At 38.4% G+C, this 72,089-nt stretch overlaps 1 protein-coding gene, 2 non-coding genes and 1 pseudogene across 3 annotated transcripts; 3 read left to right on the top strand and 1 right to left on the bottom strand.

Annotated features, from left to right (window-relative positions):
- The first annotated feature begins 1,420 nt into the window (after positions 1 to 1,420).
- Positions 1,421 to 1,529, top strand: LOC134327231 (5S ribosomal RNA; annotated as a pseudogene).
- A 21,202-nt stretch (positions 1,530 to 22,731) lies between these two features.
- On the top strand, positions 22,732 to 22,803 carry trnaq-uug (transfer RNA glutamine (anticodon UUG)). The gene has a single exon. It is a non-coding gene; the product is annotated as a tRNA-Gln (tRNA).
- A 21,418-nt stretch (positions 22,804 to 44,221) lies between these two features.
- Positions 44,222 to 44,294, top strand: trnak-cuu (transfer RNA lysine (anticodon CUU)). Its single transcript has one exon. It is a non-coding gene; the product is annotated as a tRNA-Lys (tRNA).
- Positions 44,295 to 47,825: 3,531 nt separating this feature from the next.
- Positions 47,826 to 48,902, bottom strand: LOC134326299 (zinc finger protein 271-like; the record flags this gene model as incomplete). Its single annotated transcript, XM_063008456.1, has 2 exons — positions 47,826 to 48,639; positions 48,718 to 48,902. Coding segments are annotated over 2 exons (999 nt in total), but the record flags the coding sequence as incomplete, so codon positions are not given.
- Positions 48,903 to 72,089: the final 23,187 nt, after the last annotated feature.

The raw sequence follows: 72,089 nt of genomic DNA on the forward strand, positions 1-72,089 counted from the left end.
TGAGAAAGTCAGATCTCTTATATCTTTATTTATATCAAGTTATTTATAGTTATTTACTTATTAATATCTGCAGTATTTATAAGTATTTTATCCTGATGTTCTTTGAATTCAGATTCTCACTTAGACGTGAAGTGAATTTAATGTTTTTATTACTAGGTGATGAGTTTAATATTATTGTGGTATTAATGTAGTAAAAGTAATTCTAATTAATCGACTTGTTTCTTTGTTTCTGTTGCTTTCCAAGGAAACAGTTTCTACAGTCTTATCAAAGCATAAACATGAAGAACTTTCATCACTGCTCAGAGTGTGGGAAGAGTTTTACTACGCAGAGTAATCTCCAACGACACCAGCGTATTCATACAGGAGAGAAGCCATATCACTGCTCAGAGTGTGAAAAGAGTTTTACTCAAAGCAGTAACCTTAAATTACACCAGCGTATTCACACAGGAGAGAAACAGTATCACTGCTTAGAGTGTGGAAAGAGTTTTGCTTACAGTAATGCTCTTAAAGTACACCAGCGTATTCACACAGGAGAGAAACCGCATCACTGCTCAGAGTGTGGAAAGAGTTTTGCTTACAGTAATGCTCTTAAAGTACACCAGCGTATTCACACAGGAGAGAAACAGTATCACTGCTTAGAGTGTGGAAAGAGTTTTGCTTACAGTAATGCTCTTAAGGTACACCAGCGTGTTCACACTGGAGAAAAGTCGTACTGCTCAGAGTGTGGAAAAAGTTTTGCTCAACAGAGTAACCTCCAAAAACACCAGTGTATTCACACAGGAGAGAAACCGTATCACTGCTTAGAGTGTGGAAAGAGTTTTGCTGAACATGGTACCCTTCTAAAACACCAGCGTATTCACACAGGAGAGAAACCGTATTACTGCTCAGTGTGTGGAAAGATTTTTGCTCATGAAAATAGTCTCAAACGGCATCAGCGTATTCACATAGAGAAACTACATCACTGTTAAGAGTGTGGGAAGTTTTTTATTGCACATGTTCTCCAACAACACCAGCAAATTCACACAGGAGAGAGGTCGTATCACCATTTACTGTCTGAAAAGAACTTAAGTGAAAGGAATATTCTTTAAGTACACCACAACAGCGCATTCACATAAGAGGATGACCCAAATTGCTGCTCATAGTGCAGATGAAGTTTTACTGGAAGCAGCATTTTTAACAGACACCAGTACGGTCACACAGAAGTTACGGTTTTGTGACTGAAGTCGTGTTTCATTTTCTACTAATATCCACTAGAACTGTTCTACTTCAATTATCGAATGTACATGACTGTGTGTTTTGTTTCAGGATCTTTTATTTGAAAAGCTGCGTGTAGAACAGAGAAAGTAAAAGACGACACACAGCGGAGTGAAAGGCTGAACGACGGATGTCTATAAGAAGCAGCTTGTTTACAACATCTCTCGCTTACGGCCACATCACCCTGAGAACACCCGATCTCGGAAGCTAAACAGGGTCGGGCGTGGTTATTACTTGGATGGGAGACCGCCTGGGAATACCAGGTGCTGGAAGCTTTTATCCACACACACCCACCTTCACTCCAAACCTCCTGTTACACACTGACCCAGCGGCTTTTTCTTCATCAAAGCTACACAATGAGACAAAGATCAGCTCATACTTTCATTCTTACTACAGTAAAACACATTCAACTGACTCTTAAAGTGAAGTTCAAAATGTTGTACAGACATCGTCTTCATCTAGTGGTGCTAGAAATAAATTACAGCTTGTTACTTGGGTACAGATTTGTGACTTTATTATTATTATTTTATTTTTATCATTATTAATTGATGTTGTGTTTGTTGTAATAAAAAACTCTTCATGTTTTAAAGTTTAAAAGCATAAAAAGCACCGTATATATATAATATATATATATAATAATAATAATAATAATAATAATAATAATAATAATAATAATAATATTAATAATAATAAGTCAGGAAAAAAACTCTGAAAAATATTTACAATAATTACAAATAATTGCACCTGGGAGAAATATTGCACATTGTAATAATTTCACATGGGGAAAAAAGTCAAACATTGTTATGAATAATTTAAAGTGTGTGTGTGTGATCTGCTTGGAGCAGTGCTGGTTATACAGTCTAACAGCAGCTGGAAGGAAGGAACTGCGGTACTGCTCCTTCCCACATTTGGGGTGAAGCAGCCGGTCACAGAAGGAGCTGCCCAGTGCTGGTAAATTCATTAATTCTGCAGAAGAACGGGTGTCAAATTTAGCCCTTATTTAATTTAGGAGGGTGGCAAATGTTGCACAGCTTGGTCATAGCGCATTTCCTTCTGAAATACTGGGTAAAATGGGTTGTTCCAGACATTTTTCTGATGAACAGCATACTTTGATTAAAAAGTTGATAGTAGAGGGAAAAACATACAGAGAAGTGCAGCAAATTATTGGCTGCTCAGCTAAAATGATCTAAAATGCCTTGAAGTGACAACCAACACCTGAAAGACGCAGAAGGAAGCGTGGAACTACTGTTCCAATGGATCGAAGAATAGCCAAAATGGCAAATACTCAGCCAATGATCACCTCCAGAAAGAATTAGGAACATCTGAAGTTACCAGTGAGTACAGAAGATGATTAAGTGAAGCCAATTTACCAGCAAGAACTCCTTGCAAAGTCCCGTTGTTAAGACAAAGACGTCCTGACTGGGTTCACATTTGCCAAGAACACATTGACTGGTCCAAAGAGAAACGGCTCAACATTTTGTGGACTGGTGAAAGCAAAATTGTTCTTTTTGGGTCTAGTGGCTGTAGACAGTATGTCAGACGACCATCGAGCACTGAATTCAATCCAAAGTTCACTGTGAAGACAGTAAAGCATGGTGGTACAAAATGATGATATGGGATGTTTCTCATGCCTATTTATCACATACGAGGGATCATGGATCAGTTTAACTATATCAGAATACTTGAGGAGATCATGTTGCCTATTTATCACATACGAGGGATCATGGATCAGTTTAAATATATCAGAATACTTGAGGAGATCATGTTGCCCTATGTAGAAGAAGAAATGTCCTTAAAATGGGTGTTTCAACATGACAATGACCCAAAACATCTTGGTTACAGACAAACAAGATTGAGGTAATAGAGTGACCAGCCCAATCCCCTGACCTCAATCCCATAGAGAACCTGTGGGCTGACGTCTGAAGCGCGTTTTTTTGAGGCAAAACCCAAAATTGCAGAAGAACTGTGGAATGTAGTCTAATCATCCATACCTGTTCAGAGGTGCCAGAAGTTGATCGACTCGATGCAACACAGATCTCAGAAACAATTGTTTTGCCACTAAATATTAGTTCAGTAATTTAAAGTAAAGTAAAACATTTTGGCCTCAAACATTTCTTCATGTTATAGATAATTTTTTTGAGTTTTTAATGAAAAATGCTGGCACTGCTATTTTTTTGAACAGCCTAATATTCATTTTTCTTAATTTTCTGTAAAGGATTAACACAAACTGGCAAAATTTTGTTAATGTTTTGATTTAGAATTGAAAGTGTAGTATTTTCAGTGCATTTGTATTTATGGAAATAAAAGTTATTATAATGATTTTGTGCTTTATTCACTTTTTTAAAATCACTGCTATTTTTTTAAACACTACTGTATGTGAGAACAAATCATCATTAAACACATTTTGTACGGTTTGCAATGAAAGCTTTTAAACAGCCGTGACACATTTTGAAAGTAGCCCAATTTTCAACCATTACTGAATTTTTAAACAAGCCCAATTTGGCGGAAAAATTGCGAGAGTTGCCAGGTTCAGCAAAATTATCCAGCCTAATGTCTGGTCTACAATAAACCCTGAAGCTGAAACTAGCCCAGAATCCAGGGTGTCACAGATATTGGTGAAATGGCAAATGATTGATCAGTGTACTACTAGTGAATCTTTTATTAATATTAATAATATTAATATAGTTTTTTTTACATTCCTATTGATACTTTTTGTGATGTATTTTGTTTACATTGGTATTACAGCTAGTAATATCATTAAACTATTAGTCATTTTATTATTTTTTTATAATCGTTTTAGATCTCAAGCTCTGAATTTCACTTCCACTCTTTTCTGTTCTTTCCTCTCCTGTTTTCTTCTCCTCTCCAATCTTCTTTATTAATGATTTAGTCTTTTTATTCTGTTATGATTTATGAATAGAATTTCAGGTTACATGAAGAACTATTTTGAATTATTACCCACCCAGTCCTTTACATCCACTTTCTCTCATCACTCCAGCTCAGGCCTATACAAATACATTGACCATGAGTTTAGTCCCATTTAACAACCATGGACACATTTGCTGACATCGGATTCAAAACCAAACTCTCATCACACAGAGGACTCGGATGGAATTTACAGTTTAACAAATATATTTATTCATCAATAAAGAAACACTTGTCTCCTGACCCCTCAATTGGTCTTGGTCAGTTGGTCACCTCCATGATAAGAAAACACCTGAACTACCACAATAGTATTTATTTATTTTTAAATGTAATTTCAAAACATGTCAGTGCAGTCTGTATTAGGATTTATATGAACAAAGACTCATGATGATAGAACAATGCAACACTGTTCAGTCCACAGCCCTCCATTTACACCTTCTCATGTACATTCTGGTTGAGGACGGTTCATTATTTGATAAGTGGAAATCATCTAAACACTAGAATTTTGGAGTGTAGACCTAGAAGTGTTAAAGTAAGAGGCTATTCATTTATGAAAACTTAGCAAACACCATAAAGACCAGGGTAAAATTCTTCCACTTGAAAGTAAAAGTTGTTCTGTGTTTATTAAAGTAGATTAAACTTGAATAAAGAACAAAAACAGTTTCAGATCTGAGGTTGGTACATTACATCACATTACATTTGATGATTAATAATAATATTCATACCATCATGTACATTTGATAATTGAAGTAGAACAGTTGTAGTGTATATTAGTAGAAAAAGAAAGTACACATAGCTTTTTCTGTACATGCAGTAGTGGAGTATAATTTTATTTTCTCCGCTGAATGCACTGGTGTTTTTCAAGACGACTCCAGTCACAAAAACTATTAAAAATGCTGCTTTCAGTAAAACTTCATCCGCACTATAAGCAGCAATATGGGTCATCCTCTTATGTGAATGCGCTGGTGTGGTGTACTTAAAGGATATTCCTTTCACTAAAGTTCTTATCAGACAATGAACAGTTCTCTCCTGTGTGAATGCGCTGGTGTTGTTGGAGAACATAATATGCAATAAAATACTTCCCAGACTCTTAACAGTGATGTAGTTTCTCGATGTGAATACGCTGATGCCGTATTAGATTCTTTTCATGAGCAAAAATTCTCTCCTGTGTGAATACGCTGGTGATATTGGAGGTTACTCTGTTGAGCAAAACTCTTTCCACACTGAGCAGTAATACGGTTTCTCTCCTGTGTGAATACGCTGGTGTTTTTGGAGGTTAACCTGTTGAGCAAAACACTTTCCACACTCTGAGCAGTGATATGGCTTCTCTCCTTTATGAATGCGCTGGTGTCGTTGAAGATTACTCTGCATAGTAAAACTTTTCCCACACTCTGAGCAGTGATATGGCTTCTCTCCTGTGTGAATACGCTGGTGTTGTTGGAGTGTAGTCTGATGAGAAAAACTCTTCCCACACTCTGAGCAGTGATATGGCTTCTCTCCTGTGTGAATGCGCTGGTGTTGTTGAAGATTACTCTGCATAGTAAAACTCTTCCCACACTCTGAGCAGTGATATGGCTTCTCTCCTGTGTGAATGCGCTGGTGTTGTTGGAGATTACTCTGTGTAGTAAAACTCACACTCTGAGCAGTGATGAAAGTTCTTCATGTTTATGCTTTGATAAGACTGTAGAAACTGTTTCCTTGGAAAGCAACAGAAACAAAGAAACAAGTCGATTAATTAGAATTACTTTTACTACATTAATACCACAATAATATTAAACTCTTCACCTAGTAATAAAAACATTAAATTCACTTCACGTCTAAGTGAGAATCTAAATTCAAAGAACATCAGGATAAAATACTTATAAATACTGCAGATATTAATAATTAAATAACTAAAAATAACTTGATATAAATAAAGATATAAGAGATCTGACTTTCTCAACATCAGTCCTGCACCAAGCAAATCTAATCCAGTTCATGACAGGACTAATAATTAGCTCACAAGTGTAAATCTTTGGTGTGCTGGGAGTAAAAAAGGCTTCATAAATCACCACAATTATGAGCATAAAGCTATTTTAAACAGTCTGAATATATTAACCTGATAATATTAAATAACATCATGAAATAAAAAGAACAACAAATGCAACATAAATGTAAAAGAAACAAACAAGAAAACCCTTTACCTTCCTGTTAGAATCCTGGCAGCCACTTTAACAAAGCTGGTGTCTCCAGCAGGTCGTTTCTAATTAAGAACGTGCAGAAGATCCTTCTTACCAAGTGACTCAGCTACAAGTCTAGAGTTTAGTCCTTAAATAGAGCTGAGGACAAAGACCCAAGACCAGTTCAAAACTCTGCATTGGTCAATCATCAGCCAACTATTCACACCTTCTTGTGTGAAGTACTAGCTTATTATCTATGGAACGTGTGCAAATGAAGTAGATGGAGCCACAAAGCATGATGGGTGAAGTCAAACTACACCTATTTATCTCAGCAGAGAAGTTATTTACATTTAATCCTAAACACAAACAAGGAATTGAAAGGCTATTCTGTAAAGTGAAATGACATGAACTTAGATAAAGCTTTTATGATAAGAATCTAAGTCATGTAAAATGCTGTATGTATATTTGTGTGAATTAGTTTCTACTGTATATGAGGAACAATAAGAAAACTATAACAGGAAACAGATTTTATCTGTATTTATGATGTAGAAATTTTAAGTATTATTAATATATATATAAGAAATATTTTAAGCACTTTCTACATTCTGAGCAGTGATACGAGCTCACTGAGAAAACATAAATGTTAATAAAGAGAAGGAAATAAAAACCTGAAAATAAGACCTTTACCTTCCGTTCAAATCTTGTTAAAACAGCTGAGAATTAGAGCAGTTCATAACTACAAGAACACAGACTGTACTTGTACTCGGTCTGTTTACAGCAGCGACTGCCCCAACCTTATATGCAGTTGATTTGCATAACGACCGATCACCCGCCATTGCATAACAATGGAACCAGTGATCAGGTCCATATTTAAATCACAATTGGGGTAAATGTGTGTCTTTTTCCCCAATCATGTGTAAAAGACACACATGGCCATTGTAATTAGTGGTCATTGTGAATTGCATATGGACCTGATCACCGGTTCCATTGTTATTCAATGGGCGGTGATCGGTCGTAAACATAAATAAAATTGAATTAAAAAACAATATAAAAAAATAAAACAACAAAACCCTTTCAATGGATAAAATAAATAGAGAAGAAAAAGATGAACCTGAAATAAAAATGCAAACTAAACCTTTTTTATAAACGTTTACCAGGAAAAGTGAAGGTACAACCTAAAGCTAACACATACTAAGCTACAACTTACAGCCACACCTGAATCAGATAAAGACAGACCATGGGAACCAGGTGATGATTGATGTTAGGCTCTGTGGCATCAGGGGAATGTACCATCTCTCCCTGACGCCACAGGCCTTACAGAGCAGAAACGAGCTGTGCCTTTAAGTACCTGGCCAGCTCGTTAGGGCGAATGGGCTACACCTGTGCCTTCCCTTATTTAAGGGATAGGTGCAGAGCTGTAGCCGTCGCACCTTCTGCTCTTGTTGGCTGATTCTTTTTTCTTTCTTTGAGTTTGTTTGACACTGCGGTGTCCTTTTATGTTTATTGTTTTTTATCTTTAGGTTGTGCCGCCGCACTGTGCCGCCGCCGCCGTGCCGCTGCCGCCGGGCCACCGCTAGTGGGCGCCACCACGCCGCCGCCGCCGCCAAGCTGCCGCCATAGTGCCGCCGCTGTCGTGCCGCCGCCGCCGCCTGGTTGCCGCCCTCAGGTCGCCGTCGGGCCGCTGCCGCCGAGCCGTCGAGCCGCCGTGCCGCCGCCACCTAGAGACCCCATTATTGCGCCCAGAGGAACGTGACCCCCTCCCAGCTACCGCTGGTGACAGCGTCACGTTCCGCCCTCTGGAGCGCATGAGCAAATGGCCACTTCCCAGCCACCCTGGCTGGTGACAGCGCCTTTGCCTTTAACTTTTGAAACCCGCAAATCAATCACACCCGGTAGCTGGCATGGCTCTAGCCAGCATAAGTTGCTGGAAAGCGCCATGCCACGCAGCTATTGTCGGTGTTACAGCGCGAGGTGTTCCATCTCGCGAACCCACTCTTTGCTTCAATAGCGCCGGGAGCGAGTCTGCCACTAGCGCCGCTGTGGCAGGCTGTTAAAGCTCCCGGTCGGGAGGCAAGAGTCCTGGGTTCGCGCCTCGCGCTTCCCCTTTTCTTTTGTATGCTTTTTTTGTTCCTTTTCAGCCCCCGACGTCCGGCTGCCTTCGGGATTCCCCGAAGTGTTTTTTGTTATTGTTATTCCTTTTATTTTATGTATATTATGTTTATGATTTAATAAATAAAACCCTTTGTAGTTAAACCTCCGCATCCTTGGGTCCTTCCTCCCCACCTCATAACAATTGCAAGCAGGAAGAGCAAGGAATGATTTGTTTTTGAGGAACTTGGCTTCCATATATTTAATTGTTTGCTGAATATTGAAGGCAAACACAGAGTATCACATCATGACCACAAGTTTTTTACTGATATGTTGACAGTTTTGAACAGGAAATACAGACTACACAAAAGTCTTAGACTCCTAAGATTATATAGGAAGTTATAAACAATCATAGTACAAACAATCATAAATACAGTAAAAAGTAAAAAAGTAGATGTATGTGAGCTGGTGTGAAGAACGTTTGTTTCCAGATGTTCTCCTTGGTTGTATGAATTTGTTAAATCACCAGCACACTTAATTTAAAACAATGTGTTGATTAACCAAACTAGGTACTGGATGATAACCACAAATAATATTAAACTATACATTCACATACAGAAAAGCACTACTTACTGTATTAATGTTTTATAGCTTTTAAACTCTCATTTTCTCAGGTGGCTAAAACTGTTGCACAGTACTGTAAGTGTTTCACATATTTCCTATTTAGTTGTTTGCTAAAAGACAGATTGAGAATAAAATATAATAACAATTATCTATATATGTTTGCTTTTTTCTAGATATTGAGCAGTTGCAGGCAGTCTGGGACGTCTTAGACCAGGTTAAGGAACACAAAGGACTCGAGAGTGGACTTCCAATCCCAAATGCTAGACCTGCCCAACATGAGTTATACCCAAACAGTGGACCAGACTGGCAGCAGTTCAACAGGAGGCAAAAAAGGACTTGAGGACGTGAGGAGTGCATCAACTCTGTTACGTTTGGAAAGCATGTCAAAGTTCCAGAGGGGAAGAAGAGGCTGGATAAATCCAAAGTGAATGGAATACTAAGTAAGTATCTTTTAGCTTTCTCATTTCATACTGAAGCAACCTTAGATGTACACAGTGTGGGTAGCGGTCATTACATTGTGGTCAGTATAACCAGTATAGCAGTGCTGTGGATAGATGTGTTGTAGACTCTTAGTACTCATTTATAAAGCCAATCACTGTACATACGTTCATTTTATTTTCTACTGCAGCTTATACCATGATCTGTGGTAAACTGCATGGATGGGAACCAGTTGAGAAAGACAAACTGAAGAAAGCCGTTATCAACAAATGTCGTAATGTCTCAAATTAATCCTGTTGTTGTGAAATCTTCTTAAATTCAAACCTCTTGACATTTGATCTAGAGAAAGTTTTATTCCTTTGAACAAAATTGCATCATCCAAGAAATAATGCTTGAATCAAGCACGACTATCTTTCATAGGAACCAGACACTTTCATTAGGTAAAATTACTTAAAACTAGTTAAAACAAGCATAAAATGATATGACATATATAGACTAGATTTAAGATGATTTCACTTGTGAAGATGTGATGTGTGTTATGAACATAATATTAAATTGATATTAGCTAAACATTTTAGACTGTTTTCTGAGGTGTTTATATGGTGTCAATAACTCAGTTGCTTTAGATTCTATCTGATTTATTATTGTAAGTTGTTTTGCTGGGAATATTGTATTACTACTACTGTCAGCTGTATAACCCATTTATCTGTTGTATAATGATTACAGTCCCACACCACATACTGCATTCTTAAATATTTGCTACAGTTCAGTTGTATTCAGTTGTACATTGAAGTTTCAGCACCTGAAATTGTACTTCAGCTGTTATTTCTGTAATATGTTATTTTTTACTATGCAAACTTGGAGAACTGTCAAATAAAAATAATATGATATAGATAGATAAGATAGAACTTTATTAATCCTGATGGAAATTGTTTCATTACAGCAGCAAAACACAGAACTCTAAACAGAACTCTACACATATTGCACAATTCTAGAATATAGAAGAAAAACAGTAAGGGAGGAATATACAGGGGCACCGCTATATACAAATATGGAGTAAAAACAGTATACTGTATCAATAAAGTATCAATATACACATTTATTATTACCATTATAATTACCGCTGCCATTATCACCACTGTTATCAACATTATTACCATTACTATCACTAGATTATTAATAACAATAATAATAATGACAATAACAAAATGTGACAGCAAATTTGGGGTCTAGAAAATAAAGTGACTTCAGTGAATAAGTGGTTTACGATCAAGGAAAAACAGCCCTAATCAGTCCAGCAACATTAGATCTGGCTGCCTCGACTGTGAAAAGACTCGTTGTAGTCTGATGGCGGTGGGTAAAAAAGATCATTAAAGATTTTATGGATTTTACTGTTTTTACTTCAAAAGAAAGGAACCAGATCCTGAACCAACCCCTATTTCTGAACCCAGCCTTAAGATTAGAATGTCAAGGAGCAAAAATACAGACCCTGTAGCGGTGGTAAAATATTAGTCATCTTCTGAAGTATTTATTAACTGAAGTCAGGTGTAATGCTGGTTAAGGATCAGAATTTAGGCTCTAAATCGCTGTTATGATACGAAACAGAAATATAAGAACATTTTCTGATTGTAACATCTAAACATTAACAGCTTATTAGAACTGTACAATGTACTGCTTTTAATAAAGAGTGAGCAGTCGTAGCCTAGTGGTTAAGGTACTGGACTAGTAATTAGAAGGTTCAAACCCCACCACAGCCAGGTTGCTGCTGATGGACCCTTGAGCAAGGCCCTTAACCCTCAACTGCTCAGACTGTATACTGTAACTGTATTGTAAATCGCTTTGGATAAAGATATCTGCTAAATGCTGAAAATGTAAATAAAGAGACAAAATGAATATTGAGCAGAATTAAGTTCACCTTATTGGTCCGGCCCTCCACAACAGTCCCAGTTTCTTATGTGGCCCCTGATTTAAACACTATTTTTTTGGTACCCTTAAACTTTATAATAAAGGCCTTTTATATTGTCACATTTCTAGAATGTATTTGTAACCTACATGTTGTGTACTATCATTATGAAGTGGAATTGTTCTGTGGAAACAATAGAATTCATTTTAATAACAATAACAATTCATCTAATCAAGATTATTCCATTTAATAACAATCTAAATTAAAACGGAAATGAGCTTAGATTACACTTTAGTTGACTTTAAATTTAAAGTAAAATCATAATGTCCAGTTATTACCAAACCTGTTATTTTAAAGCCTGAAATTCTATCCTAAATAGTTCCGCCAGATGCTTTTACCGTAATGTTTAGTATACGCACATCTTCACAAACAACGTGGGGGCTGATTTGACTGAGCATTTTGAAGTGGAGGCTTGACCGCAGTAGTAATCAAACAGTTCACAGACACACAAGTGCACAGTAAATATTTCTACACCATAAATACAGATAAATCTATAGGTGGGTGTTTCGTCTTATAGTTTTCTTATTGTTCCTCATATACAGTAGAAACTAATTCACACAAATATACATACAGCATTTTACATGACTTACATTCTTATCATAAAAGCTTTATCTAAGTTCATGTCATTTCACTTTACAGAATAGCCTTTCAATTCCTTGTTTGTGTTTAGGATTAAATGTAAATAACTTCTCTGCTGAGATAAATAGGTGTAGTTTGACTTCACCCATCATGCTTTGTGGCTCCATCTAGTTCATTTGCACATGTTCCATAGATAATGAGCTAGTACTTCACACAAGAAGGTGTGAATGGTTGTCTGATGATTGACCAATGCAGAGTTTTTAACTGGTCTTGGGTCTTTGTCCTCAGCTCTATTTAAGGACTAAACTCTAGACTTGTGCTGAGTCACTTGGTAAGAAGGATCTTCTGCACGTTCTTCATTAGAAACGACCTGCTGGAGACACCAGCTTTGTTAAAGTGGCTGCCAGGATTCTAACAGGAAGGTAAAGGGTTTTCTTTATATTTAGTTTATTTTACATTTATGTTGCATTTGTTGTTCTTTTTATTTTATTATGTTATTTAATATTTTTAGGTTAATATATTCAGACTGTTTAAAATAGTTTTATGCTCATAATTGTGGTGTTTTATGAAGCCCTTTTTTACTCCCAGCACACCAAAGATTTACACTTGTGAGCTAATTATTAGTCCTGTCATGAACTGGATTAGATTTGCTTGGTGCAGGACTGATGTTGAGAAAGTCAGATCTCTTATATATTTATTTATATCAAGTTATTTATAGTTATTTAATTATTAATATCTGCAGTATTTATAAGTATTTTATTCTGATGTTCTTTGAATTCAGATTCTCACTTAGACGTGAAGTGAATTTAATGTTTTTATTACTAGGTGATGAGTTTAATATTATTGTGGTATTAATGTAGTAAAAGTAATTCTAATTAATTGACTTGTTTTTTCGTTTCTGTTGCTTTCCAAGGAAACAGTTTCTACAGTCTTATCAAAGCATAAACATGAAGAACTTTCATCACTGCTCAGAGTGTGGGAAGAGTTTTACTACACAGAGTAATCTCCAACAACACCAGCGTATTCATACAGGAGAGAAGCCATATCACTGTTCAGAGTGTGGAAAAAATTTTACTATGCAGAGTCATCTCAAACAACCCCAGCGCATTCACACAGGAGAGAAGCCATATCACTGTTCAGAGTGTGGAAAGAATTTTACTATGCAGAGTCATCTCAAACAACACCAGCGCATTCATACAGGAGAGAAGCCGAATCACTGCTCAGAGTGTGGAAACAGTTTTTCTCGTCAGAATACACTCCAAAAACACCAGCGTGTTCACACAGGACAGAAACCATAATACTGCTCAGAGTGTGGAAAGAGTTTTATTCAAAGTAGTGACCTTAAAGTACACCAGCGTGTTCACACAGGAGAGACACCGTATCACTGCTCAGATTGTGGGAGGAGTTTTGCTCAACAGGGTCACCTTCAAAAACACCAGCGTATTCACACAGGAGAAAAAAACATATTACTGCTCAGAGTGTGGAAAGAGTTTTGCTCAACATGGTACCCTTCAAAAACACCAGCGTATTCACATAGGAGAGAAACCATATCACTGCTCAGAGTGTGGAAAGATTTTTGCTCATGAAAATAATCTCAAACAGCATCAGCGTATTCACATAGAAAAACGACATCACTGTTAAGAGTGTGGGAAGTATTATTGCACATTATGTTCTCCAACAACACCAGCGCATTCACACTGGAGAGAAGTCATATCACCGTTTACTGTCTGAAAAGAACTTTAGTGAAAGGAATATCCTTTAAGTACACCACACCAGCGCATTCACATAAGAGGATGACCCATATTGCTGCTTATAGTGCGGATGAAGTTTTACTGGAAGCAGCATTTTTAATAGACACCAGTACGGTCACACAGAAGTTACAGTTTTTGTGACTGAAGTCATGTTTAATTTTCAAATATACACTAGAACTGTTCTACTTCAATTATCAAATGTACATGATGGTATGAATATGATCATTAATCATCAAATGTAATGTGGTGTAATGTACCAATCTCAGATCTGAATCTGTTTTTATTTTGTATTCAAGTTTAATCTACTTTAATAAACACCACAACTTTTACTTTTTTTTTTTTGTGAAAGAATTTTACCCTGGTCTTTATGGTGTTTGCATAAATTCTTCATATTATGAATGCTAAGTTTTCTCTTACTTTAACACTTCTAGGTCTACACTCCAAAATTCTAGTCTTTAGATGATTTCCACTTAGCAAATAATGAACCGTCCTCAATCAGAATGTACATGAGAAGGTGTGAATGGAGGGCTGTGGACTGAACAGTGTTGCATTGTTCTATCATCATGAGTCATGAGATTTGTTCTTTGTGTTTATCTATAGACCAAATTAGTGGTAGCTAAACTCCTTTGTTAAAAGAAATACTCACATTTACATTTAATTATCCCAACATCTTCTAGTGCATAAAACCCAGTTCACATAAATCCTAGTGAAGAAAAGGTTGACTACAGATGATTTGTTGTTGGTGTTTTTGTACTAAATGCCGGTGAAAGAGCCACGTCCGGCACTTACTTGTGGCCCACATACCACATGGAATGATGGCACAGATGAGGGCCAGATGCGGTTGCCGGAACTCGGCCGTTTTACAGCCATAAAAGGGCCACATCTCAGCCACCTTTAAACCAGCAGGGCCAGAAATGACCCACAACTCAACCACATGTAAAACAACTGTTACCATGCCATATGTGGCCCAGATCCAAATTTTACTGATGCCCCTCTCCCAATCCCATTAATCATCACACCCTGTGATTTAATAATCATCACTTAATCATGTTTTCCATCAATATAACAATACAACAAACATTTAAATGTCTCACCTTATTCATTGTTTCAACTTGATGCACTGAGTCAAAATAACTTAATATGTTTATTTTATCCATTTTAGAAAATGAACTATCTAGTCAAACGTTCAATTCCTCACTATTTTAACACACACTTTTAAGTTCATAAAACTTCAGCTATATTCACATAACTTATTGTCTAAAGTTAACAGTGCTTATGTTCGTCATTTCTAGACTTGACTAATAAATGTTTCCCAGTTTCTTTAAACTTTATAATGAATCAACTTACAACTTCTGTTTATAAATATCATTTATTTAAACAACAAATATTTCATAAGTTTTCACCTTGGCTCTTGGTACATCTTTTAAAAACAGCAATGTGTACCCAAAATAAAAACAGTAGTATTATTCCTTGACCATTTCCACTTCATGAAAGGGATCTTCAGAACTCTGCAGAGGGAAAAAACAAGAATGCTAAATTGTGTTCTCAAAAATGTATGTGAATAAAATTATTATCTGGATAGGGAGATATTTAGCTCTCTTCATTCATCCCTACATAGCTCAATTAAACCCAATTACAACTTTAAAAAGAAAAACAAATTCTTTAACGCTCAGCAGATCAACACAGTGTAAAAACGCACATTATTACAAGTCATTATTTACTTTTGAAAGTGGATGGCTAACGAATTAGCTAGCTAGCTAACAATCTTTTCCACTATTAGCTTACCCGAGCACGTGTCACGAGTGACTAAATTGGAGGAGTAGTGAGTTAATTGGTGACACCTGGGAAGGACGCGACTGTGGAGAGATGATAGGAACGGGCGGGCGGCGGAACGAATAAAAAAGGACGAGTGGACAAGTCCGAAAAAGAGGGAACGGGACACAGGAAGCCGGGATGGGAGCTGCACGCGGAGAACTACAAACGAACTAACACAGAATGAGAGAGAGACAACGGAAAGGGATCGCTTTGCGAACTAAAGACGGCGTCGGCTGGTCGACTATTCTGCTGGTTCGAGGATGAGGCGGACTTAGTCCGAGTGGCACGAGAATGATGGGAGCCACTAAGGGGCCGGAGCCAACAGATTGTGACGCGTGTCGGAGATGCGGAAGGGTGAGAACGCTCACCCTTCCCAAAGTTAAGTGCTTGCTCTCTTATATGTGTAAAGAAATAAGCGCTGTGTTTGTGCAGTGTGCCTCCGTTCCCGTATTTTAAAGTTTTAACGTTAAGCCGCCTTATTTGTGACTCTAGAGGTTTTAAATGAACTTTTAGCCATAGTAGCTTATGTCTAATGAAGCTTGTACCAGTGGATAGGTTTTTCCTTTACATCGTTTTGTGGTAGTGTGATTTATTATTTGTTCATTTGATAGATTGGAGAGTGTATTATTAATGACTTATTTTGCATATGATTTGAGTATATTTTTGTGTGTTATAAAACTGATCCCATTTGTATAGGTTTTTATGTAGACTTAGGCTCCTATGTGTGTATGCTAGTCCCTGACCTAAGTCATAGTGTAAGGTGGTAGTTTCCTCTCTGTGACGGTAGAAAGTGTCGCCTTTAGGAAGGTAAATGTATACCCTTCTTTCTCTTTTCTTTGTAGTGGCGGTTTTTGCTGAGTAAATTGGACTGAGTCTGTTGTCGTCGTGCAATAGGACTTTTGGACAAGCCCACTTTGTTCTACTCCCTCCACTGGCAGCTCTGGGACCCAAGGGATTGTGATGAACTTGATGTTTTAATTGTCTTTTATTTCTGTGGTAATAAAAATTTTAAACTTTGTAAATTCCTGACTCTGTGCATCACTGACCATTTCTGCTGCATCCCCAAGTATAACTATACCCTTGTTGTAAGGTGGCTAGTAGGTTTTTCCCCCCTACCACCTGGGTTACACACGCATGCAGACGTTTCGTTTAAAAGCAAACCAAAGTTTATTTCACCACAGTTAACGTTCCGTTATACTCATTACAGCACAAACCAACACAACCATTATTTAAAATATCTGCCATAGACCCAAGTGGTGTATTAGCTAACTGTTAACCTAATGTTAAGTAAACATAACGAAATGAGTAAATCCATCAGTTCTGTCACATTTAATGGTCGACATACACAATTTCACTTTTTATCACACAGGTTTTAAACTTTGATAAACTCACCTGCTTCCCGCCATTGATGCTTTCAGTAGTAAACGCTCCAACTTGCCAAACTTCAATCCGCCTCAAACTGTAGTCTAGAGTCAGGTGTGTCCCTCCGCCGCTAAATGTAGTCCACTATCGTATAACGTGTGTTATTCTTGTTTTTATCAGTATTAATATTAATGGCTTTTCGTCTTTTCTGTCTAACTCAAAAATGGTCCCACCTATAGGAATCGCCCACTCTTTCCCCACCTTTTGTTTAACTGATAACTTACAGACATGAGTTAAATGAACATTGACAACATAGAAAAACTCACAAGTAGTCAAGACAACTGATTATTTTATGTTAGATTTTCTGAAAACTTAATAACCTGAGTTCAAAATCCAAAACTTGTCGTGACAATTTGAGTTGAAAAGAAGAAATGAGTTCACATAACTTATTGAGGCTGAAATGTTTTACAGTGTATCTTATTATTCTTAGTTACAGTAGTAATATTAATTTTCATTAATTTTGCAAAAAACTTGTCGTGACAATTTGAGTTGAAAAGAAGAAATGAGTTCACATAACTTATTGAGGCTGAAATGTTTTACAGTGTATCTTATTATTCTTAGTTACAGTAGTAATATTAATTTTCATTAATTTTGCAAATGTTGTCGTTTTTGTTTTATTTATTTGCAAATTAATGCATTTGAATGCTTTAGAAAGTGGGACATTACCATTTTTAATATAAGAGCCAGTATTACTGGCTCACTTAGTTTGCCAGTGGTGCCATGTCTTTGCCAGATGTGGCCCAGATCTGTTTTGGGACATGTGGGCCATATAAGCATTTCCTATATGTGGGCCACTTTTGGCTCATATGCTGTTTGCCGATGCCGGCAGTGAGCCGGCAGTGTCGTAACGTTGCCAGAAGTGGCCCACATCCGTATGCTATCTGGGTCAGCAGCAGCAGCTGAGCGGTGTGTGTGGTTCTCTGTGTGTTTTGTCACTGTTTCAGGATCTTTTATTTGAAAAGGGACATAAAAAAGTGTTTAGTTATTATTTTAAGTAGTGTTCACTTTTAATCTTGGTGACGCCGTGTGTGCAGGTTTATCAGCATAACAACCTGTTTATTACTCCTCTGTTTGAGTAGCGCAGTGGGCAGAGCGCGTATTTTTCTGCCCTAGATTTGAGTCCATTTAAGGGCGAAACTACAGCATTTTCTCACTGCCCGCCTAAGCAACTCAGCCAGAACCGGGGCTGCATATCAGTGTGTTGGTGTCACTGGATCATTAAGCTCCACTTGGCTACAACTATTAAGATTCTGGAGTGTATATGTGGGAATTTGTGCACGTCCGGATGTGACAAAAATGCCCAGGTTTTATCCCAAGTTAAGTTGAGGTCAGGGCTCTGTGACACTGGAGTTTCTTTCAATCTTTCAAAAAACTTTTCGTCATGTAAAACAGGAAAGGACCTTCCCTAAACTGTTGCGCTCTGTTTAAATCGTTGATTTACTACACCTGGGACTGGGAGAGTCCTGATATTTACCGTACAGGTATGTCCGGGTGGTATTTTAGAACGTGGTGCAACAGCGACATCTAGAGTTTACATGCGGTGTACCGCTCAGAAATATAAAGAACACTCGCTCTGTTAATAACAGTGCTGCAGGGTCCTAGTGCCCTATAGTTTACCTTAAAATAAACGCTAATCACAACAACCGATAAAATAAAAACATTAGTTTAGCACTACTTGCAAAATTGATGTAGTGATAAGCATATATGTATATGGAAATATGTGAACACTAGCTGGCAGTAGTGAGCAGCGTACAGTTTAAGTTAATGTAAAAGGAATAAGAATGTTATAGCGACATAGATGAACCCAACATGAAGTTGTTTTGTTCAATAAAATTGTTCAAGCTTAACAACATGTTTCTTTATTGAATAAGAGAAACATTACATGGTACCAGGAGTGTTTGCTGTGATTGCGAAGTAAGCGACGGTCAAAATGGATAGTGTAAGACCTCCAGCTGCTGTGAATTGGACTGGCAATGTAGACGCGGAATGGCACTCCTTTAAGCAAAGATTTAGGCTATATCTACATGCAGACGGTCTCCAAAATAAACCTGATGCACGGAAGATTGCACTGCTTCTAAGGTATTTAATACCTTTATTTTCGCGGAGGAGGAAGATTAAGAAAGTTATGACAAAGTTGTGGAAAAGTTTGATGAACACTGTTCACCAAAGAAAAATGAAACTTTTGAGAGGTATATTTTTCACACACGTATTCAGCAGCAAGGAGAAACATTTGATAGTTTTGTTACCGATTTAAAGCTAAAGGCTAAAACATGCAATTTTGGACTGTTACATGATTCATTAATTTGTGACCAAATTGTTTTCGGAGTAATGGAAAAAAAATTGAGAGAAAGATTGCTTCGAGAAACAGATTTGACTTTGCAAATGGCATTAGGAATATGCCAAGCAAGTGAATTAGCCGTACACCACGCCAAAACATTTGGTGAAGGCTTGAGGCCTGTACAGCATGAGGGTGCAGTGGTAGCAACACTGACGGGAAAAGAACAGAAAAAAAAATCATATAAAGCAACACAGAGAAGGACGGAAGATTCTTTTAACTGCAAAAGATGTGGTAAAAATCATGCAGTAAAACAGTGCCCAGCATACGGGAAAAGATGCTCCAAGTGCAAAGGCCTAAATCACTTTGCCAAGCAATGCTTTACAAAAAGCAGAACAAGTAAAGAACATGTGCATTCAGTGGAAGACACAGACCTCGAAGATACATTTTTCGTTGCAATGGTAAACCAAGAAAATGGTGCAAAGGAAAACATGCAAGTTGAAATAAATAAAGTAGTTAAGGACAAATGGATTGTACCACTGTCTGTAAATGGGACTGTAATTCCTTTTAAATTAGACACAGGTGCAAAAGCCAATTTGATAAGTGAGACTGATCTAAAAGGGATGAAGGTAAAGCCACAAATTCACAAAAGCATGGTGACACTCAAGGCATACAATGGACAGCAAATTGAAACTAAAGGTACTTGTAGACTTGCTGTTAAAGTCATGCATAGGGAATATAATTTGATGTTTGTTGTGGTTCCAGAAGGACATGACTCTCTCCTAGGTGACAAAGCTTGTGAAAACCTAGATTTGGTTAAGAGAGTGTTCAATGTTAACACTACCAATGTACAGCATAACAGTGTGGAAGCTATACTACAACAGTTTCCAGAAGTGTTCGAAAGATTTGGCACTCTTCCATACACATACAAAATACAACTAAAAGAGAATGCACAACCTGTTGTACATGCACCAAGGAGAATACCAGCTCCTCTTCGTAATAGTCTTAAACAAGAACTAGACAGAATGACATCTCTAGGTGTTATAAAGAAAGTGGAGGAACCTACAGAATGGGTTAATTCAATGGTGTGTGTTAAGAAACCTAATGGTGCACTGCGTATATGTATGGATCCAAAGGATCTGAATGCAAATATAAAGAGAGAGCATTATCAAATTCCCACTCGTGATGAAATAACAAGTGAAATGGCAGGAGCAAAGTACTTTTCAAAGCTAGATGCTTCACAAGGATTCTGGCAATTGAAGCTTCATGAGGACAGTACAAAGTTATGTACGTTCAACACACCTTTTGGAAGATATTCCTTTCAGAGAATGCCATTTGGAATATCATCAGCTCCTGAAATTTTCCACAGGGCAATGGAACATGTCCTGGAAAACATTGAAGGTGTACGTGTATACGTACGTGTATGTGTTATGGGGTTCAACTCTGGAACAGCACAATGAGAGACTCAATCGAATGGAAAAGCTGAGAAAGGTGTGCAAATAGTAAAGCAGCTACTCAAGAAAGCGAAAGACAGCAATGCTGATCCCTACTTAGCTTTACTGAGTTACAGAGCTACGCCACTGGAACATGGTATGTCACCGGCTGAGATTTTGATGGGACGTAAGTTACGTACAACATTACCACACATGGCTGGAAAGCAAAAGCTGAAGCATTTGCAGAAAAAACTAATGAGACTGAGACAGGGGCAGAAAGAGTATTATGACAGATCAACAAGATGTCTACAACCCCTTTCACAATATGACACTGTCAGAATTAAGGACTCACATGACTGGAACAAGAAAGCTACTGTTTTGAGTGAAGTTAGTCCAAGATCGTATACTCTCAGAACAGAAGATGGACAACTGGTCAGAAGAAATCGCAGAAGTGTTCTGAAAACAACAGAAGGTTTAGAAGTGCAACCTCATGATGATGCAGATGTGACTGTTCCAGATAATGTGTCATCACAACAAAATACAGTCACATGAAGAAACTCAATTACCTGTGTTGAGAAGGTCCTCAAGAAAAGTGAAAGTGCCTGATAGACTAAACTTGTAATTTTGTGATTAATGATGTGTTAATAATTGAAGCAAATTTAAGTGAATGGTTTATAGGTTCCAATTTATATTTTGTAATGTAAAGTTCATTGCTCATATTGTTAATCTTCAAAAAAAAGGAGGATGTAGTGATAAGCATACTGTATATGTATATGGAAATATGTGAACACTAGCTGGCAGTAGTGAGCAGCGTACAGTTTAAATTCATGTAAAAGGAATAAGAATGTTATAGCGACATAGATGAACCCAACGTGAAGTTGTTTTGTTCAATAAAATTGTTCAAGCTTAACAACATGTTTCTTTATTGAATAAGAGAAACATTACAAAATACATTAAATAAAAAGTAGCATATCGCTTTTATTGTCCTACCAGAATGACAACGTTTGAAGCCCAGGTCAATAGGACCTGCTAGATAGAGAAGGCTCACTTGTTTGTTAGGTTAAGTCCAAAAGTGGGTGGGGGGATCGAACCCACGACCTTGGCGTTATTAGCACCACACTCTAACCAAATGAGCTAACCGGCCGACCCACATACCTGAGTCTACACTGACAGCCCTACACTGATTCTACACTGACAGCCCTGACGGCCATCGTACAAGGTCAAGGCATATACCCACATACCCGATTCTACACTGACAGCTCTTCAGTTATGGACCTGCCACACAGAAACGATGGAGAGCTTTACTGTTGTTGAGCAGAACAGATCTTCGTGTGAGATGACTGAGGTTCATGTATTTTTCTTTTAAGAATAAATAAAAGCTGATGCTTTTAACCTCATACTTTCCTAATACTTTTATTCTACACACTCTACATTTCTTTTAGTCTTCTGCCATGTGCAGTGCAAGAAATTACACAGCAGCTCTCTTTTTATTTATTTATAAAGATCATGCCACATTCATTAGGTGAAATGAAGCCAGAATTAAAGATGGCAGAAGAACAGGGTGGTATTCTTACTTTCAGTGATTAAATTATTCAGGAAAGTCCTGATACACAGCACATGCTCACCTCACACTCTCTCAGCCACCTTTAATCGTAAGGGGGGTGTGGCCCACCTGTTTCCAGATAATATACACTGAGGTTCAAGGCATAATGGAAAGGGTTCAGTAATTGTGTAGTATTTTAAAAGAATTGTTTGTTTGTAAACTGTGAATTAGTTCTTAATCTGGTCGTGGTGTTAGTGAATTAAACCTACATCTCTCTGATGATCTGACCGATGAGCTGTCTGTTCTGACATGCTGCTTAAGCCCAGCAAGCTCAGTCGACACATGTGACTGCTCCATCCCAAAATATAATCGCAAATCATTGTTTACAGCGCCATCCAACAGCCAACTTGCTCTTAAATGACTAATTATTAACTTTTGGGCTTAAGTAAAACCTCACCGTGTGGTTCCATGGTGTAATGGTTAGCACTCTGGACTTTGAATCCAGTAATCCGAGTCCAAATCTCGGTGGAACCTGGTTTTATTTAGGTAAAAACACTGTTATCAGTGCTGAGTAGAGAATAGTGTTCCACATGTGACTGCTCTATGCCGAATTGTAACACCAAAAGGCAAATAATTGTTTACAGCTAAACCTAAACTAAATCCTAAACCTAACTCTGTGCAACTTTTAACAGTGGAATAGTTTTTAATTTTGATACTTGGGTGGCAAAGTTTAACTAAAATTACTTTTATTTACTGCCTAAAACTTCTAAAATACCTCAGAATTATATCAATTACGTAAGTTTAAAAAATCTGAGATGTGAAAGTAAAGTCTGAAGTTGTGTGTGTGTGTGTTTTTCTTTTTTGCTTTATTTACTCAGCAAATGGTGAATCTTTACGCCGATTAGTTTTGCAATGACACGGTTGTGACGCTGCCTCGCCGAACCCTAGGTGTAGGGACACGAAGTCAGCGGGTAGCAATGGCCGTGTGGCAAGGAAGCAGGGTAGACACAGCAGGTAGGTTTTTAGTGAGCGTTTTATTTACTATGCGTGAAAACCAATACAAACAAAACAAACAAAAAAACAGTACAAAACGGAAATCAAACGAGGTTTTAAAAAGAAAATCCTGACTAAAGCAGTTCAGGTTCTTTACATACTGACTAGACGCCAACCTCAACATCAGGTGGGTCCTCTAGCAGCCAGCCCCTCCTCTCTCTCATATACCTTTCCCCCTCACCTTTTAGCAGCTACACTCCTCCCCCTTTCTAATGGAATAAACCATTTCTCCTTTAACTAGGGGAAGAACAACTAAAACAATAAAGAAAACCAAATGTTACACCAAACAATAACAAACATACAAAACAAAACTTAAACAAATGTCGACATTAAATTTTAAGCAATTACACAATAATTAATTAATAAAAATATCCTTTTACTTTCCCCAGCCTTACCCATATCACCCCCCCGAGGTAGCTGAGGGCCCTTCAGCTCTCCCCAGAGCACACCTACCCTCCCGCTGGTACATGGATTAAGGTAAGTATAACAGGTAAGTATGATAGGTATGTAGGACAGGTAAGCATAAAAGGTAAGTATAACAAGTAAGTATAACTGGGGATGAAGACAACAGCTGTCTTCATCACACACCCCCCCCCCCATAACATCGTCACTACTCGCCGTGACGAGACAGAAAGTCCGCAGTGGTGTTCTGAGATCCCTTACGGTATCGCACCTCAAATTTAAACTGTTGCAGGGACAAATACCACCGTGTAATTCTGGCATTCGTGTCTCTCATGTTCGCCATCCACTGCAATGATCTGTGGTCAGTCTCTAAAACAAACTCAGTCCCTATCAGGTAGTACCTGAGCGAATCTAATGCCCACTTTATAGCCAAAGCTTCCTTCTCCACAGTGGAGTAATTCAACTCCCTCGGAAACAATTTCCGACTAATGTAGAGAATGGGCTTAAGATCACCGTCCTTCTCCTGCATCAACACTGCCCCAAGTCCACGTCCTAATGCATCAGTTTGCACCACAAATTGTTTACTGAAGTCCGGGCTGTGCAAAACCGATTCACTACACAAACAGTCTTTCAAGTACTGGAACGCTGCCTCACATTCTGCAGTCCACTTGATTTTTTGTGGCATGTCCTTCTTGATCAAGTCTGTTAAAACTGCTGCTCTTTTGGAGAAATTAGGGATAAAACGGCGGTACCATCCCGCAAGACCTAAGAAGGATCTAACCCTTCTTTTCGTGGTCGGTGCAAGACACCTCTTCACTGCTTCCACCTTGTCAACCTGAGGCCGGACGACCCCACCTCCCAGGACGTATCCCAGGTAGGAAACTGTCCCTTTCGCCAGGTGACACTTGCTGGAATTCACAGTGAGACCTGCCTTGCTGATGCGCTGGAGTACCTCTCAGACGTGTCGCACATGCTGATTGCATGACTCGCTGAAAATGACCACATCGTCAATGTAAGCTGCCGCAAAGTCTTCCGTGCCCTTCAGGAGACTGTCCATCAGTCTTTGAAAAGTTGCCGCTGCCCCATGGAGACCAAACGGCATAACCAAAAAATGGTATAGTCCTGAAGGAACTCGAAAGGCTGTAAGTTCCCTAACTTCTGGACTCAGTGGAACTTGCCAGTAGCCTTTACAGAGGTCAAGTGTGGTTAAAAACTTAGCCTTTCCCAGCCTTTCAATTAATTCATCCGCTCTGGGCATCGGGTACGGATCAAAGGCTGAAACTGCATTCAGTTTTGAAAAGTCTATACAAAATCTAAGTCCTCCATCCTTTTTCGGAATGAGAACCACGGGACTACACCATTCACTAGATGAAGGTTCAATCACCCCCATCCGAAGCATAGCCTCCACCTCTTTTTTTAGATCCGGGACCAGACGTGCAGGAACTCGACAGTTAGTCTGACGAATCGGTTCATTTTTCAGCAGCCTGATGTTATGCTGGACTTTGTCTGTTCTGCCAGGGTCTGCCCTGAAAAGACCTGAAGGGATGACTGTAGCCAACTCCTCACGCTGCATCCAGTGAAGATGATTCAGATCGGGTGCTGTGTCTGCACTACTGACCGTGGGGAAGTACTGCTCTGAGTTCTCTTCCTCTTCGCGTACAGCTCGCACCCATAGCTGTTCAGACATGTCTCCGTCCCGTTCTTTCCATGCCTTTAGCATGTTAATATGGAAAGTCTGTTTCTTCTTTTTCCTGTCTGGAAGTGACAGTTCATAGGTCGTCTTGTCGACCCTTCTTAGCACGTCATATGGCCCATGCCACTTGGCCAAAAGACTGGTATCTGATGTGGGTAGAAGAACAAGGGCTTTCTCTCCAGGCCTGAGCTCTCTGTCCTTTGCCCTCCGGTCGTACCAAGTCTTTTGTCGGTGCTGTGCCTTTATCACGTTCTCCCGAACCAGTTCTGTGGTCTTTGCCATGGTTTCTCTCATTTTAAGCACATGAGAGAGAACATTGAGTCCTTGTCCAATACTGTCGCCTTCCCAGGCTTCTTTGAGGACATCTAGTGGCCCTCTAACGTCTCTGCCATACAGAAGATGGAAAGGTGAGAATCCAGTGGATGCCTGCGGAACTTCTCTATATGCAAACAGAACATATGGCAACCATATGTCCCAGTCAGTTCTCACCTCACAGACGAAACGGCGCAGCATGGACTTCAGGGTTTGAATATAGCGCTCAGTGAGGCCGTCAGTTTGTGGATGGTATGGCGTGGTTGTAATGCCCCTCACCCCTAAAAGCTTAAAAACCTCCTTGAGCTGTTTGGATGTAAAATTAGATCCCTGATCGGTTAAAACCTCCTTCGGTATCCCTACCCTGGATATGAGCTGAATCAAAGCGTTGACCACTTGCCTTGTCTTCACCTTTCTCAAAGCAAAAGCCTCTGGATACTTCGTAGCATAGTCACAAACAATTAAAATGTAGCGGTTGCCACTATGACTTCTAGGAAGAGGACCTGCTACATCCATAGCAATGCGTGAAAATGGAACATCTATGATGGGTAGGCTAATCAAAGGGACCTTGCTTGCATTATTCACTGGGGCCGTAAGCTGACATTCTGGACAGGAGCTACAATACTTCACCACATCTTGGTACTGACTTGGCCAGTAAAATCTGCTAACGATTCTGTTCAATGTTTTAGCTATACCCAAATGCCCAGCCCATGGCTCTGAGTGCCCCAGCTTAAGCACCTGCTGCCGTAAATCTTTGGGTACCACTAGCTGTTCATAGCTTCCCTTAACCCTGTACAGGATGTTGTCTTTAATAAGGAAATGTGTGTCACCTCTATCAGTGCCATTAGTGCACTTTGAAAATGCCGGTTTAAGTGTGGGGTCACTAGTCTGCTGCTCTGCAATGTCAGACACCGGCTGCTATAAATCAAGATCTACTGGAGCAATATTCTCCACCAAAGGTGTACCCTTAACCTTCTCCTGTCTCCTAATGGCCTTGGGTTTGTTCTTTTTAGAGACTTCACAGTAAGGGAGTTCCCTCAGCAATGCCACCTTATCCTGCACCATTTGTTTGGATTGTGCTCGAGTCATTACCAATACCTCTGCCTCAGTCTGCTTCTGAATTAGGAGATCTACCAGTATAGGAATATCTCTGCCCAAGATTACTGCATAAGGAGCCTTTTGCATGATGCCTACCTTAAGCAGGTAAGGTTGACCATTAACCTCCAAGCTAACCTCCGCTGTAGGATAAATCTGCTCATCCCCATGTATGCATTTAACTCTAAGCTCACCGGAATACTCAACCGGTATATCCGAAAGACACTCTGCCAATACCATAGTCTGACTAGCACCTGTGTCAAGCAAAGCTTTACACGTCCTGCCTCCGACCTTGACTAATAGAACCACGTCCTTGCTGTCATTTTTAGATTTAAAACTTTCTGCCTTTTCAGGGGAATATCACAGTTGGTTAATACTACTACGCAGCTTAGGACAAGCATTAGCTTTATGACCAGTCTGGTTGCAATTGTAACACCTGATAACTTTGTCTATGCTACGGTTAGCATTGCCAGGTTTAGCCTTAATGTCCGTACTATGCCAGCGACTCTGAGTAGATGATCTAAAAACCTGGGGTCTCAAACCACTGTCATAACAATCCACAAACTTACCCTGTTCGCCACTGGACCAAGGCTTGCTCTGCTCTCCCAGCTTGAAACTGCCTTCCGACTGTCTAGCTGCAACATACGCTTCTGCTAGGGTGATGGCTTGGTCAGCTGAAGCAGGGCTGCGTTCAATAATCCAGCTGCGGAGTTCAGGATTTACCATCTTGAGGTATTGTTCTAAGATAATGGTGTCCCCAATCTGTTTTTTGGTCTTTTCTCGAGGAACCACCCACTTCTGGTACAGTCCCTTCAATCTGGTGTACAATTCCCTTGGCGTTTCATCAATTTCCACAGCAACGTCTCGGAAACGCTGTCTATAAGTCTCTTTGTTAATTTCGTACTTTCTCAGTACTGCACTTTTAATTTTTTGATAGTCACAAGCATCATCAGCGTCCATAGCGACATATGCACCTCTAGCTTTACCTTCCAGAAGAGGGATCAGATGAAAAGCCCAACTTCCTTCAGGCCACTGCGCCGCTTGTGCTAAACGTTCAAAAGTAGTCAGTAAATGTTCAATGTCGTCTGTTTCCTTTAATACTGGCAGTCTCTGAGCAGGCCAAACCATCTGTGAAAACTCTCCGTCATCTCGCACCAACCTGATGCTCTCCGACGCTGACTGTGAGCTCCGTAGAATCCTTGCCTGCGATTGACCACTCGGCTGCGCCATCCCAGTGTATTCGGACGCCGCCGCAGGATGACTCCTCTGCATCTGCCCCTGCAATAGTCCAAACTGGTGTTGAAGAGACCGCCATCGCTGGTCCTGACGAGCCAACTCGCGTTGCATCAGCTCATCTTTGCCGCGCTGCTCCGTGATGAACCCCCGGAGTAGCTCACACACTTGCTCCAAGCTCGCCGGTGTGCTCCCCACGGTAGATTCATCCACTGCTGCCGAAGACTGGCTCGGTTCACTCGTGCTGTCCCTCCGCACTTCCGTGAGTGAAGTTGCTGCTTTTTTCGGAGGCATATTTTCAGCCGTATCCCTCCAATGCCTCTGCCGCTTTTTGTTACAGTTCTCTCAGCTCATGGGCGCAGCCATCTTTGTTTAGGGCCGCCGCACGCTCTGTACCATCGCTCCGTGTGGCTTACACCGACGCCGCCATCTTTGTTTTGCCCACCGTTCATTACACATGCGTCATACGCCCACCGCCAAACACCGCCGTTGCCTCTTTTACGCCGTCTCCTTGGCGCTTAACAAACGCTATCGAGGTAAAACTCCGCTGCCACCATTTTGTGACGCTGCCTCGCCGAACCCTAGGTGTAGGGACACGAAGTCAGCGGGTAGCAATGGCCGTGTGGCAAGGAAGCAGGGTAGACACAGCAGGTAGGTTTTTAGTGAGCGTTTTATTTACTATGCGTGAAAACCAATACAAACAAAACAAACAAAAAAACAGTACAAAACGGAAATCAAACGAGGTTTTAAAAAGAAAATCCTGACTAAAGCAGTTCAGGTTCTTTACATACTGACTAGACGCCAACCTCAACATCAGGTGGGTCCTCTAGCAGCCAGCCCCTCCTCTCTCTCATATACCTTTCCCCCTCACCTTTTAGCAGCTACACTCCTCCCCCTTTCTAATGGAATAAACCATTTCTCCTTTAACTAGGGGAAGAACAACTAAAACAATAAAGAAAACCAAATGTTACACCAAACAATAACAAACATACAAAACAAAACTTAAACAAATGTCGACATTAAATTTTAAGCAATTACACAATAATTAATTAATAAAAATATCCTTTTACTTTCCCCAGCCTTACCCATATCACCCCCCCGAGGTAGCTGAGGGCCCTTCAGCTCTCCCCAGAGCACACCTACCCTCCCGCTGGTACATGGATTAAGGTAAGTATAACAGGTAAGTATGATAGGTATGTAGGACAGGTAAGCATAAAAGGTAAGTATAACAAGTAAGTATAACTGGGGATGAAGACAACAGCTGTCTTCATCACAACGGTTCCAAGGTGTTGATGGTTAGCACTCTGGACTCTGGTGTGTGTGTTTTTCTTTTTGGCTTTATTTACTCAGCAAATGGCAAGTTTCATTTGGGAGCCGTAAACACTATCATATACCGTACACATTATCAATACCATAAACACTATGTACAAAACATGTGGAGCTATTCTTACTACAATAAAACACACTGAACTGACTTTTAAAGTGAAGTTCGAAATGTTGTACAGAGATCGTTCCCATCTAGTGCTAGATAAATTACAGCTTGTTGCTTGGGTACAGATTTGTGACTTTATTATTAAATTGTTGTTGTTGTGTTTGTTGTTATTTTTTAACTGTTCATGTTTTAAAGTGTAAAACCATAAGCAGCACCGTCTATAAATAAATGAATCTTGTGCTTCCAACTGAGATTTTTGTTTACGTGAACAATATCTGAAATTTGACGAGCTTGATTAGTTTGTAATATGTGATAAAATGATGAATGAACCTAAACACTTGCTTTTTAATTTTAAGTTTTTATTTATTTATTTTAGTTTCAGTACAACGTGACACCGGCAAGATAAAGAAAGCAAAAATAAAGTGTCCCAAGTGTTTTTGTAACGTGTTGTAGACCTGCAATGGCGACTGTTTTTGGTACAGGAAAGAAAAGGCAGAATGCAAGTGAAAATGTGTAATTGGGCAACCAGCACTGTGTAAATATTAGACAGAACACATGATGGGTTATTTTAACTTGTTGGGTTGTGCAGCTTAACCATTGTGCTGGATTAAATAAAATTAAGAAAATACAGCATTAAAGCATAATCTCAATAAAATACGCTACAATTTAACACTATAATACAATACAATACAGCGACAGTAAGTCTGTGTCTGTTTCTGTTACTTATTCTGAATTGTGTTTGTTTGTAAACTGTGAATTAGTTCTTAATCTGGTCGTGATGTTAGTGAATTAAACCTACATCTCTCTGATGGTCTGATCGATGAGCTGTCTGTTCTGACATGCTGCTTAAGCCCGTCTAGCTCAGTCGGTAGCGCACGAGACTCTTAATCTCAGGGTCGTGGGTTTGAGCCCCACATTGGGCGAGTGGCTTCATTTAACATCTACAGAAACAAAATAGGACGTTCTTCCACTTTGTACAGCCATTCTCCGGTGACTTATCAGGTGGATATTTGTGCTTGTAGGACTGTTGTTTACTGGATGTTTCTCAAGTTACTTATTTCCACTATTCTGTGGGACTACACATTGTTGTTGTGTCTCATATCCGATGATCAACAGGCAGGTTGTGCAATAAAAGACACTCGTCCCTGGGTGAGCTCGAACCACCAACCTTTCGGTTAACAGCCGAACGCGCTAACCGATTGTGCCACAGAGACACACGCACAGACATTTCATTGGACGGTACACATGGTTCACATGACTTGCTAACTTTTACAGCAGGGCAGTTAAGTTTGGCAAATTGAAATAATGGCATGTTTCTGACCTGAATGAGAGGGGCATTAAAAAGATCTCACACTTGTCAGAGACAACGTTTGAAGCCCAGATCTATAGTACCTGCTAGTTAGAGAAGGCTTACTTGTTTGTTAGTTTAAGTCTAAAAGAGACAGTGGCCCATACGGGGATCGAACCCGTGACCTGGGCGTTATTAGTACCACGCTCTAACCAACTGAGCAAACCGGCCTATGTCCAAGAGCAGGGCATATACCCACATTCCTGATTCTACACTGACAGCCCTTCAGTTATGGACCTGCCACACAGAAACGATGGAGAGCTTTACTGTTGGTCTCAAATTCGTCTCGGCTGTAGGAGAGGAGACTTAATGAATAAATTCAGTTTAAATATTAATTTAAAAAACTTGATGATTTACCAGGTCGTTTGTTACAGTTTCCTTTCCAGTCGTACCTCCACAAAAACCAAAACACTCAATCTGTAAAAGAAAGACACATGCATGAATGTGATGAGGTTCTAAAATTTTCTAATGTTGCGCTCACTATTAAAAGTCAAGAAGTTTTAAGTAAAAAAAAAATACAATAAATCATTTAGAGAGTTTTCTCAGCTCTTAAACATAGTAGAGGGCCACTTAAGAACACACCAGGGTTAAGTAAATTGTCAAAGTGCATCTTTTCAGGGGACTATAACAAAGTACATACATAACACATAAAAAACAGTTTAACGTAGAAAGTACTTACTAGTCTAGAGGTTCATGTCAAAGTGTCTGAACTGAGATTCGTTGGCAAGTGGAGCAGTGAAATCCTCAATTTGTTTTGGATCATTTTTTCCAAGAGCATTAGTGATGGACCTGAGTAGGCCGAGCTTTTCATTATGTTGTTGTAGCAGCAGCTCTAATACAGTAAAAAAATTTCTCTCTCCATTACTGTTAGTAAAATATCATTAACAATATTCAGTTTCTAAAAACACACACAAACACACCTTATACACACATGTAATGATCATTTGACAATCATCATGGACATTGAGGTCACTAGGCCCATCACTAGAGCTAAACGTAAAATATCCTTCAGGAATCTTCAATATATCTCTCCCTCTGCTTTCTCAGATTCTCTTGTTAAAAAGATGTCTGTCTGTCCTGTACTGTCTAGTAATTCATCTGACCTTGTCGATTACTATAATGACATACTCGCCTCATGTCTTGATGAGCTGGCTCCTTTGAGAACCAAATTTGTTTCATTTAGTCATTCCGCACCATGGTACACAATTGAGCTTCACCAAATGAAATCCCGTAAACGCCAGCTTGAAAGACTTTATAAGAAAACCGGTCTAACAGTACATTATCAGATTTATTCTGATTATCTTCAACATTACAAAGACGCTCTTACGGCAGCCCGATCCACTTACTATTCCGAACTCATACATGCTGGATCAACAAATCCTAAGACTCTCTTTTCCACAATAAATAAACTTCTCAAACCAGTTGACAATACTACCAATTCCTTTACAGTTGACAAGTGTAACTCTTACCTCTCATTTTTTCAAACAAAAGTTGAGAATATCCACAATTTTCTGACAGTTTCCCCTGTCATCTCTGTTTCTCCGCCTATCTCATCTCAATTTATTACCCAGCCTCTGTCTCAGTTCTCACCTGTGTCTCTTTTGGACCTATCTGAGATCTTAACAGGGATGCGAAGCTCCACTTGTGTTTTGGATCCTGCTCCATCAAAACTTGTTAAGGGTTGTTTTCCAGTTATCTCATCACTTATCACAGAGATAATCAATTCCTCTCTTAGTTCTGGCTCAGTCCCTCAATCACTCAAATTGGCTGCTGTTACTCCCATACTTAAAAAACCTGGACTTGACTCTAACATTATGAGTAACTTTCGGCCCATTTCCAATCTTCCATTTCTGTCGAAAATACTGGAACGTGTTGTTGCCTCACAGCTCAAAGATCACCTAAATTCCAATAATCTATTTGAATCATTTCAGTCTGGTTTCCGCCCCCAGCACAGCACTGAGTCAGCCCTCCTCAAAGTCACAAATGACCTTCTTCTTTCCTCAGACTCTGGACAAATTAATATTCTCGTCCTCCTTGATCTTACTGCAGCTTTTGACACCATTAATCACTCCATTCTTCTGTCCCGCCTTGAATCCTCTGTCAACATCACTGGTACTGCCCTTTTGTGGTTAAGGTCATATCTCATAAACAGACAACAGTTTGTTAATATCAACAATTGTAGTTCTGCCATTGCTCCACTGTCCCAAGGCGTTCCCCAAGGCTCAGTGTTAGGTCCCCTTTTGTTTATTCTTTATATGCTCCCCCTTGGTGACATCATACGTCGGCATGGTTTACATTTCCACTGCTATGCTGATGATATTCAGCTTTACATCTCCTCCAAATCCATTAATACTGAACTTCACTCCACTCTGACAAATTGCATCACTGAAATGAAATTGTGGATGAAAGCTAATTTCCTCAAATTAAACTGTGAAAAATCAGATATGATCATCGTAGGTCCTACAACCCTGGCAAAAACCACAAAAAAATTTCAAATTACCATTGATAATGACACTTTGTCTCCGTCTTCTAACATCCGAAATCTTGGTGTAATTTTTGATAGCAACCTCTCTTTTGACCGCCATGTAAATCACATCACCAAAACTGCTTTCTTTCATCTAAAAAACATAGCACGTCTACGTCCATCACTCTCCTTTTCTGCCGCCGAAACCTTGATTCATGCTTTTATTACATCCAGAATTGATTATTGCAATAGCATCCTTTATGGTACATCTAACAAAATCCTAAAAAAACTTCAGTATATCCAGAATTCAGCTGCTCGCCTCCTTACTCATACTCGCTCCCGTGATCATATTACACCTGTTCTACAAAAACTTCATTGGCTTCCCGTTGCTCAACGCATTCAATTCAAAATTCTTCTATTCACTCACAAAGCTCTCCATAATCAGGCCCCATCCTACCTCACCGACCTGCTCCATCAGCACATTCCCTCCCGTAGCCTTCGCTCTTCTGAGGCTAACCTACTGTCCATACCCTCTAGGACCAAGCACCGGACCTGGGGTGACAGGGCCTTTTCCATAGCTGCTCCATCTTTATGGAATGCTCTCCCCAAACACCTACGAGATTGTCCTGACCTGTCCAAATTCAAGTCACTTCTCAAAACTCATCTATTCAGAGTGGCATTTAACTTGTAACAACACAAAATAAATGCTTTTATTTTTGCTATTCTTTTTAATAGTTTTTATACTTAGATCACGACAGAAATGTGAAGTCCTAGATCCTAAAACTTGTAAAGTTTTCAGTTTCCTGATTGCATGTAAATCTGTCCTGTTTCTGTCTAATTTTAAGAAATTGTTCTATATTTGTTGTTCTCTCTCATAATTTAGCTAATTTTTAATGAACTGTCTTATGCTGCTCTCTTTGTTTTTATCTTAATTATTCTTGATGTTGATGTACTATTTTGATTTTGTACTATGATTTGTATGGTGTATGTACGTATTTGTTTTGATTATTTGTCTTATGTAAAGCGTCTTTGAGTATCTTGAAAAGCGCTATATAAATAAAATGTATTATTATATTATTATTAATACAAACACACATCAGTACACAATCACACATCATACACATGTATGAGGTGTCAATACAAGGGTGTGTCATGGTATGGGGGTGTGTCAGTACCAGTACCAGGGTGTGTCATGGTATGGTGTGTGTCAGTACCAGTACCAGGGTGTGTCATGGTATGGGGATGTGTCAGTACCAGGGTGTGTCATGGTATGGGGATGTGTCAGTACCAGGGTGTGTCATGGTATGGGGATGTGTCAGTACCAGGGTGTGTCATGGTATGGGAGTGTGTCAGAACCAGAGTCTGTCATGGTATGGGGTGTGTGAGTACCAGTACCAGGGTGTGTCATGGTATGGGAGTGTGTCAGAACCAGAGTCTGTCATGGTATGGGGTGTGTGAGTACCAGTACCAGGGTGTGTCATGGTATGGGGGTGTGTCAGTACCAGGGTGTGTCATGGTATGGGGGTGTGTCAGTACCAGGGAGTGTCATGGTATGGGGGTGTGTCAGTACCAGGGAGTGTCATGGTATGGGGGTGTGTGAGTACCAGTACCAGGGTGTGTCATGGTATGGGGTGTGTGAGTACCAGTACCAGGGTGTGTCATGGTTTGTGGGTGTGTCAGTACTAGAGTGTGTTATGGTATGGGGGTGTGTCAGTACCAGGGTGTGTCATGGTATGGGGGTGTGTCAGTACCAGGGTGTGTCATGGTATGGGGGTGTGTCAGTACCAGGGTGTGTCATGGTATGGGGGTGTGTCAGTACCAGTACCAGGGTGTGTCATGGTATGGGGGTGTGTCATTACCAGTACCAGGGTGTGTCATGGTATGGGGGTGTGTCAGTACCAGGGTGTGTCATGGTATGGGGGTGTGTCACTACCAGGGTGTGTCATGGTATGGGGGTGTGTCAGTACCAGGGTGTGTCATTGTATGGGGGTGTGTCAGTACCAGTACCAGGGTGTGTCATGGTATGGGGTGTGTCAGTACCAGGGTGTGTCATGGTATGGGGGTGTGTCAATACCAGTACCAGGGTGTGTCATGGTATGGGGGTGTGTCAGTACCAGGGATTGTCGTCGTATGAGGTGTGTCAGTACCAGGGTGTGTCATGGTATGGGGGGGTGTCAGTACTAGGGAGTGTCATGGTATGGGGGTGTGTCAGTACCAGGGTGTGTCATGGTATGGGGGTGTGTCAGTACCAGTACCAGGGTCTGTCATGGTATGAGGGTGTGTCATTACCAGTACCAGGGTGTGTCATGGTATGGGGGTGTGTCAGTACCAGTACCAGGGTGTGTCATGGTATGAGGGTGTGTCATTACCAGTACCAGGGTGTGTCATGGTATGGGGGTGTTTCAGTACCAGTACCAGGGTGTGTCACGGTATGGGGGTGTGTCAGTACCAGGGTGTGTCATGGTATGGGGGTGTGTCAGTACCAGGTCTGTCATGGTATGGGGGGGTGTCAGTACCAGGGTGTGTCATGGTATGGGGGTGTGTCAGTACCAGGGTGTGTCATGGTATGGGGGTGTGTCAGTACCAAGTTGTGTCATGGTATGGGGTGTGTCAGTACCAGTACCAGGGTGTGTCATGGTATGGGGTGTGTCAGTACCAGTACCAGGGTGTGTCATGGAATGGGAGTGTGTCAGTACCAGAGTGTATCACACACACTTATACCTAGGGTACCCTGTTACCCCCAGGACATGGGGAGAACATGCAAACTTCACCGGGGAATCGAACCCAGGACCCTCCAGAAGCCGTCCGACAGTGGACATCAAGTCAGTATATGTGCAGTCACATGAATCCAGTCATGCCCATATATGGTAAAGGTAAATTCACTCTGCTCCCTCGGAACGCTGTGACATCACAATGTGGACCTGTGCTCTTCAGGAGCAGCATTTAGATTTTCTCCTCATTTACGATGGCTGCTTCTCTGAGACAGAGGTTTCTGCGTGTGCTGTGTTGCGGGGCGCCTCCCCGGGCGTCCTCCGGGGGCAATCCCGGTCACGGGGGCGGCGCGGAGGCCGAGGAAGCGCTCCTGATGGAGGGGTTTCTGTTTAAGAGGACCAGGAGTGTGTTTAAAACCTGGAACAGGTCTGTACACTGATGCTTAGTATATATATTAGAAATTATATATATATATATATATTATATACATATACAGTGTATCACAAAAGTGAGTACACCCCTCACATTTCTGCAAATATTTCATTATATCTTTTCATGGGACAACACTATAGACATGAAACTTGGATATAACTTAGAGTAGTCAGTGTACAACTTGTATAGCAGTGTAGATTTACTGTCTTCTGAAAATAACTCAACACACAGCCATTAATGTCTAAATGGCTGGCAACATAAGTGAGTACACCCCACAGTGAACATGTCCAAATTGTGCCCAAAGTGTCAATATTTTGTGTGACCACCATTATTATCCAGCACTGCCTTAACCCTCCTGGGCATGGAATTCACCAGAGCTGCACAGGTTGCTACTGGAATCCTCTTCCACTCCTCCATGATGACATCACAGAGCTGGTGGATGTTAGACACCTTGAACTCCTCCACCTTCCACTTGAGGATGCGCCACAGGTGCTCAATTGGGTTTAGTCCATCACCTTTACCTTCAGCTTCCTCAGCAAGGCAGTTGTCATCTTGGAGGTTGTGTTTGGGGTCGTTATCCTGTTTGAAAACTGCCATGAGGCCCAGTTTTCCAAGGGAGGGGATCATGCTCTGTTTCAGAATGTCACAGTACATGTTGGAATTCATGTTTCCCTCAATGAACTGCAGCTCCCCAGTGCCAGCAACACTCATGCAGCCCAAGACCATGATGCTACCACCACCATGCTTGACTGTAGGCAAGATACAGTTGTCTTGGTACTTCTCACCAGGGCGCCGCCACACATGCTGGACACCATCTGAGCCAAACAAGTTTATCTTGGTCTTATCAGACCACAGGGCATTCCAGTAATCCATGTTCTTGGACTGCTTGTCTTCAGCAAACTGTTTGCGGGCTTTCTTGTGTGTCAGCTTCCTTCTGGGATGACGACCATGCAGACCGAGTGGATGCAGTGTGCAGCGTATGGTCTGAGCACTGACAGGCTGACCTCGCACGTCTTCAACCTCTGCAGCAATGCTGGCAGCACTCATGTGTCTATTTTTTAAAGCCAACCTCTGGATATGACGCCGAACACGTGGACTCGACTTCTTTGGTCGACCCTGGCGAAGCCTGTTCCGAGTGAAACCTGTCCTGGAAAACCGCTGTATGACCTTGGCCACCATGCTGTAGCTCAGTTTCAGGGTGTTAGCAATCTTCTTATAGCCTCACCATCTTTGTGGAGAGCAACAATTCTATTTCTCACATCCTCAGAGAGTTCTTTGCCATGAGGTGCCATGTTGAATATCCAGTGGTCAGTATGAGAGAATTGTACCCAAAACACCAAATTTAACAGCCCTGCTCCCCATTTACACCTGGGACCTTGACACATGACACCAGGGAGGGACAACGACACATTTGGGCACAATTTGGACATGTTCACTGTGGGGTGTACTCACTTATGTTGCCAGCTATTTAGACATTAATGGCTGTGTGTTGAGTTATTTTCAGAAGACAGTAAATCTACACTGCTATACAAGTTGTACACTGACTACTCTAAGTTATATCCAAGTTTCATGTCTATAGTGTTGTCCCATGAAAAGATATAATGAAATATTTGCAGAAATGTGAGAGGTGTACTCACTTTTGTGATACACTGTATATTCACTCAATATTATATATATACACTCAATATTATATATATATATACACTATTATATATATACACTCAATATTATATATATACACTCAATATTATATATATATACACTATTATATATATACACTCAATATTATATATATATACACTATTATATACAGTATATATACACTCAATATTATATATATACACTCAATATATATATATATATATATATATATATACACTATTATATACAGTATATACACTATTATATACGTATATACACTCAATATTATATATATATACACTCAATATTATATATATATATATATATATATACACTATTATATATACACTCAATATTATATATATACACTCAATATTATATATACAGTATATATATGATGTGTTTGATCTCTGCAGGCGGTGGTTCATCATACAGAACAATCAGCTTCTCTACAAGAAGAGGTTTAAGGTAGGTCACATGACTTTACATGATCTAAATCAGCTCTCTCCTGGACTCTGTGAAATACCCATAATGCACCGCAGTCTTACGCCCCTCATAATTCAGGTGCATCACAGCAGAGGTCGACTTCTGTGCCGGGCTGCGTCCCAAACCGCCCCCGTCGTGTTTAAGTCTGGGACGATTTCACCGCCGTTTATATCATCGACTGTATAAATAAGAAGGTTTTATGTTCTATTCCCCCAGCGTGACTTCATGGTGCTGGCTGAAGACCTGCAGCGCTGTTCGGTCCAGAGCTGCGAGGACACCGGGCGACGCTTCTGCTTCCAGGTGGTCACGCCCACAAGGTAAGTCCAGATCTATAATCATCAGAGATAGTCAGACAGACAGATGATCAATAGACAGACATACAGAAAGATAATCAATAGACAGACAGATAGATGATTAATAGACAGACAGATAGATGATCAATAGACAGATAGATAGGCAGACGGACAGATAGACAGACAGATAGATGATCAATAGACAGATAGATAGGCAGACGGACAGATAGACAGACAGATAGATGATCAATAGACAGACAGACACATATTAGACATACAAATAGATAGTCAGACAGACAGACAGACAGACAGACAGATGATCAATAGACAGACAATAGATAGATAGACAAGATGATTGATAGACAGACATACTGATAGATAGACAGACAGATAGATACAAGATCAATAGACAGACAGATGATTAATAAACAGACAGGCAATAAATAGATAGACAAGATAATTGAGAGATAGACAGACATACATACAGACAGATGACCAATAAGCAGACAGACAGATAGATGCTAGATAAACATATGGATAGACTGATAGACAAGAAGACAGATTATAGATAAATAGATAATCGATAGACAGACAGACAGACAAATATTAGACAGACAAATAGATAGTCAGACAGACAGACAGACAGCTAGATAGATGATCAATAGACAAACAGACAGATGATCAATAAACAGACAGATAGATGCTAGATAGACATATGAATAGACAGATAGACAAGAAGATAGATTATAGATAAATAGATAATTGATAGACAGACAGACAGATTATCAAAAGACAGATCAATAGTCAGACTATTTATCTATCTGTCTATCTATCTGTCTATCCATCTGTCTGTCTGAATGTCTGTCTATCTATCTGTTTATCTATCTACTCAATCTGTCTGTCTGTCTGCATCGTATATAATCTGTATCTATCACCGTGTGTGTACAGGAGCTGTACGTTCCAGGCTGACTGTGAGGCAGGTAGACGGGCGTGGATCAGCGCCATTCAGAACCTGACTGAGAGAGAAGAAGAAACAGTCGAGAGCGAGGTGAATTATCATCACCACTATACTCCGGGAGGGGAGGGGTTCGGTTCTCAGCTCTGTAACACCAGTTTAATGCGTCTGAATCAGGAGGAATCAAACGGGTACGAGGACGATTCGAAATCAGACTCCAGTAAGACGTTAGTGGACGGGGAGATTCAGTTGGAGGACTCAGACTCGAGCGAGCAGACAGACTCCCAGGGACCGCAGGCGTCTTCTAAAGCTACAGGTAACCTTAACACCACCACATTCAAGTCCGACACTATTGAACTCTAGTGACTATGTAATTAACCCTTGGGCTTCATAGGTGGGATCAGTTCTGGAGAAGTCGTCTGCGATGCTCCCGAGAACAAGAGTGAGTACGCCGAACCTTTATTTGGACCCTTATTTTTGGTCTACATGAGCCCATGAAGCATCATTGGTGATATTTGTGTTGAAGATGCTGAAGGAGAACCTGCTGAGGAAGAACCTGCTGAAGGAGACCCCGGTGAAGGAGAAACCACTAAAGAAGAAACCACTAAAGGAGAAACCGGTGAAGGAGAACCCGGTGAAGGAGAACCCGGTGAAGGAAAAACCACTAAAGGAGAAACCGGTGAAGGAGAACCCGCTGAAGAAGAACCCGGTGAAGGAAAAAACGCTAAAGAAGAAACCACTAAAGGAGAAACCGGTGAAAGAGAACCCGCTAAAGGAGAACCTGCTGAAGGAGAAACCACTGATGGAGGACGTCAAGAGGAGATGACGACCGACACGAACCCAAACAGCTTTGAGAGCCAATACACTGTTGGAGAGCTGCTGGGAAAGGGAGGCTGCGGTTCGGTCTACGAAGGCATCCATAAGGTGGACGGGAACCAGGTGAGTATCAGTTTGCTGTGTTGATCCTCTCCTTGGTCTTCCTATGGCTGCAGATACTTGTGTCGACCTATCAGGACTCAGTGGGATGGATGGGATCTTCCAGCATGGCTAGAAGAGCATGACCCAGGCCCAGGCCCTCTAAATCCACAGACTTGAACCCACCTCGAATTGTCGTGTTGGCTCAATGGATCCTCCCCTGGGTCCTCCTATGTCTCCAGATACCTGCAACGACCTTCCAGGACCTTATTGGGTCACGGGGACTTCCGAGTACCACCCTGGCCCCCTGAATTCCCTTTGGTCCCAGACTTGAACCCAATTGAGCATCTATGGGACCTCCTTGATGGTTGTGTTGGCTCTACGGATCCTCCCCTGGATCCTCCCTTTGCTCCAGATACCTGTGACAACCTTCCAGGACCTTATAGGGTCACGGGGGCTTCCGAGTACCCTTCCCCCTGAATTCCCTTTGTTCCCAATCTACAGATCCTCCCCAGGATCCTCCCTACAACCTACCGGGACATTATTCAGACAAACCCGGGATGCACACTAAGAAGATCTGAGTCACTGGTGATACCAGATACCACGGGATGCCTTCGGATGTCTCGTGGAGTCCACGTGTCGGTGGTCCGAGTTACTCCTGAAGAAGGTCTCATTTCGTGAGCTGGCTTCCCAGACTTGAACCCTGAGGAGCGCCTCGAGCAAATGCAGTCAGCACGGCTCCAGACACCCATGGCGACCTACTAGGACCTTATCGAGTCTCTTCCAACCCTTGTATTAAAAATCCACTAATGACCGTTTACTTGTGTTTGTTTAGGTTGCCATCAAATACGTGGTGAAGGATGAGCACCTCAGATTTACCAGGATTGTAAGTGACTTTACCTTTCAGATGAAGTAAATACTGTATAGACTGGATACACATTAAATCATTTGTTCTTGTCTCTTCTACCATCAGCCCGGCGAGACAGAGTTGCTCCCCGTCGAGGTGGCCCTGATGCGCATGGTGTCCAGGCCGCCCGCCAGCCCGTACGTGCTGAAGCTCCTGGAGTGGTTCGACACGCCCGAGCGCTGCATCCTGATCCTGGAGCGGCCCGTCCCCTGCGTAGACCTCTACCAGCTGATGCTCAAGAAGGGTAGGCTGAGGATGCAGTTTGCCCGGCACGTAATGCGGCAGGTTGTCCTGGCGGTGCTCCACTGCCGGGATCGCGGTGTCTTGCACAGGGACATTAAGCGCCAGAATGTCCTTCTGAACACGGAGACGCTGGAGGTGAAGCTGATCGACTTCGGATGCGGCGACCTGTTGAAGGACACTCCGTACTACACATATTCAGGTAACTGTGCACCAATGAGGGACGGGTACTTTGGTTTGGACTTTGGGTACTAGTTTGTCTTCTTTGTTCGTGTAGGCACGTGGGAATACTCGCCACCCGAGTGGATAACCAAGCAGAAGTACTATGGCTGCCCTGCGACCGTCTGGAGTCTGGGCGTACTGCTGTATGTCTTGGTTTGTGGACGCCTGCCATTTCGGTCTAGGAAGGAAATCACCAAAGGGCGTCTAGTGTTCAAACCTGGTGTGTCTGATGGTAAGGAAGTATATACATTAAGACCTGCAATTACGCTGACCAGGCATAACATTATGACCACTGACAGGTGAAGTGACTCTATCAAGGAGCGAATCGTGATGGATAGATGACTGGGGTCAGAGCATCTCCAAATCTACAGCTCTTGTGGGGTGGTCCAGGGAGGGTAGAGTGGTAAACCAGCGACAGGGTAATGGGCAGCCAAGGCTCGCTGATGCATGTGTGGCCCGATCCAACAGACGAGCTCCTGTAGCTCAAAGATAGCAGCAGACCAGTCAGGATGCCCATGGTGACCCCTGTCCACGTCGCTTACCTGGGGGAACACATGGCACCAGGATGCACTATGGGAAGAAGTTCTGCCAACATTCTCCTGAGAAACTTTGGGTTGGGTCACTCTGACACGTAGCTCCTACCTAAGCACTTGAGGACCACGTCCACCCTTCCATGGATTCCCCAGATCTCGATTCTGTGGGATGTGCTGGACAAACGAGTCCGATCAATGGAGGCCACGTTATTAGAAAGGTGATCATAATGTTATGCCTGATCGGTGTATCTTCTTCAGATCTAAACACTGTATAATTTGAATCTGCATTGTCGCACTCGCCAGCCTGCTGCCATCTGATCGAACAATGCCTCAAGAAGAAGCCCAGCAAGCGTCTCACCCTCGGGCAGATCCTTCTGCACAGGTGGTTTGATGAGTAAGCCGAAGACTAGGTCCAGACGGTGTATATCTTTAACTGTACAGGTTTCTGAAGGCTTCTGCTAACGGTAAAAACGATCAAACCTTTTAAGATTTGAGCTTTTTTACAGGAATAAGAAGGTTCAAGAGCTCTGGGAGGTCTTTCTGGGTGAGTAGCAGATGATGAAGGTTTGATATCTATGCAAGGTTTAAGTCTCTATTTACAGGACCTCACAGGACCTTACCGGACCTCAAGGACGTCACGATAGCGTAACGGTAGACCTCTATAAATTAACATCTCCAACCTTTCAGGGCTGGATCGTGTCTAACTGCATTTCTTGCTTGTTTTCTCGACGCAGGTCAACGAGCATCTCGATCCGGAAGACAAGGAGATTCTTCTTACAGTTACCAGCAGCTTCTTTGTTTATTAAATAAATAAATTGTTCAATAAAGACATGAACTGTACCGTTATCTGTGTGTCTGTGTGTTATTAGCACGTTTTTAGGTGTCTGTGTGCACACACTTTGATAGGACACCCAAAAGACACGTATGATACTGCTTGAGATGCATCTTCAATTTAATTGGAGGCCATCTGTGGTCAATTGGATTGATTGGACACAATTGGGGATCGCAGACACTTGCTTAAACGAGGTCCCACAGTCCACTGTGGCCATGGGGTCAAAGGAATCATCTGCAGACCTCGGAGGAATAGATCTTGGCAAGGGTACGGACCACCAACATCCATAAATGGAAGAAGTCTGGCCTGGCCAGGAGGTGAACAGGAACCTCCGGCATATCCTGGTGGAGACGTGAGAACCTTCCAGAAGATCAACCATTTGAACTAGGTGCCAAAATGCACCTAGAGGTCTCTCGGACCACTAGAATCAAGTCACGTCTGGAGGAGACCAGGCACCCGGCTAATGCCACACCTACTGTGAAGCATGGTGGTGGCAGTCCTGATAGAGGGGAAGATGAATGCAGCTGATCCGTCCTGCAGTTCTTATATATTTTATTTATTTGTATTCAACAGCACTGACACACTCATGTTAGGACGACCTTTTGAGGTTTCCAGTGTATTTCACTGTGCACATTCTTTGAAAGTAAAATTGTTTTATTTCATTTATTTTTGTTTATTTAAAATAACACTATTAAACCTTCATCTCTCTGATGGTCTGATCAATAAGCTGTCTGTTCTGACATGCTGCTTAAGCCCGGCTAGCTCAGTCGGAAGAGCATGAGACTCTTAATCTCAGGGTCGTGGGTTCGAGCCCCACGTTGGGCGAGTATCTTCATTTAACATCTACTGAAACCAAAAGAACGTTCTTCCACTTTGGACAGCCGGTCTCCGGTGACTTATCAGGTGGATATTTGTGCTCGTAGGACTGTTGTTTACTGGATGTTTTTCAGTTACTTATTTCCACTATTCTGTGGAGCTACACATTGTTGTTGTGTTTCATATTCGTTTGATCAACAGGCAGGTTGTGCAATAAAAGGTACTCGTCCCTGGGTGGGCTCGAACCACCAAACTTTCGATTAACAGCCAAACATGCTAACCAATTGTGCCACAGAGACACGTATAGCTGTTTCATTGGATGGTACACCTGGGTCATATGACTTGCTAACATTTACAGAAGGGCAATTAAGTTTGGCAAACTGAAATAATGGCATGTTTCTGACTTGAATGAGAGGGGTAATAAAAAGATCTCACACTGTCAAAAACACCGTTTGAAACACCAGGGCATTAAAAAGATCTCACACTTGTCAAAAACACAGTTTGAAGCCCAGGTTAATAGGATCTGGTAGTTAGAGAAGGTTCACTTGTTTGTTATTTTATGTACGAAAGTGATAGTGGCCCGTAAGGGGATCGAGCCCATTATTTTATTGATTGTAAGCATTTATAAAGGTCATGACACGTTCATTAGGTGAAATCATTAAAGATAGTGTGGCCCATACGGGGATCGAACTCTCTCACGACCTTGGCTTTATTAGCACCACGCTCTAACCAACTAAGCTAACCAGCCAATACATCAAGCTTCTGTAGATCTTTGTACATAATTCTACACTAACTCCATTCAACCAGCTGCATGGCAGCACAAAAACCATTTAAGGGTCTGCACACTTTAAGTGCGTCTCAGTTTGTTCATGCTATGATGTGAGTTATTTCTCCTGCTAAATTATTTAAATTGAATTAAGGTGGTGAAGTTTTTACTCAGCAATAAAAAGTTATATTTAACGTAACTGTTCAGTGCAATGTTTATTGTAAGTAGTGCACTAAGTAGGGAGTTGGCGTCATTTGAGACGAGGCCGATAGTCTCTACTCAAAACAGCAGAGTGAACGAACTGGCAAAGTTAGCTAAAGAAATAAATGCTCTGAACAAACCTTTTTTTATATTTTAGACATGCTGTCTCCATTTTGCACATAATGCTAAACTAATGTTTTATTTTTATTTTATTTGGGTTTTTATTTAAGGTGAACTATAGGGCACTAGGACCCAGCAGCACTGTCATTAACAGAGCGAGTGTTCTTTATATTTCTGAGCGGTACCGCATGTAAACTCTAGATGTCGCTGTTGCACCACTTTCTAAAATACACCACCCGGACATACCTGTACTGTAAGTGTCAGGATTCTCCCAGGTGTAGTAAATCAACAATTTAAACAAAGCGCAACAGTTTAGGGAAGGTCCTTTCCTGTTTTACATTAACAAAAGTTGATTGAAAGGAACTCCAGTATCACAGAGCCCTGACCTCAACTTAACTTGGGATAAAACCTGGACATTTTTGTCAAATCCGGACGTGCACAAATTCCCACATATACACTCCAGAATCTTAATAGTTGTAGCCAAGTGGAGCTTAATGATTAGTGACACTGACACACTGATATGCAGCCCCGGTTCTGGCTATGTTGCTTAGGCGGGCAGTGAGAAAATCAAGGGGGAGCAATGCCCACCCCAGTTGGTTTAGTTTCGCCCTAAGCTGGACTCGAATCTAGGGCAAAAAAATACATGCTCTGCCCACTGCGCTACTCAAACAGCGGAGTAATAAACAGGTTGTTATGCTGATAAACCTGCGCACACACGGCGTCACCAAGATTAAAAGTGAACACTACTTAAAATAATAACTAAACACTTTCTAATTCCCACGGTAGTAGCAGTTTCCTTCTGTTTCATACACATCACCCTGTCAGTCTAATCTGCAGCATTTCTCTCCCACTGATAAAAATACGGAACAAAACGCACCACATAACAGTTAAATTGCGACTACGACTGCAACGGTACAAGTACAAGTAGGTTTGATGTCGACTTTTTTTTATTGTTTTTTTTTTACTCAAAGAAAGTTATTTAAAATGCAGCGAATTACAAATCTTAATACCAAACATACTTAAGTAAAAGTAAAATTACAGGCTGTAAAATCTACTTTAAAAAGTACAAGTACACAAAAAACTACTCAATTACAGTAACATGACTAAATGTAATTTGTTACTTTCCACCTCTGTATAAGCCAAACTATGAAAATGTGTGAAAAACAAGTATAAGTAACATCTGTGCCAACATATAAAAATAATAATAATAATACTTTTATTTATGGGCACCTTACAATACAAAAAATCAGTACATAATAAATTACACAGATTAAGGGTAGGCGAGTTTAAAGAAATACGTTTTAAGGCATGTTTTGAAACTAGGGATTGAATCAATGGTGTGAATGTCAGGAGGGAGAGAGTCCCAGAAATGTTGGGCAGAGTAACTAAAAGCTCTAGCTTCCATATGAGGTAGACCAAAAAGGAGAGAGTTACAATAATCAATTCGAGATGTGACCAGGGCATGAACAAGAACATCAGCACTTCTAGGAGAAAGGAATGGACGTACACGATTTATGTTACGTAAATGGAAATAAGCAGATCGTGTGATATTGTTAACATGTGCATGAAATGAAAGATTGTGAGTGGAAGGAGAGACGACTGAGTTCTTCATCATCACTGAAAATTTGTTAGATTTAGAGAGAGGAGATTTTCTACCTATAAGAAGAATTTCAGTTTTATCAGCATTTAATTTAAGAAAATTGTAAGAGAACCATGTTCTTAATTCTATTAGACAATCAGAGAGAGATGGAGGAGGAAGAGTAGCCGTGAGCACAGTGGACAGGTATAGCTCGGTGTCGTCTGCATAACAATAAAATTGAATGTTGTATTTCCTAAAGATACATGCAATGGGAAGCAGGGAAATTATAAATCGTAGAGGCCCCAGGACAGAGCCCTGAGGGACACCACTAGTAACAGGAGTTACTGTGAACATACTGTACACGTCTAGAAATGTATGAAGAAAACCAATCAAGCACAGTATCACTAAGACCGATATATGCTAGCTGATCCAATACCTTTTTTTTCCAATTCACTTCCACTATTAACTGATAGCATTCACTTACATCAGGCTCTAAACCTCCTGGTTCTACCCACCATTCACTCCACTATAGATAATCACATTATTTCCCAGTAATAGTTTATCCTAAAGATTTATACTTTTATTATTACTATTTACTTATTAATGTTTGCTGTGTAATTAATGACCTATTAATTACACAGTATAATTAATTCATTGCTAACCATTTCTCCCCAACACTCACTCACTCACTTTTATATTTTTATATTTTAGCATGTTTGGTACAATCTGATGAGTCACACTTGTGTCTAAGTGCTGATAAATGAGCAAAGCAGCTCCAACACTGTGAGCATCATTTCTGTAAAATGTGAATGCGCTGGTGTTTTTTGAGATTACTCTGTATATTAAAACTTTTTCCACACTGTGAGCACTGATACGGTTTCTCTCCAGTGTGAATGCGCTGGTGTTTTTTGAGAGCACTCTGTTGATTAAAACCCTTTCCACACTGTGAGCACTGATACGGTTTCTCTCCAGTGTGAATGCGCTGGTGTTTTTTCAGATCACTCTGTGTATTAAAATCCTTTCCACACTGTGAGCACTGATACGGTTTCTCTCCAGTGTGAATGCGCTGGTGTGTTTTGAGAGCACTCTGTTGATTAAAACCCTTTCCACACTGTGAGCACTGATACGGTTTCTCTCCAGTGTGAATGCACTGGTGTTTTTTTAGATCACTCTGTTGATTAAAACTCTTCTCACACTGCGAGCACTGATACGGTTTTAGTCCACTGTGAATGCTCTGGTGTATTTTGAGCTCACTCTTTGTATTAAAACTCTTTCCACATTGGGAGCACTGATGTGGTTTCTCTCCAGTGTGAATGCGCTGGTGTATATTGAGATAACCCTGTTGATTAAAACTCTTCCCACACTGTAAGCACGGATATGGCTTAACTCCAGTGTGAATGCGCTGGTGTGTTCTGAGAGTACTCAGACACCTAAAGCTCTTCCCACACTGTGAACACTGATATGGTTTCTCTCCACTGTGAATGCGCTGGTGTATTTTAAGCTCAGTCTTTGTATTAAAACTATTTCCACACTGTGAGCACTGATACGGTTTCTCTCCACTGTGAATGCACTGGTGTATTTTAAGCTCAGTCTTTGTATTAAAACAATTTCCACACTGTGAGCACTGATACGGTTTCGCTCCAGTGTGAATGCGCTGGTGTGTTTTGAGAGTGCTCAGACACCTAAAGCTCTTCCCACACTGGGAGCACTGATACGATTTCGCTCCAGTGTGAATGCGCTGGTGTGTTTTGAAAGTGCTCAGACACCTAAAGCTCTTCCCACACTGGGAGCACTGATACGGTTTCTCTCCAGTGTGAATGCGCTGGTGGATTCTGAGATTACTCTTTTGATTAAAACTCTTCTCACACTGTGAGCACTGATACGGCTTCTCTCCAGTGTGAATGCGCTGGTGATTTTTAAGAGATTCCTGTCTGTTAAAACTCTTCTCACACTGTGAGCACTGATACAGTTTCACTCCGGTGTGAATGTGCTGGTGTATTTTGAGACTAGACTGTGTATAAAAACTCTTCCCACACTGTGAGCACTGATACAGTTGCTCTCCAGTGTGAATGCGCTGCTGTATTTTGAGATTACCCTGTGTATTAAAACTTCTTCCACACTGTGAGCACTGATATGTTTTTTTTCCAGTGTGAATGCGCTGGTGTATTTTGAGAGCACCCTGGGTCCTGAAGCTCTTCCCACACTGTGAGCACTGATACGGTTTCTCTCCTGTGTGAATGCGCTGGTGTATTTTGAGATGACTCAGGAACTTGAAGCTCTTCCCACACTGTGAGCAGACGTTTCCTTCTTCCTGTGTGGGACTGAGAGAGGTGTTAATGCTGACAGTACCAGAGGACGTTTGCTGATTACTGGAGCTTCTGGTGGGCGTCAGATCCTCATGTTCAGTCTTAATCTTCACCAGAGTCTCATATTTATCATGGTTGCAGCTCTTGATGTGATTGTGGAGCTGATTTTGGGTTGTAGAGGAACGTGGACACGAGGAGCAGCAGAAATCCTTGTTCAGTTCTGAAGCAGAAAATAATCAAATACATTTATAACATTATAAGTAATAATATACATTTATAACATTATAAATACTCAAATACATTTATAACATTATAAATAATCATATGCATTTATAACACTATAAATAATCAAATACATTTATAACATTATAAATAATCAAATACATTTATAACATTATAAATAATCAAATACATTTATAACATTATAAATAATCATATGCATTTATAACACTATAAATAATCAAATACATTTATAACATTATAAATAATCAAATACATTTATAACATTATAAATAATCAAATAAATTTATAACATTATAAATAATCAAATACATTTATAACATTATAAATAATCAATACATTTATAACATTATAAATAAAAAATACATTTATAACATTATACATAATCAAACACATTTATAACATTATAAATAATCAAATACATTTATAACATTATAAATAATCATATACATTTATAACATTATAAATAATCAAATACATTTATAACATTATAAATAATAATATACATTTATAACATTATAAATAATTAAATACATTTATAACATTATAAATAATAAAACACATTTACAACATTATAAATAATCAAATACATTTTTTACATTGTTAATAATAAATACATTTATAACATTATAAATAATCAAATACATTTATAACATTTTAAATAATCAAATACATTTATAACATTATAAAGAATCAAATACATTTATAACATTATAAAGAATCAAATACATTTATAACATAATAAATAATCAACTACATTTATAACATTATAAAGAATCAAATACATTTATAACATTATAAATAATAAATACATTTAAAACATTATAAATAATCAAATACATTGATAACATTATAAATAATCAAATACATTTATAACATTATAATCAAATACATTTACAACATTATAAATAATGAAATACATTTATAACATTATAAATAATCAAATACATTTATAACATTACAAATAATCAAATACATTTATAACATTATAATCAAATACAGTTATAACATTATAAATAATCAAATACATTTATAACATTATAAATAATCAAATACATTTATAACATTTTAAATAATCAAATACATTTATAACATTATAAATAATCAAATACATTTATAACATTATAATCAAATACATTTACAACATTATAAATAATCAAATACAGTTATAACATTATAAATAATCAAATACGTTTATAACATTATAAATAATAATATACATTTATTACATTATAAATAATCAAATACATTTATAACATTATAAATAATCAAATACATTTATATCATTATAAATAATCAAATACATTTATAACATTATAAATAATCAAATACATTTACAACATTATAAATAATCAAATACATTTATAACATTGTAAATAATAATATACATTTATTACATTATAAATAATCAAATACATTTATGACATTATAAATAATCAAATACATTTATAACATTATAAATAATCAAATACATTTATAACATTATAAATAATCAAATACATTTACAACATTATAAATAATCAAATACATTTATAACATTATAAATAATCAAATACGTTTACAACATTATAAATAAAAATATACATTTATTACATTATAAATAATCAAATACATTTATAACATTATAAATAATCATATACATTTATAACATTATAAATAATCAAATACATTTATAACATTATAAATAATCATATACATTTATAACATTATAAATAATCAAATACATTTATAACATTAAAAATAATCAAATACATTTATAACATTATAAATAATCATATACATTTATAACATTAAAAATAATCAAACACATTTACAACATTATAAATAATCAAATACATTTATAACATTATAAATAATCAAATACATTTATAACATTAAAAATAATCAAACACATTTACAACATTATAAATAATCAAATACATTTATAACATTATAAATAATCAAATACATTTATAACATTATAAATAATCATATACATTTATAACATTATAAATAATCAAATACATTTATAACATTATAAATAATCATATACATTTATAACATTATAAATAATCAAATACATTTATAACATTATAAATAATCAAATACATTTATAACATTATAAATAATCATATACATTTATAACATTATAAATAATCAAATACATTTATAACATTATAAATAATCATATACATTTATAACATTATAAATAATCAAATACATTTATAACATTATAAATAATCATATACATTTATAACATTATAAATAATCAAATACATTTATAACATTATAAATAATAAAACACATTTATAACATTATAAATAATAAATACATTTATAACATTATAAATAATCAAATACATTTATAACATTATAAATAATAAAACACATTTATAACATTATAAATAATAAATACATTTATAACATTATAAATAATCAAATACATTTATAACATTATAAATAATCATATACATTTATAACATTATAAATAATCAAATACATTTATAACATTATAAATAATCAAATACATTTATAACATTATACATAATCAAATACATTTATAACATTATAAATAATCAAATACATTTATAACATTATAAATAATCAAATACATTTATAACATTATAAATAATCAAATACATTTATGACATTATAAATAATAAATACATTTATAACATTATAAATAATCAAATACATTTATAACATTATAAATAATCAAATTCATTTATAACATTATATATAATCAAATACATTTATAACATTATAAATAATCAAATACATTTATAACATTATAAATAATCAAATTCATTTATAAAATTATAAATAATAAAACACATTTATAACATTATAAATAATAAATACATTTATAACATTATAAATAATCAAATACATTTATAACATTATAAATAATCATATACATTTATAACATTATAAATAATCATATACATTTATAACATTATAAATAATCATATACATTTATAACATTATAAATAATCAAATACATTTATAACATTATAAATAATCAAATACATTTATAACATTATAAATAATCAAATACATTTATAACATTATAAATAATCAAATACATTTATAACATTATAAATAATCAAATACATTTATGACATTATAAATAATAAATACATTTATAACATTATAAATAATCAAATACATTTATAACATTATAAATAATCAAATTCATTTATAACATTATATATAATCAAATACATTTATAACATTATAAATAATCAAATACATTTATAACATTATAAATAATCAAATACATTTATAACATTATAAATAATAAAACACATTTATAACATTATAAATAATAAATACATTTATAACATTATAAATAATCAAATACATTTATAACATTATAAATAATCATATACATTTATAACATTATAAATAATCAAATACATTTATAACATTATAAATAATCAAATACATTTATAACATTATACATAATCAAATACATTTATAACATTATAAATAATCAAATACATTTATAACATTATAAATAATCAAATACATTTATAACATTATAAATAATCAAATACATTTATGACATTATAAATAATAAATACATTTATAACATTATAAATAATCAAATACATTTATAACATTATAAATAATCAAATACATTTATAACATTATAAATAATCAAATACATTTATAACATTATAAATAATCAAATACATTTATAACATTATAAATAATCAAATTCATTTATAAAATTATAAATAATAATTACATTTATAACATTATAAATAATCAAATACATTTATAACATTATAAATAATCAAATACATTTATAACATTATAAATAATCATATACATTTATAACATTATAAATAATCAAATACATTTATAACATTATAAATAATAATATACATTTATAACATTATAAATAATCAAATACATTTATAACATTATAAATAATCATATACATTTATAACATTATAAATAATCAAATACATTTATAACATTATAAATAATAATATACATTTATAACATTATAAATAATCAAATGCATTTATAACATTATAAATAATCAAATACATTTATAACATTATAAATAATAAATACTGTTAGTAATTGTTAAACTGAGATCTGATGCTAAAGTCCTGTAACGTGATTCATCCTGCATTCATCATTTCCTGCTCACACTGATCTGCATGAGCACAATACAAGCTTTCACTGTATGATGCTTCATCCCAGGTTCCTCTGATTCTATTCAATCCTAATCTTATTTTACTCAAGATAAAAAATATCTTACTGAGTTCATCTTTATCTTCAGGTTCTTCCTTCTTCACAGGCTTCATCTGGAAACCTCCACACTGTTGGTCCTCTGGGGTGAGGTGTTCCTCAGAGGTGACGTGTTCCACAGGGATTAAAGATCCTTCACCTGAAATTTCTTTGTTTTGTGAAGAAGAAAAATAAGTTTGTTATTGTTGGTAGTAACGACCAACTTCTTTATTAAGCACTTAAGTTAGAACTAAGACACGTACTTCTATACTATCTGTCAAAAAACACGACCTATAAACCTTTGTTCAAACAGGGTTTCAGCAGATTTAATAATAATAATAACAATACAACCCCAAATCAGAAAAAGTTGGGACAGTATGGAAAAAGCAAATAATAATATAAACACAGACTTTGACTTTTATTTGATGTCAGACAGGATGAAGCTGAGATGTTTCATCTTTTATCTGCTCAACTTCATTTCATTTATAAATAAACATCCATTCCTGCATTTCAGGCCTGCAACACTTTCTAAAAAAAGGAGGAGAGTTAAGATCTGGATGGAAGGTGCAGACTCATCTCTCCAGGACCATCAGCACAAACAGTCACGTATATATTGAATATATCAGCTTATATACTCGACTTTATTTCTTCTCATTCATTACCCAATCATTCAGCCACTTGTATTCACCTGGCATTACTCTGTAATTATATACTAGTGTAAACACGGTACAGTCAGCATGATCTGTTTAATCTTCTTTATCTTCTGTCTCCTCATTTCACTCACCTGCTCACTTATGCACTAAATATACAAAAATATTACAAGAAATTCAGACACGACCAAATTAGGAGAAATGATTTTGCTCAAGTCTTACTGAGTTCATCTTTATCTTCAGGTTCTTCTTTCTTCACAGGCTTCATCTGGAAACCTCCACACTGTTGGTCCTCTGAGAAGAGCAGTTCCACAGAAGCCACAAGTTCTGCAGGGATTAAAGTGACTTCACCTGAAATTCATCAATATGAGAAGAAGAATCTCAACAACTGGAGGAAACTGAAGGTTGTGGGTTTGGTTTTCTGATCATAAATAAATCCTAGTTAGATAAAACTTAAATCAAGACTGGAGTGTAGCAGCTGTACTGTACTGTACCATACTGTACTGTATAATACTGTACTGTACTACACTGTCTGCTGGAAAAGTGGCATCATGCTCTATATTTACTTACAGAAGAAATCATCATCATCATCCTCTTCCTCCTCTTGTATTATTTTCTTCTGGAATTCTTCATGTTGTAGATCCACAGGGCTGACGTCTCCCTCTCCTGCTGACTGCATTATTAAAGATCTAATAGACAGACAGACAGACTATTCAGCTATAAACAAAGTTCACCTGTAAACAAAGTTCAACAATAAAAAAGTTCAACTGTAAACAAAGTACAACTATTAACAAATATCAACAATAAACAAAGTTCAACTATAAACAAAGTTCAACTACAAACAAATATTACTCAATTAATTCATTTTGGTGGATCGGTTCAAATGAATCGGTTCAGTAATATGAATCATGTGTGGTGCTAACAGTTAGCGGAGCAGCTAATAGTTTGTGTGTTTAAATAAAACTGGAGTTAAAGCTCTTCAAATCCTCACAGTGATGTTTTATTATGAACTCTAGTTTTATTATTAATTAGAATGTGGTTATAATTAAATATAAGGGTTATATTTAAATACATATTTTACTTACAGATGAGGCTCTACAGTACAAACACAGCAGCTTCTTGTTCTTCTTATGATGTTTAATGGCGGTTGGCAGAACAACTTAAGACGCACCAGCGCCACCAACTGGACTGGAGTTGAACAGCAGCTTAGCAGTAAAACATCTCCATTAGCACATCTGTATTAGTGGTGTGCGATACTGCAACATTTGGTATCGATCCGATACCAAGTAAATACAGGGTCAGTATTGCCGATATCGATCAGATACCGATACTTTGTACTTACTTTCATGTAGGGAAGAGCAGTGTATCATGATTCATGAGGTGAAGGTATCATCAATTTGCTTTGACTAATAAATGATTTTGTGTTAATTAGTTCATCATGTGCAGTGAAAACCCACTACAGTTTGTAGGTGAATAAAAAGTAATTTTATTCATGTAATAAACTAATGAAGTCTGGGGTTTTTGTTGAGAAACAATTATATAATAAGAAACATAATTCCCCCTCTCATTGTACACTCTGGCTTTTTGTAAAATAAAGTACAGAAAAAGTTCCGGGAGTCTCCCGCATATACATAGCGGCTCCCTGATTCCCGCAAGTCAGATAAAATCTCCCAGAATCTAGAACGAGCGGCCAAGAGAACACACACACACACACACACACACAGGCGACACAGACTTTATTAATACAATCGCGTATTAAATCCGTTATCTGATATACAATCTAGCGCACTGTGTAGGGAACATAAATCTATGATCAAATATACAATCTAGTGCACTATGTAGGGAACATAATTAATTAGGTATTACACTATCTAGTGCACTATGTAGGGTACATAATTATGTAATACACTCTCTAGTGCACTATGTAAGGAACACAAATCATCATCTAGTTATACTTTCTAGTGCACTGTGTAGGGAAAATTAACCAATTGTCTAATTCACTATCTAGTTCACTACATAGGGAACATAAATTAATGTCTAAAATACTATCTAGTGCACTATGTAGGGAACATAAATCCATTATCTGATATACAATTTAGAGCACTATGTAGGGAACCTAAATCCGTTAACTAATACGCTACCTAAAGCATTATGTAAGAAACATAGGTCTATTATCTAGTACACTATCTAGTGCACTAAGTAAAAAACTAATTATTTTTTAATATACAATCTAGTGCACTATGTAGGGAACATAAATCTATTATCTTGCACACTATCTAGTGCACTATGTAGTACACAGTAATGTGTTTGTGATGCCAACAGTTAGTTCAGTAGCTCAGTAAGCAGCTCCTAAAAGTTCTGTTATCACCCATAATCCTTTGCTGTGTGCGAGAGGGTTTTAGCTTTGTTTTAGCTCCGTGAAATGAGTTTTTGCAACTTGGGATGTCTGACATGTGAACTTCTATCTATCCATCCAGCTTAAATACCATAAACACTACATAAAAAAACATGTGGAGTTAATAGTGTAATTATTAACCTTTGTGCTCATTTCTTCTTTTATGGTGTAATGGTGTAGTGGTTAGCACTCTGGACTCTGAATCCAACGATCTGAGTTCAAATCTCAGTGGAACTTGGCTTTATTTAGGTAAAAACACTGTTATCAATGATGAGTAGAAAATAGTGTTTCACATGTGACTGCTCTATGCTAAATTAGAACACAAAGCGTCAAGTCATTGTTTACAGCACAATCTACCGGCCAACTGCATCCTGAACTTAGTGCAATTTTCCAAAACTGGAATGTTTTGTTAAGATTTTGATCCTTGGGTGGCAATGTTTAACTAAAATTACTTTTATTTAGTGTTTAAAACTTTTAAATTACCTCAGTTTTTTCAATTGATTTCAGTCAATTATATCAATCACGTAAGTTTAAATATAAATAATCTGATATGTAAAAGTAAAGTCTAAAGTTGTGTGTATTTTTCTTTTTTAATGTGGTGTCAGGGTTCCATGGTGTAAAGGTTAGCACTCTGGACTCTAAATCCAGCAATCCGAGTTCAAATCTCGGTGGGATCTTACTGCTTTAATTTAGGGCCCCGGTGTGAGGTCGAAGATTGAGAAACATTAGCAGTTTCAGGATGGTAGCATTCAGCGCATGTGCATTACAACAGAGCAGCGCAATTGCTTGTGCTAGTTAAGAGTCACCTTAAATGACATTCCTTCCATCCATTCATCCAGCTTGAATATCATAATACCACTAGTAGTGTTATAAGGCTTGTTCGACTTAACCCGGCGCTGCGCAGACCGATCGCCGCCTGGCTTGCGTCGGCGCCACTGGCGCGTCTCGGTGACAGACTCGTTATAATCTCGCGATAGCGGGGCGGCTGCAGGTGGCAGAACCGGTCCCTGCAGTTGCTCTCCACGGGCTGCGCTGCCTGAGAGACGGCTTGATGACGACAGAGCTTAATCTTCATTAGCTAGAAGCGCCGCTGAATCCTCTGGCGGTTGTTTCGTTTCATTCTAAAATGTAAATCTCAGTTTATTTGTCTTAAAGACCCGATATGTGCGAAATACTATCATGCTTTCTAGTAGCATGACAGTTTATTTTCGTACAAATTGCAACATTTCATAATTATCATTCCATATCATGAAAAGACTCAAGTAAGCTACCTGATATTTCTTTAATGTAACATATCTTTTTATCTTGATGTTTTTCTAGAACTTCTGATGGGTCTTGTCTTCTAATTTTATTAATATAAGGCAATCTAAATTGCTTTAATATTTTATATCTTAACTGTTTTAATACCACTATCACTATTACACTTTGATTATTTTTCATTGTTCTCTGTAAACTTTGTAAACATTTTAAAATATGCTACATTAATAAAAATGTGTGGATGTGCATGGTGGATGTTTACAAGAACCAAGGCCAGAAGGTAAGCTGTTCTGGAAGAACAAAACAATCTTGTTCAGAAGATGATTGTGTTAAGAGATTGATCTTCAATAAACCACAGCCACTATTCATCATCAATGCCTAAATAACTGATGTGTCAGTGCTCGAAGAAGCACAAACTTCTACACAATTGTACAATGTACTTATTAACCACATTATTCATTAGTGACTCATACCGGGCACATCGGTGAGCATACTGAAGTATACTGTTTAACAATGCATCTATAAAATACAGTGGCATGCCAACATTTGGGCACCCTGGTCACAATTACTGTTACTGTGAACAGTTAAGCAAGTTGAAGATAAAATTATCTCCAAAAGGCATGAAGTTAAAGATGACACAAAAACATTTTTTTTATTATGTCTCTATAATGAATTGCATCTTGGTTGTGAGGTTGTAGTGAATGCTGTTCATCATCCTCTTCATCCTGCACATCATCACCATGGTCTCCTGGCTCCAAGCAAACACTGTGTAGAATGCAACAGACACTGCTGAGCTGATGGACTGGACATTCCTCATGTGCAGGCATCGGAGTCTCCTAAACTTTGCCGAAGGCATGCTCAATGACCACACGGCCAGTGTTTAGTTTTCTATTAAAGCGCTTCTGCCTAGCTGTCAAGTGCCCATTGTCTCTGTAAGGCCTCATCAGTTGGGGCAATAGAGGGTAGGCTGAATCCCCAATTATATACATCCCTTGTGGGACCAGGGACAGACAGGGGATCTTCTTCTAAAAGACAAGCAACCTCTGTGAGGCAAAAGGCTCTGGCATCATGCCAGCTACCAGGATGACCCACGCTGATGTGGGTGAACTGCCGGTGACTGTCACAAAATCCAGTGAGAATGATAGAATATAACTGTTTCCTGTTAAAATATGCCAGGGGGTTGTCACAGTGTGGCTTCTGAATATGAATGTGGCATCTATCTACTGCACAGATAGTGTTTGGAAATCCAGCTGCTTGAAAGCCTAACAAAGAATTGTGCAGGGTTTGTCCTAAAGGCCAGGAAATGTGGTGTGCCATGTGAGTACAAAACTCATGGAGATGTTTGGCAAGAGTGGATTTTGTGATATTGAATCTGTCTGAAATACCCCTATATATATGACTCCTGGTTCGAGACAGGCTAGGACACTCTTTGTCAGTGGCAATTTTGTCTGCTGTGGATTCATATAGACAGGGCCAATGGTGCTTATAAGATCCTACATAGTAAGTGAGAGAAAAGAAGGTTATCATATCGTACCTGCACTTGTCCTTTGGAGAGTCTGAAATGACCTCTAAATTCTGAGAGACTATAGAGGGGGACAGCATCCTCTACAAAATGTTTTATTTTTGGAACAAGCCTAAAGAAGGGTAAATGTGATTAAGTCCTTACGTAGACAAAATAATTATGTAGACAGTTTGGACTTTAAGCCACTTTGACACAATATAATTGCAGTCTATTTACCATATACACAACCATAATGATTAAGGTCTGATTGAGTGCACTTTATAATTTCCATCTAATTATTTCTAGAACACTTTTACGTACATTGTTTATCATATTCACTAATTCTACCTTGAACAAACCGTATATTTGGAATTATGTATTCACGTTTTCATGTGAAATGTTTCAATAGACAGTCTTGAAAAATAGGCTACTTAGTTTAGGTCTATTCATTTAAATTGTTGTAGACAAATATTTAAATCTATTCAATAACATAAATATGTGTTTGATAACATGTTTGTTAGAACTTTTCTTTTTCACCAATCTACAAGATAAATGAATGATGAGTAAAACTATATTTATTTACAGATTACAGAAACTTAGTTTGACACTTTAAACCCAGCGTTTGTTTTCCAAATCCATAGTGGTGAATATAGCTGACCATCATCTATATTCACCACTATGGATTTGGAAAACAAACGCTGGGCTTAATCTGCTCAATGATCAAGAATGTTTAGTTCGATTTCACGCAAAAGCAGAGCGATTTCTACTGCATTCACTTCATCAGCCACGAAGAAGGCAAACGCCGCGAGATCCGCTGTAGCTCAGGTGGGTTGCAGGTGGCGACTGTCCGACTTGACGGCTTTCTTTTAACCTCCTCCCCCAACTGCAACCGGCAGCTCTCACTGACCACCAAGGCAAGGCGCAGTTCATCTCGAACAAGCCTATTGACTGATCAATCAGCTGCAGTTCATCAGCTTGGTTCACGTTAAACAGTTAGTTGCAGATTGGAGCAGCATTTCTTCCATAATGAAAGATAATTCAGTCTTGTCTTTACAAAGAAACGCTTTCACAAAGCGTTCACTGGAACAAAAAAAAAGGATAAAGAAGCTCGTCCCAATTTACAAATTCAGCAACAGGCAAGTGATCGAGGACGAGACTACACCCGAGCCTTTTCCAGCTCTTGTTATGACAAACGGAGTTGGCTAGCTGGATGCGACGTAAGTAATGCCTTTTACTGCTTTCCCTGTTTGCTATTTCAAAGTCCTGGCACGGAGTCATTGTGGATAACGACCGGGGTACGAGATTTAAAACATCTTTCAGAAAAATGCAAACGGCACGAAAACAGCCGCAGCCATCTAGACAATGCTATGTAGCTAAGTTTTTTTGGGAAACTTAGCATTGCTCAACAGCTAGATTAAGGTTACAGGATTGCTGTTAGAAGGCACAATGAAGAGGTGACAAAAAATCAGCACATCCTGTCTAGAATAATAGACTGTGTGAAATTTTGTGGAGCCTTTGAGCTGGCCTTGCGTGGCCATGATGAAAGTAAGAGCTCAGATAATCCAGGAATTTTTCGAGGGTTGGTGGATTTTGTTGCTTCTCTTGATGGAGTGCTGAAGGAGCACATTGAGAATGCCACTGTGTTTAAGGGAACTTCAAAAACTGTGCAGAATGAGCTACTGGACTGTATGTTGTCTGTTCTGAAGGAACATATAATCAAAGAAGCCCAGGGCAGCGATTTTCTTTCAATCCAGGCAGATGAGACAATGGATATTGCCACGCAGTGCCAGCTTGTTCTTGTACTATGCTATATTGATGCTAAAAACAATGTGCAGGAAAGATTTTTTGAGTTCATCCCTTTGCAGTCGGCCACTGCTGATTCCATTGCTACAGCCCTAAAAGAACGTCTTACAACTATCCTTCCTCAGGATCAAAAGGGTAAGCTCATCTGCCAGGCATATGATGGAGCCAGCGTGATGAGGGGTGCCACTGCAGGTGTTCAGAAGAAGATACAAGACATGTACCCAAATGCACACTACATCCACTGCTACGCACATCAGCTCAATCTGATAATGCAGCAGGCTACTTCTCACATAACCAAAGTGAGAATTTTTTTTTCTAACCTTGGTGGATTTGCCAGCTTTTTTTCCAGATCACCCAAGCGCACAAGTATTCTTGATAAAGTTGTGGCGCACAGACTACCAGCATCCAGCAATACCAGATGGAACTTTCACAGCCGTACCATCAATACTGTGTTTGAACACAGAGAGGACCTCATTCGCTGTTTTGAAAGCATACGAGACTCTGGTGACTTTAACCCCATTACTGTCAGAGAGGCAGGTGCGTTTGCCATGCTACTGGAGGATCAGGATTTTAAGTTCTTTCTGCAGCTTTTCCACCATATCATGCCTCATGTGGACCTCCTCTATTCCAAACTCCAGAAGAAGGTCATAGATTCAGTTTATATCAAGGAGAGCATTCAGCAGTTCCAGCAGGACATTTAAAAGATCAGGTAATCGTTGTACATTTTCCTCTTTTGTTTATTAGTATTATTGTTATTATTATTGTTATTGTAATTTTTTTCCTTTGCAGAAATTCTCTCCATTCCATGGTTGGACAAAGCAGTGAAGGTAGCGGTCAGCCAGTAAAGAAGCGTCGGACACTCAGTGTAGAACACCATGAAAGGATTGCTGCAGAGGTGAGTTGTGGAAGTCACAGTCCAATTAGATTTGTTTAGAGCTGTTTCTATGCTATGCATGAATGATCAGTGTATGTTGGTGTAATGCTTGTCAGCAATATATGTTATTATTCTTGCTGTACTGCAATATATGGGTAATATGGAATAAAACAAATTCTCATAACATTTGGTTCCTGAATTTTCTATAAACCTGTCCCACAAAAATTCTGTTCCAAAAATGCTTTAACACATTTTGTCTTGAAAATGGCAGCAAACTCATTTCTATGACTTGATCTATGACTAAATTTCAACAGTGATAGAAAAATAACTATTTAGATGTGAAATAAATAAATTATGATCACTTCATAATTTTCATGTTTATCCTTCTCTAGGTCTGTGATATCATACTGGGACACACCAGTGAGCGCTTTTCCTTCACAAACCACCTTGTTAGTGCCACACTCTTGCAGGGGCAAAGGTTTAAACAATACAAGACAGCATTTCCTGAAGATGCACCGAGCAACACCTTAAAAGCCTATCCAGTGCTCAATCAAGGTAAGCTGAAGACAGAGCTTAGTCTTATCTACAGCAAGGAAGAGTTCAAAGCCTGTTGTGGTGCTGTGGGCCTATTCCAGATGTTTATGGAAAATAATCTTGAAGAAGTATTTTCAGAGACTGTCACTCTCCTGAAGATCCTCATCACCACACCCATGACCACAGCAGAAGCTGAAAGGTGCTTCTCAACCTTGAAAATAATTAAAACTTTTCTGAGAAACTCTATGACCCAGGACAGGCTGAATGCATTGGCCATGTTGTCAATGGAGAAGAGACTAGTGACTGAGATTACTGACTTTAACCATAATGTCATTGAGAAATTTGCAAGACAGAAGGAAAGGAGGGCAAAATTCATGTTCAAATAGTGCTACTTTTAAAGGCTTGTTTTTTATTGTTTTGTTTTTAATTTGTTGTTTTGTTTGCGCCCCCCTCAAATGTTTTAGCACCAGCCGCCACTGCAAACAAGTGAGCCTTCTCTAACTAGCAGGTCCTATTGACCTGGGCTGTGTGAGATCTGTGTACTTTGGTCAGTGGATAGAGTTTTATAGCTTTATAAAAACATTTACTTACGTGTCCAGCCCTGCTACACAAACTGTCATTTTTGTCCCTGTTAAAAACTTTAGCTTAGTTAAAGCAAATAAAGACACATTTAAAATGTTCATCTTTTATTACAGGTTTAAAGTTGTATAAAACAAATGTTTGTACAAATAATATAAAACCAAAGTACAAAATAAACATTTCACTTATTTGAATTATCTCACAAATCACTTCTCAGTTTTAAAGGTCAAAGGCAGCAGCATCTTTTAGATCAGAACAGCTATTAACATTAAATATCACTAAAGAGGAAATCCTGAAGACAGCAATGTAAACCTTTCATTTAAATACAAGCTGCAGTAAAGTTACATAGTTGATCCATGATAAAAAAAGAACCTCACAGCTCAGCACAGTGGTTAAACTGCACAACCCAACAAGTTAAAATAACCCATCATGTGTTCTGTCTAATATTTACACAGTGCTGGGTTGCCAAATAACACTTTTTCACCCGCATTCTGCCTTTTCTTTCCTGCATACCAAAAACAGTTGTCATTGCAGGTTTACAAAAACACTTGGGACTCTTTGTCTCATTGTGTTGCTTGATGAAGAAAAAGCCGCTGGGTCAGTGTGTAACAGGAGGTTTGGAGTGAAGGTGGGTGTGTGTGGATAAAAGCTTCCAGCACCTGGTATTCCCAGGCGGGATCCCATCCAAGTATTAACCAGGACCGACGCTGCTTAGCTTCCGAGATCAGGTGTTCTCAGGGTGGTGTGGCTATAAGCGAGAGACGCTGTAAACAAGCTGCTTCTTATAGACGTCCGTCGTTCAGCCTTTCACTCCGCTGTGTGTCGTCTTTTACTTTCTCTGTTCTACACGCAGCTTTTCAAATAAAAGATCCTGAAACAGAGACAAAACACACAGAGAACCACACACACCGCTCAGCTGCTGCTGCTGATTCTCTTTCACCTGCATTTAGTACAAAAACACCACAACAAATCATCTGGATTCCACCTTTTCTTCACCAGCAGCACTGTGATTAACAGAGTGATGGTGGGATCTAGTAGCAGTATTGGTCGCTCTTATTACATTTAATAGTAACACTTTAAATACTAAAAGCTCTAAATTTCACTTCTACTCTTTTCTGTTTTTTCCTCTCCTGTTTTCTTCTCCTCTCCAATCTTCTTTATTTATGATTTATTAGTGTGATTGCAGAATGCAAGCACACTATTGTTATTGTTATTTTCGTTTTCAATATATTATTGCCATTCCGCCCGTTTTTTGTCTCCCTTTCTTCGTCCGCAATTTTCGAGATATCGACCCCGTTCCAGTGCCAAATCGTCCGGCCCATACGGGAATGGACTGCTTGTATACAGCTTTTGGATCGAACCAACACTGTGGGCACAGTGCCCGTTTTAAGGTGCCCGTTTTGCCCCATTGATTCCCATTCATTTTGAAAAAAATTTTGAGCTATCAACGCCGTTCCAACCCTTGATCGACCGGGTCATTAATTAGCGCCCAAATCCAAAAAATCATCCGGATACGCCCATCCGTGTGGCATTTATGCCCGTTTTTGCCCGAATTTTTGGACAAAAATCTTGACACCTTTGGCTTTCCACAGAACGTCAACGTGATGACGTAGACGGCATCTTCATCCCGTTCTGAGAATAGAAAATGGCGGCCGCCAAAAAAGCTGACTTATTTTGGTCTGTAACTAAAGTATTAGTGATTTTTAAGATGAAAACGCTGCACAGAATGAAATTATAGTGCAGTTACACTTAGCAGGGAGCGTCATATCATTCGCGTTGCAACAGAAAAAAAGATATTTATATCCGTTAGCTTCAAGGCTAACGGATGCATTAAAATCAATGGGAATTGCTAAATGCTAAAAGAGGGACCGAAGTCTGAGTGCACTATGCCTGAAAGCTGTAAATGAGACACAGCCGATCATAGATTGCGCAATACCATGGCCCCTGCAGTGATAATCACATGTAAATGAATGAGTACTGATTTGTAAGCAGTACAAACGTGCAGAAATGCATTTTTTTACAGGTTTGGCTTTTCAAACACACCCAGAGTGAACTTGTGCTCACACCACAGCTTGTGCACAGATACAGTGGCCTGTCTGAGAGAAAGTATTCACACCCCACGCACCGCACCACTTCTAAACGCATGCGCGCCCCCGACCTGCGCACGCCCGCCGACCGGCACACGGCAATCACACTCGCATTTTCTCCGGAAATGCACTCTCTAGTTCTTTTTATTCTCTTATGATTTATGAATAGAATTTCAGGTTAGATGAAGAACTATTTTGAATTATTACCCACCCAGTCCTTTACATCCACTTTCTATTGTCACTCCAGCTCAAGCCTACATACAAATACATGGACCGTGAGTTTAGTCCCATTTACCAACCATGGACACATTTGCTGATATTCAGATTCAAAACCAAACTCTCATCACACAGAGGACTCGGATTGAATTTACAGTTTAACAAATACATTTATAATTGGTCTTGGTCAATTGGTCGCCTCCATGATAAGAAAACACCTGAACTACCACAATAGTATTTATTTATTTTTAAATGTAATTTCAAAACATGTCAGTGCAGTCTGTATTAGGATTTATATGAACTGGGTTTTATGCACTAGAAGATGGTGGGATAATTAAATGTAAATATGAGTATATCTTTTAACAAAGGAGTTTAGCTACCACTAATTTGGTCTATAGATAAACACAAAGAACAAAGACTCATGATGATAGAACAATGCAACACTGTTCAGTCCACAGCCCTCCATTCACACCTTCTCATGTACATTCTGGTGGAGGACGGTTCATTATTTGCTAAGTGGAAATCATCTAAAGACTAGAATTTTGGAGTGTAGATCTAGAAGTGTTAAAGTAAGAGGTTATTCATTTATGAAAACTTAGCATTCATAATATGAAGAATTTATGCAAACACCATAAAGACCAGGGTAAAATTCTTCCACTTGAAAGTAAAAGTTGTTCTGTGTTTATTAAAGTAGATTAAACTTGAATAATGAATAAAAACAGATTCAGATCTGAGGTTGGTACATTACACCACATTACATTTGATGATTAATGATCATATTCATACCATCATGTACATTTGATAATTGAAGTAGAACAGTTCTAGTGGATATTAGTAGAAAAAGAAACACGACTTCAGTCACAAAAACGTAACTTCTGTGTGACCGTACTGGTGTCTATTAAAAATGCTGCTTCCAGTAAAACTTCATCCGCACTATAAGCAGCAATATGGGTCGTTCTCTTATGTGAATGCGCTGGTGTGGTGTACTTAAAGAATATTCCTTTCACTAAAGTTCTTTTCAGACAGTGAACGGTGATATTACTTCTCTCCTGTCTGAATGCGCTGGTGTTGTTGGAAAACATAATGTGCAATAAAATACTTCCCACACTCTTAACAGTGATGTAGTTTTTCTTTGTGAATACGCTGATGCCGTTTCAGATTCTATTCATGAGCAGTGAACAGTTTCTCTCCTGTGTGAATACGCTGGTGTTTACTTTGTTGAGCAAAACTCTTTCCACAGTCTGAGCAGTGATACAGTTTCTCTCCTGTGTGAATACGCTGGTGTACTTTAAGGGCACTATATAACAACAATTCATGTAATCAAGATTATTCCATTTAATAACAATCTAAATTAAAACAGGAATGAACTTAGATTATATTTTAGTTGACTTTAAATTTAAAGTAATATCATAATGTCCAGTTATTACCAAACTTTTTATATTAAACCATGAAATTCTATCCTAAATAGTTCCGCCAGACGCTTTTACCGTAATGTTTAGTATACGCACATCTTCATAAACAATGTGGGAGCTGTTTTGACTGAGCATTTTGAAGTGGAGGCTTGACCGCAGTAGTAAATCAAACAGTTCACAGACACACAAGTGCACAGTAAATATTTCTACACCATAAACACAGATAAATCTATAGGTGGGTGTTTCCTCTTCTAGTTTTCTTATTGTTCCTCATATACAGTAGAAACTAATTCACACAATTATACATACAGCATTTTACATGACTTAGATTCTTATCATAAAAGCTTTATCTAAATTCATGTCATTTCACTTTACAGAATAGCCTTTCAATTCCTTGTTTGTGTTTAGGATTAAATGTAAATAACTTCTCTGCTCAGATAAATAGGTGTGGTTTGACTTCACCCATCATGCTTTGTGGCTCCATCTACTTCATTTGCACACGTTCCATAGATAATGAGCTAGTACTTCACACAAGAAGGTGTGAATGGTTGTCTGATGATTGACCAATGCAGAGTTTTGAACTGGTCTTGGGTCTTTGTCCTCAGCTCTATTTAAGGACTAAACTCTAGACCTGTAGCTGAGTCACTTGGTAAGAAGGATCTTCTGCACGTTCTTCATTAGAAACGACCTGCTGGAGACACCAACTTTGTTAAAGTGGCTGCCAGGATTCTAACAGGAAGGTAAAGGGTTTTCTTGTTTGTTTCTTTTACATTTATGTTGCATTTGTTGTTCTTTTTATTTTATTATGTTATTTAATATTATAAGGTTAATATATTCAGACTGTTTAAAATAGCTTTATGCTCATAATTGTGGTAATTTATGAAGCCTTTTTTACTCCCAGCACACCAAAGATTTACACTTGTGAGCTAATTATTAGTCCTGTCATGAACTGGATTAGATTTGCTTGGTGCAGGACTGATGTTGAGAAAGTCAGATCTCTTATATCTTTATTTATATCAAGTTATTTATAGTTATTTAATTATTAATATCTGCAGTATTTATAAGTATTTTATCCTGATGTTCTTTGAATTCAGATTCTCACTTAGACGTGAAGTGAATTTAATGTTTTTATTACTTATTGTGGTATTAATGTAGTAATAATGCCAATAGCTAATGCTAATAGTAATGCTAATGAATTGACTTGTTTCTTTGTTTCTGTTGCTTTCCAAGGAAACAGTTTCTACAGTCTTATCAAAGCATAAACATGAAGAACTTTCATCACTGCTCAGAGTGTGGGAGGAATTTTATTAAGCAGAGTCATCTGAAACAACACCAGTGTATTCACACAGGAGAGAAGCCATATCACTGCTAAGAGTGTGGAGACAGTTTTTCTCGACAGAGTACGCTCCAAAAACACCAGCGCATTCACACAGGAGAGAAGCCATATCAGTGTTCAGAGTGTGGAAAGAGTTTCATTCAAAGTAGTGACCTTAAAGTACACCAGCGTGTTCACACAGGAGAGAAACCGTATCACTGCTGTGAGTGTGGCAATAGTTTTGCTTACAGTAATGCACTTAAAGTACACCAGCGTATTCACACAGGAGAGAAACCATATTACTGCTCAGAGTGTGGAAAGAGTTTTGCTCACCAGGGTAACCTTCAAAAACACCAGCGTATTCACACAGGAGAGAAACCATATTACTGCTCAGAGTGTGGAAAGAGTTTTGCTGAACATAGTACCCTTCAAAAACACCAGCGTATTCACACAGGAGAGAAACCATATAACTGCACTGAGTGTGGAAAGAGTTTTTCTGAACATGGTACCCTTCAAAAACACCAGCGTATTCACACAGGGGAGAAACCGTATTACTGCTCAGTGTGTGGACAGAGTTTTGCTGAACATGGTACCCTTCAAAAACACCAGCGTATTCACACAGGGGAGAAACCATATCACTGCTCAGAGTGTGGAAAGATTTTTGCTCATGAAAAGAATCTCAAACAGCATCAGCGTATTCACATAGAGAAACTACATCACTGTTAAGAGTGTGGGAAGTATTTTATTGCACATTATGTTCTCCAACAACACCAGCGCATTCACACAGGAGAGAGGTTGTATAACCGTTCACTGTCTGAAAAGAACTTTAGTGAAAGGAATATTCTTTAAGTACACTACACCAGCGCATTCACATAAAAGCATGACCCATACTGCTGCTTATAGTGCAGATGAAGTTTTACTGAAAGCAGCATTTTTAATAGACACCAGTACGGTCACACAGAAGTTACGTTTTTGTGACTGAAGTCGTCTTGAAAAACACCAGCGCATTCAGAGGAGAAAATAAAATGATACTCCACTACTGCATGTACAGAAAAAGCGATGTGTAATTTTTTCTCTTATAGTTTTCATTTTCTACTAATATCCACTAGAACTGTTCTGCTTCAATTATCAAATGTACATGATGGTATGAATATGATCATTAATCATCAAATGTAATGTGGTGTAATGTACCAACCTCAGATCTGAATCTGTTTTTATTCATTATTCAAGTTTAATCTACTTTAATAAACACAGAACAACTTTTACTTTCAAGTGGAAGAATTTTACCCTGGTCTTTATGGTGTTTGCAAAAATTCTTCATATTAAGAATGCTAAGTTTTTATAAATGAATAGCCTCTTACTTTAACACTTCTAGATCTACACTCCAAAATTCTAGTCTTTAGATGATTTCCACTTAGCAAATAATGAACCGTCCTCAACCAGAATGTACATGAGAAGGTGTGAATGGAGGGCTGTGGACTGAACAGTGTTGCATTGTTCTATCATCATGAGTCTTTGTTCTTTGTGAAAGGCTGAACGACGGACGTCTATAAGAAGCAGCTTGTTTACAACATCTCTCGCTTATGGCCACACCACCCTGAGAACACCAGATCTTGGAAGCTAAGCAGGTTCGGACCTGGTTAGTACTTGGATGTGAGACCGACTGGGACTACCAGGTGCTGGAAGCTTTTATCCACACACACCCACCTTCACTCCAAACCTCCTGTTACACACTGACCCAGCGGCTTTTTCTTCATCAAAGCTACACAATGAGACGAAGATCAGCTCATACTTTCATTCTTACTACAGTAAAACACATTCAACTGACTTTTAAAGTGTCATCGCCATCTAGTGGTGCTAGAAATAAATTACAGCTTTTTGCTTATGTACAAATTTGTGACATTACTATTATTATTTTATTTTTATAATTATTAATTGTTGCTGTTGTGTTTGTTGTAATAAAAATAAACTCCTCATGTTTTAACGTGTAAAACCATAAACAGCACCGTCTATAAAGATGAATCCTCTTGTGCTTATTGACTAGTTGGTTTGTAGTGTTATTTTTAAGCTTCTACTGGTGTGAATGTGTGAGTTGGAAAACAAAACATGACATTAGAGAAACTGCTTGGAAGAACGTCTAGGACTGACTGTAGTCCTCTCTAAAGCTACCTGAGCAGTGTTGGGGTAGTTACTCAAAAAAGTAATCCATTACTCATTACTTATTACTTAACTAAAACTGTAATGGGATTACTTTACTCATTACATCCTGGAAAATGTAAAATGTTCCTCATTACTTTACTTTCACGTTACAATCTAAAACCCAAACAAATACTGTATACTGGGATCACATCTACAAACAAATTCCATTTATTTACTTTATTTATTTAGTTTCAGAAAAATCCTCTCTTGTGCAGAGATGTGCCTGTGTTTGTTTCTGCTTTAAAACATACACGCCATGAACCAATCAGATTTAACATCATTAAACAAGTTTATTCCTTAATTATTTGTCCTTATACTAGAGGAGCGACTCGGTTCCTTTAGTTCATTTCAAAGAATCGTTCAATAGAATCGGTTCGTTCCCCCAACACTGTAGCTGAGAGATACAGGGCTAATGGAGATGTTTTACTGCTAAGCTGCTGTTCAACTCCAGTCCAGTTGGTGACGCTGGTGCGTCTTAAGTTGTTCTGCCAACCGCCATTAAACATCATAAGAAGAACAAGAAGCTGCTGTGTTTGTACTGTAGAGCCTCATCTGTAAGTAAAATATGTATTTAATTATAACCCTTATATTTAATTATAACCACATTCTAATTAATAATAAAACTAGAGTTCATAATAAAACATCACTGTGAGGATTTGAGGAGTTTTAACTCCAGTTTTATTTAAACACACAAACTTTTAGCTGCTCCGCTAACTGTTAGCATCACACATGATTCAGTACTGATGAACCGATTCATTGAACCGATGAATCAGTGGATTGTAACGGATTCAGAGTTTATTCATTATTAAATCTCACATTTTGATATAAACGCGTCACATTTTCAGCTTTGTTTACAGTTTGTAATGTTTGATAGAAACAGCGAGTTCTTGTAGCTTTGTTTACAGGTTGTTTTACAGGTTTATAGTAAAAGTTAAAAGTATTAGTACAGCACTGTTATTGGGAGTGGATGAGAAACTAGATGTAAAGAACATCAGACTTCATCATTTCACTTTGGGCCACAAAACCACTTCCACCAAACTCAAAGGGTTGTTTCCCAGACAGGGATTAAGGTTTATAGTCCAGGACTACATTTAGCTTTAAATAGAGAATCTCCATTCAAAATGCTGTGTAGTCTAGGACTAGGCTTAATCCCTGTCTGTGAAACCAACCCAAAAAGTTCTATTAGAAGTCTTTTCTGTCTGATGCTGCTCAGTCCCACAATAGTTTCAACATTTTCACTCTGTTTACAGCCTCACAGCATTAAAAATAAACAGTTAAAGAGTCTAAAAGAATTTTCCTGGATTTCTCTTTAATAGGGAATAAAGTACATTTGTCTATCTGTCTGTCTGCCTGTCAGATCTTTTAATAATGCAGTAAGAGGGACACGTCACCCCCATAGATCTACAAAATGAAGGATTCCAAGTGAAACTAATAAAAAAGGAGGAGGAAGAAGATGGAAGTTACTTCTGTAAGTAAATGTGGAGCAATTTGCCATGTTAGTACAGTACAGTGTGGTTAGTATAGTAGAACTAATAAGAACATTT

This window comes from Trichomycterus rosablanca, chromosome 14, assembly GCF_030014385.1.
Source record: "Trichomycterus rosablanca isolate fTriRos1 chromosome 14, fTriRos1.hap1, whole genome shotgun sequence".
Lineage (NCBI taxonomy): Eukaryota > Metazoa > Chordata > Actinopteri > Siluriformes > Trichomycteridae > Trichomycterus > Trichomycterus rosablanca.